This window comes from Acanthopagrus latus, chromosome 3, assembly GCF_904848185.1.
Source record: "Acanthopagrus latus isolate v.2019 chromosome 3, fAcaLat1.1, whole genome shotgun sequence".
Taxonomy (NCBI): Eukaryota; Metazoa; Chordata; class Actinopteri; order Spariformes; family Sparidae; genus Acanthopagrus; species Acanthopagrus latus.
The window spans coordinates 14,038,737-14,099,684 of NC_051041.1; the positions used below are offsets into that span (position 1 = coordinate 14,038,737).

The 60,948-nt window shown below is 44.2% G+C and overlaps 2 protein-coding genes and 1 long non-coding RNA gene across 3 annotated transcripts in view; all 3 read left to right on the top strand.

Annotated features, from left to right (window-relative positions):
* LOC119016692 overlaps positions 1-6,755 on the top strand; it is an 8,200-nt gene extending 1,445 nt beyond the window's left edge. The window contains exon 2 of the long non-coding RNA XR_005074233.1: positions 6,447-6,755. This is a non-coding gene — a long non-coding RNA (uncharacterized LOC119016692). The remainder of the gene's footprint in view (positions 1-6,446) is intronic.
* A 17,038-nt stretch (positions 6,756-23,793) lies between these two features.
* On the top strand, positions 23,794-41,609 carry poc1bl (POC1 centriolar protein homolog B (Chlamydomonas), like). The gene is made up of 11 exons (XM_037092816.1): positions 23,794-23,969; positions 27,401-27,836; positions 30,529-30,698; positions 32,184-32,373; positions 32,563-32,748; positions 33,319-33,436; positions 34,937-35,113; positions 36,742-36,873; positions 37,687-37,797; positions 39,085-39,237; positions 39,777-41,609. The coding sequence occupies exons 2-11, from the start codon at positions 27,451-27,453 to the stop codon at positions 39,906-39,908; spliced, it is 1,755 nt and encodes a 584-aa protein (XP_036948711.1). The 5' UTR covers positions 23,794-23,969; positions 27,401-27,450; the 3' UTR covers positions 39,909-41,609.
* A 2,785-nt stretch (positions 41,610-44,394) lies between these two features.
* Positions 44,395-60,396, top strand: galnt12 (UDP-N-acetyl-alpha-D-galactosamine:polypeptide N-acetylgalactosaminyltransferase 12). Its single transcript, XM_037093245.1, has 10 exons — positions 44,395-47,264; positions 47,542-47,711; positions 48,778-48,967; positions 49,273-49,458; positions 49,559-49,676; positions 50,100-50,276; positions 52,670-52,801; positions 53,039-53,152; positions 55,298-55,453; positions 57,066-60,396. The coding sequence occupies exons 1-10, from the start codon at positions 46,909-46,911 to the stop codon at positions 57,201-57,203; spliced, it is 1,737 nt and encodes a 578-aa protein (XP_036949140.1). The 5' UTR covers positions 44,395-46,908; the 3' UTR covers positions 57,204-60,396.
* The last annotated feature ends 552 nt before the right edge of the window (positions 60,397-60,948 follow it).

Genomic DNA, 60,948 nt, shown 5'->3' on the forward strand with positions numbered 1-60,948 from the left:
GGAGAAGCTCCAGGACAGTGGTGGAAAGGTAGGCTCAGCTGAATGCTTTCTTATTCCCCGATCCTCAGGTCTCGCAGCAAAATGGCACGGATGAATGTTTGTTGCTGCGATGAGCCCCTACCCCCTTCCAAAAAAACAAAAAAACAAAACGCACGACCGGAGACTCCTCAGCTGATCTGCACAGTTACACACACAAAAAAACAAAAGTCATTTGTGCTGGAGGGGAGGAAACCGGAAGACCGTGGAGATCAGTCAACTACAAGATCAGTCAGAATTAAATGAATGGGGTTTTTTTTTTTTGTTTTTTTAGTGAACGTTTTTCCTAGAATCAGTCTCATCAGTGGGGATTTTGCTAGCGCACCATCTCACTGAGCCACTGAGGGCCACACCTGTCTCCGTTGTGCTGTAGTCAGACGGGTCCGGTGCCAAGCAAGGACTCTTCTTTCACCTATGGAGGGACTTTACAGGGGGCGGGGGCTGGGGTGAGGGTGGGAATCAGAGACATCCCAAAGTGTCGTGTCAGCATTCTGCAGGAAGGGGGGAAAAAGCCAATCCCAGCAGCCATCGAATCGGCCATCACTCCTGAAACGCAACACCGGCTTCCACCGGATAGTGCTGAGAAAAGCTCAGGAGGAGGAGGAGAAACAAAAAAGGCACAATGCACTGTTCCCCCTGCGTGTGTGCAGTCACAGTCAGAGGTGTGTGTGTGTGTGTGTGTGTGTGTGTGTGTGTGTGTGTGTGTGTGTGTGTGTGTGTGTGTGTGTGTGTGTGATGGCTTTTCTCACAGTCGTGCAGCTAATAGAACTCGAGGGTCCTTCTTCAATCAGTCTTATTCTCCCGCATTTGTCGCGCGTTTGTCTCTGAGGTCATCCTCCTCAGCGCAGCTCCCCTGACTTCACACATCTCCAGCTTGGAAACATTCCTGGAGTTTAACAGTCTATTTTTTATTTTTTATTTTTGTTTGTTTTTTTATTCTCCTGTAACGGATGTGATTATCCACTTGAATTCATAATTAATAGCGGTAAGGTCATTCAGTGAGTCAGATGGTGTTTTTGTCTTTTTTAATGCGGTGCCCTGGTAACTGGCTGCATTTTTTTTTTTTAACCGGTCCTTCTGAGCGTAAACAACTCCGTGAGGCGCACATTTGTCCACATTTTCCAGACCCGCGCTTCTAAACGCATCATTTAGCGAGCGAGGCCCCTCCGAGCGCCGCATCTATCACGGCCACGCTTCTAAACGCGCCTGTGGATGGACAGCTTAAGTGCGGGAACGCCGAGTAAGAGAAGAAAAGAAAGAAAAGAAGAAGAAGAAGAAGAAGAAGAAGCCCAAGGTCACCGCATCCCTTCGCTCGGAAGAACTTTGTTTACGCGCAGGTAAGCAGTTGTCTTTACGCGGCATCTCGCGGTCTTTCATTCATAACGCGCTACCTCAAGGACAACAAGCGCTCACCCCCGCTTCCACTCCACTCGCAGCCCGCAGCCAGCCGCAGATGGCTTTTGAAAAAATGTATAAAAAAATTTTTAAAAAAAACTCTGCCAGGAAGAAGTATCACTTTATATATTCAACATTCGAAGTAATTACTCTCTCCGTGGAGGTTATTTGTGAAGAGGGCTGAGTCACTCAGCTGTTACTGGAAGCCGCGCATGAACAGGCCAGGAGTCTTCATCTCTCTCCCTCCTCTCCTGCACCGCTTTTCTAACAAAGCACTCCCTGCACACACTGTTCTTCCTGATGGAGGAACATGCAGAAACTCAAAAAGGAGGTGATCTGGTTATTCGACCTTGTTAGCACTCCTCCTTTATCACAGTTTTTTTTTCTTTTCTTTTCTTTTCTTTTTTTTTAAAAAAAAAAAAACCCAATGCCTTAGAGCGAAATTCTCAACAGGTCTCGGCATTGAAATCCATTTCTAGGCAATGTGAAGCTTTGTGCGTCTCTTAGCAAAGGCAGGGTTAGCCTATATTTTTATGGCTGGTGCGTGTGCTTGGGGCCCGGAGCTGCTGGTACAGACTTCCTTAGCCACACCATGCATAATCAGGTTGAGGAGAACAAAGATGTTGGTTCTACAAACAGTGTTTGTGCGGATCGGGACGGTCCCGGCATCCAGAACCCCGAGAGAACAGTGGCTCTTTCACAAGACAGGCACAGGGGGAAGGGGACCCAGTGGGAGGGGTGGACTGGCTAAGGTCTCTGTAAAAGGTTGTGTGTCCCCGGAGAATAACAACGAGAGGAATAGCGAGGAATAGTAAAAGCTCCTTCTATTATGTGCTTTTCAGAATAAAATGAGAAAGGGTTGGTGCTCAAAGACGTGCCCTGAAAAGCGGAGGGGAAAAAAAGAAAAAAAAAAAGCTTTATAGGTGTACCCAACTTTCACGGTTAAAGTGGGTATTTGTAAGCCGCTGCACATTCGTTTTAAATAAAGGCGCTGAGGAGAATTCAACTGCTGTGTTTGACTGATACCGAGCGCATAACCTTGGGTCTACCAATAAAGGAGCCAGGCGCATGATTTGATTTATCAAACTGTTTGTCAAGAAAGGAGCTGGTTGGATGTCAGGCTTAAAGGTGTACTGTGCAGGTTTTCCATGGTGTGTTTACAAGAAGGAACTGACCAATCCCGCCCGATTTTTGGTTCTAATAATAGTCAAGCAAGCTTGGTATCCAGATGAGCCTTGGTCAACTTTCCCGTTTCCTGTTAAACTTATATGTGCTACGTGCTAGGTTTGTCTATTTTGAAAAGAAAAATAAGTTAAAGCTGCTGTAAGTGATGAATAATAAAAAACAACAAAAAAAAACAACAGTGTTAAATAGTTCTATATACCAACTACCAACTCTCCTCCACCCTCTCCTCTAGGAAAAGAGAAAATGCATTTTCTGGTATCCCTGCCCACTTTATCCAATCAGGACAGAGAACTCCGTAAAGAGGCTGTCCTACCTGCTCAAAACAAGGATCACAAGGATCCTCCTGTTTGTCTGCCGACTGTCGCTCCGCTGCGACGACGTCGAGAGGAGGGAAGCGGTCGCTAACCGCAAAACAGACAAGATGTTTGCTGAAACGACGACGCTAAAATGCTAACAGTAGCTTTAAGTCGGTGGTTAAAAGACGTTGCTTGGGGAACTGTTAAAGCAACACTCAAATCATTGACATGACAAACACGCATTTTGGGCCATGTGAAGAGTGGATTTGTTCAAAGTCTCATTATACTGATGCCGCAATCTTCACGGAGACATCACGTTTTATATAGTCACATCTTAGGTTTACAAATGTTAGCTAAACACTAGCTAACCGGCTAGCTTTAAGACGGTGGTTAAAAGATGTTGCTGGGGGAACTGTTAAAACGACGCTCGAATCATTGACATGACAAAGACACATTTTGCGCCATGTGAAGAGCGGATTTGCTCAAAGTCTCATTATTCTGATGCCACAATCTTCACAGACACATCACGTTGTATATAGTCACATTAGCTAAACACCAGCTAACCGGCTAGCTAATGCACAACAATCCCCTTTTTCCCTTCTTTTGACTGAAAATCCTGTCATCCTCGGCCTCCGAGCCAAGAACGCGTGACTCGGCCTGAATCTGTGTCGTCTTCGCCTTGTTCACAAAACTTCACACTGTGAACACATCCTTCCATCGCCTGCTGTTGTCTTTGCTGTCAGCTTCTTGAGGCTATATTGCCTGAATCCCTCAAACCATGTAATAAATACTGCAACAACTGATGCTTGGGGTTGGTAGCTCGGGTCGGGCGCCAACCCAAAGTGTCAATTATTTGAGGACCTGGGTACGAGACTCAATCATCAACTGTCTTTCTCCAGCAAGTTACATGTTGTCACTTTAAAAGACAAGTCTGAAACTTTGGTGTTAAATCTCTTGTGGAAATGACCGTGGCTGTTGTTGCCTGGTTGTTTGTTATCTCCCCGCGTCCTTGCTTATAAAGCAAAGGAACGGGCGCACAGCCTCGTGCCCAAAGTGGCTGCCAGATTTTTTTTTTTTCTTCCTCCTCCTCTTAACTCAAATCCAAGACAGCTCGCTGATTGTTGCGGCGCCAATCTGCAGGCTCAATGTCCCCAAGCGTACAGACGCATTTAATGTACATGTGTGCATCCAAATGCAAATGAATTCACGCCCGTGCACAAAACTTTGACACTGCCGTCGCCGTTAATTTATGGATGGACCCAGTGATGGGGTTTGCTTTGTGTGATAACCAACAGCTTGAGCAACTGCCACGAGTAATCTGACATTTTTTTTTTTCTTTTTCACTCAGGCCTGGGCCCCTGTCTCATTACGAACATGTTTATACAACAGTGATATTAATAAACATAAACTACAGATGAAGTCGGGGCTCTCGGCATTATGTAAATGTGGGAATCTGGTGTGCTGATTTTCTTTTTGTTTTCCTCAAACTATTTTCTTGAGAATGTGAGAATCATGCCTCCTCTCCTTATGATCCGACAGCCGACTAAAACCTGCCTCCGTATCACACACTGATCAGAGGAGCCACACCATTGTTACAAGCAGCACAATGCGCCATTGTTAGGTCGTCCATTGTGTGACTCTTTCAATAGGGGAGGATCTTTTCGAGAGATAAGGGTTTCCGGGGGGAGGGATGCGCGGCACGTATCCGTCGCACTCCGTGTGATCATTGTCCCGATTATGGAGAATAAGTGGGACTTATTACCGAACATCAATACTTCAATTACAAGTCCCATTAATTGCCCACTGTGCATGCCACATTTTCGTCTGGCAAAGTCATTTCAGTCCTGTCAGGGCCCATTGTCGCGGCGGTAATGGAAGGCAGTTCACGTAAAAACAATTTAATGTAGAATCTGGGTGGCCTCTTTCTAAGTCGCCTGGAGCGGTTTCCAGTCGCATGCCATCCATTATTAGTCACTATTTTTGTCAAATGTCCTATATGAAGGCACGGATGCGCCGCGACTTCGATCACAAAAAAGCAGCCAATGCTCGGCACTGCCTGGTGCATTTGATGCGGGAGATCAGCTATTCCTGACAGCAAACTTTTGAAAGGATCGTTCCCAAGTGTTCGGCAGCCCGCTTTTTTCTCCCTCTCTGATAAAATATCTGTGCAATTCCATCTCACATTGTTACCTTCAGAGCTTTTTTTTTTATTAAAGACTTCGCGCCAACCCAAAAATCCTATCCAAAACCTCACCTGTGTCTCTCCCGAACAAGCTTTCTATTCAGAATAGAAAAAAAAGGGGGGGTTAAATAAATTGAATTCTGCTCCCGGCTCTCCCTCACTTTCTTTTTTTTTTTTCTGCTTGCCTCGTCCTTCAGCTCCTTTCATCTGTCCTCTTGAGTTCATCTCCCTGTAGTCTCGAATCTAGGTTGGACCCATTTCCATCCAAGGAACTAGGCGAGGGAGACGTGTAATCGCCCTAACCGTACTGCATCATAAAGGCGAAAGTCTGGTTTTTAACCAGCGAGGGCTGATGTAAGCATCTTTTGAAAGGAACGGAGAAAGAATCTGACAGAAACGCATCAGAAATCTGGGGTTGAATGTCACAGCAAAAAAAAAAAGAAAAGAAAAAAAAGGTCTGTTGAATATTTTTTCGTCTTGTTTACGCTGTTGATGCTCCGTCTGCAGATACGAGGACGCGTCCGCGAAGCCGTGGCATTTTCAGACCTTTGGTTGTGATACGAGCGGCTCAGGGTTCACTCGGCTTTGACCTTTTAATGCCTGTTACACTGCAGACTCCCCGAGAGAGACGAGGAGAAAATGAGAGAGAATAACAGAGGCTTCGGGGTCGGCTGGGGAATTGATTGCATGCCTCCCGCCGCTTTGATGACAAACGGCTTCCCCGTGAGACCCGGCATAAACACCCGCTTGCTTGCGCACATTTTCTAATTCTTTACGGCCAAATCACCCGAAACAGATCTGATTTCTTTCCAGCGCGCGACGCGCAGCTATCATAATGATTACATTTACTCCCAATGACACGCTCCGATTCTGCCGAGGGGCTTTCTATATGAGGACATTGCAGACGGGATCTTTTTTCCTCCTCCGGACCCGTGGCACTAGTAGTCATTAACCTTCTAGTCAGGCAATTTGGGCCAGAGGAGCGTTTTTCTCTGGGTGTGGAGGCATGGCTGGATATGAGATGTAGCTGAGAAGGCCTACCCCCTCTCTTCGCAAGGTGAAAAAGGCTATTTTCATTGGCCAGGTGATGAATGCGGTGTCTGTGGCGGCGCATCGCCCCTTTTGGCGCTCTCCCCCTCGCTCTCATTCGCCCTCCATTAGTATCCTCCTTCATTCTATTACCCCCCCTCGTTCATTTTCCCCCCCCTGCGCTCCCCGTCTCATTCGTCGCTCCCTGTCACTCTCCTCCTCTTGTTTTCTCCCGCTGTCTCACACACAGGATCTATTGTAATTGACTTTATCTCTCTCCCTCCTGCTCCCTCCCCACAATTTCCCTGTCTTCCTCTCTGCAGTGGATCAGCTGTTGGTCGGAGGGGAAGCTGAAGGTGACCCGTTGGCTGGGCCAGCGGCTGCAACACAGGACATGGGTCCTGCCTCTCCTCCCCGCTCGTGTCTTGTGTTGCAGCCAGTGGAGCTGCCTGTCTGCTTCTCTGCCGGACGCCGCTGCCAAGACCGAGCTCCCAGACCGGATTGGATCCCGCCGACAATGGACCTGACGATGCTGCTCCTCGCCCTAAAGCAGGCCTCTAACCTGTCACTGTCATTCTGATTGTAGTTTTCCTCCCTCCCAGATTAAAGGCAATAAATAACTTGAGAGAAAAGCGTTGCTCCTGTTGTGTTTGCGATGCTCTCGCCCCGGATTCAATTAGGGAAACGTGCTCAGTGGTCCCAGTCAAGATCCAATACTCTCGCTTTAGGTCATGTCTTATCAAGCATGTAGCTGCAGCCCTGGGAGAACAGCTCCCCCCGCTGACATTTGCACTGTGACATTTAAAGCAAAGTTAGCACCGGAGAGGATTATTATTCTTAGGGAACTATAAACACGAGGCGAGCCAAATAGGTTTTTAATGAGCCTTGTCTCACGTCAAATGAAGCAGCACTTCTGACTTTCCCAGGGAGCAAACCTCACCGAGAAGCAATGGCTCCCTGACAAGGTCAACAGTGATGCACCTCTGGGCGAGGCAGGATGGCGCCGGCGGGTGGGGGGGGTGGGGGGGGGAGGCACGTGTGGGCTGTCGGAGCCTCTTTAAATGCCTCCTCATCTTCCCCTCCAGGCTCCAAACCAAAAGCCCAGATGAAGAGGTTAGAGAGTGACAGGAGTAGCCTCTGTCTTTGTTCTCGTCTCAATAACAAGAGGGGAGATGAGGGAGGTAGAAGGGAAGAGGACGCAGATGCCGTACAATGCCTCCTGCTACCAGATGTGACCTTGCACTGCCGCTCTAACAACTCACACTTGGCGAGAAATCACCAAGTGTGTGTGTGCGGGGGAACACAGAAGTGTGGAGAGATGACGGGGTGTTTTTGCGCACATCACTTGTGCTTGTTTTGTATGTGTGCACCTTTGTGTAATAATGGAGTGTCTGTGTGTGTGTGTGTGTGTGTGTGCGCTGGCTTCAGAGTAGAGCAAATGAAGCCATTTTCTGACATGGGTATCACTTGATTGGAATGTAAATCCGGGTGCGGGCGCTTGCTGTTTTCAATCTGCCCCCACCCCGATTTGTTTACCAGAGAGATTGGAAGGAGGCTGTGTGCTGAATGCTGGGAGCTGATATTGGCTGACTGTGTTTACCCCATGTTGGTGTAGATGTCTCAGAAGCAATATTATTTATTTGCCGGTGTATAGCCCCGAGCGCTGCCAACCACCCACAGGGTTCCGTGAGCTGATCTTAAGGTAGGCTCGAAAGTGAAATATATCTGAAATGGCAGGTTATGATTGGTGTAGGCCTGACAAGACTAAGCATGACCACTTCAGGGCACCTTCGCTCTAAAGATTCCTCTGTCACTTGTGTGCTCTTTGACATTTCGAAAGGATCTCAGCGGTTTCCTTTTGGTTCAAAGACTAAATTAAATTGGCATTCTTGAAAACGCAACTACTGGCCTGACTGCCTAGAGTTGGAGACGACTTATGCCTGTACGCCAGACGTGTAGCTATAACCAGAAACAAAATCTGAAAAACCAGCACCACTTAAGTTTTCTTTTTTTTTTTCTTTCTTTCTTTTTTTTTTTTTTTACTCGGATTGAATTTGTTGCGGGTTGTGTGCTGGACCATTTGCTGACCTGGAATAGCGACTTCCGGTTGCAGTAAGCTTCCCCAAGCCATCACTTCTTTTATATTTTTTTGAGCCGATGTTAAGCTCTCTCGGCACTTAACACTGTATGGACCTCTTTACAAACCAGACCTAAAATGTTTTTTGGGAGCTGTTGCTGGTAGGTCAGATTTTGTTGCCTTTGGACAGAGCCAGACTAGCTGTTTCCTGTCATTTAAAGCCATTACACTAAGCTTGGATAAGCTAATCAGCAGCTGGCACCAGCTTCTAAAACCGTACGAACGTGAGAGCGGTGTCAATATTCTCATACAGCTCTCTGCTAATAAGTGAATGTGCACGGTTCCCAAAATATTGAATCGCTCTGTCAAAAACGATAACGCAGTGAGTTTTCCCTGCTGCCATCCCTCGACAACCCTCGATACTGTCTGTTCCGGCCCTTGCGCTGCCGTCCGTAGGGAGGCAATTCATTCCTCAAACCCCACACAAACAAAAGTCCAATTTTGTACAGCGCCTAATTAGCTAAGTGAATCATTTGCATCTCTCACCCAGAGAAGTGAGCGGGGCAGATCAGGCTTGAGATCTAACAGATTGTTGGGTCTTAACAAGGATTTGCTGTGCCGCATATTTTTCCACACCAGTGCACCCTGTGTCTGCAATCAGCAGTTACAGATTGAGAGAGCGAGGGAGCGGAGGGAGCGCCATCCCCCTCGCCGCTGCGGTTTGAACTCCCTCCTTAAAGGCCTAGCTGGTATGGTAATGCTACAGCAACAATATCGAGTCAAAGGATTTTATTCACTTCACAGCGGGGGGGAGATGAAGAGGGAGACAGAAGGCAGGGGATCGAGCCGAGAGCAAAGTCCCTTTGTTACAGGTGTCTTGTCACTTTGTGTTAGATTGGATATGTGCGCCGGGTGCGACACGGCGGGCACCCCGGGCTGACTGCCATGCAAACAGGTCTAAAGACTGATGTGGGTTTGATAACGTATTGTGGGGAAATATATAGTCCGTGCGGTGCTCCGAATAAGAGAGAATTACAATCAGACGTGGAGAAAAACAGTTCGTGGCTTATCGACTAATTTGTTATGCGCTCATTCATGCCGAAGTTCAGGTATACGGACAAATGAATAAACCGCGGTATGGCTGAATGGTCATAATCAATTGCAGCGCATTAAATGGAGTAAAAGACAGAGTGCACACCGAGGTCTCATAAATCCAGGCTTGCTCCCTTCGGTGAAGGATTGCCAATATACATCCGGGCGCATTCACGAGACAGAGTATATGGCGGCGTAATCAATTCCTCAGTCTATTTCAGTGACTGTATCTCTTCACACCCACAAGGTCGTAATGCATCTCGTGCAATGCATCATCAGTGGCGGAATGTTACAAAGTACATTTCCTCAGGTACTGTACTTGGGGACAATTTTGAGGTAGCGGCGCCGGGTGATATGGACTCCAAACCATATTGTGGTATTTCATAGCCTATTATTTTTACACTATACATAAGATACATCTCAGATATTTACGACAAATTTCTTTCATAACAGTACTTACCCACATCAGGAACTGAAGCTTGGATTAAAGACTGAAGTGGGAGATGAACTACATCAATTTGGAGTAATGTTTGTAACACTTGAAATTTTGTCATCAAGCATATATCACTCCAAGAATTAGACACAAAATGAAACTGACATGGGAGCCTTTTTTGCTTGTTCTGCCCTCAGGGAACCGTAGGCTCTTTTTATGCAGGTTGTGTGGGAGCGTCCTGGAGTTTTGGTATTTTGGGGGGAACGTCGCTCGAATTCTGGAATTACTGTCTGAAGCCAAACTACCGATGGATCCCTTCGGACATGTGCTAAATGATGACACTGACCTGGACAGTGGGAGGAACTCAAAGAAGATTTGGCTTGCAGGCTTGACTGCACCCGAGAAGATGGCAGCACAACGCTGGAAACTGCCCCATGGTACTTCTCTCACACACTGGCATCATGGCCAAAGGAGGAGAGACTAGGAGCGCAACTCAGTCGCCAGAATATATGTTGGCAATGCATGTTTCTGCAAACCACAGTTTTTTTTGTGTTTCAAAAAGTTTGTTTAGGTAACATTTTGTATTTTATTTTGTGACAAAGCTGTGATTAACATCTGATTAGGTCTGGGCACAAAATATACTCGGTAAGGCTTAAAGGGATATTCCGGTGTAAATTTAAACCATGTTCTATCACACCGTGACACTAAATATGCGTCCTCCCCTGTAAAGATCAAGTTTGCAGACCGCTAGCTCACATGGTTTTAGCAAACTCAGAAATGACAGCACGATAATAACAATACATTGCAGTATACGCCTCCAGCAAGAAACCGCCATCAAAAAGCCACAAATAATGCTCAGAACAGCACCAAACTTAAGCAACAGTACAAACAGGGTCTCAGCACATAGTTTGAGGCACCAAACCTCTGCTGGCTTAGCCGGATTGCTATTGTAAAGTGAACACAACTCACCACTCTGCAGTAGAGTTCCGCAGCTCAAGGATGAAAATGCATGATTATTACTCCATGGAAATGCAATCAAAGTTCATATGTGTCTTTCCTACCAGCTTATACCAGTTATTATCGAGAGCAGACAGGGAAAAGAACAGAATTGAGCATTTCTATCCGCACTCTGTAATCGACTTGCAGGGACTTCCCCAACAACAGGAAGCTGCAGCAGGAGAGTGGTGAGTTGTGTTCACTTTACAATAGCAATCTGGCTAAGACAGCATACATAAGATACCTCGAACTATGTGCTGCGACCCTATTTGTACTGTTGCTGAAGGCTGCTGCTGTTTAGAGCATTATTTGTGGCTTTTTGATGGCGGTTTCTTGCTGGAGGCGTATAATCAATGTATTTCTGTATGTATTTTCTGAGGTTGCTAAAATTACATATGGTAGCGGTCTGCAAACTTGATCTCTCGAGGGGGGGTCGTACTCGGTGTCACGGTGTGTGATACCATGGATTAAACTTACACCAGAATATCCCTTTAAAATACCCATTTCAGGGCAACAGACAAAAACAAAAATTTCCCCGAAGTCACCTTATCAATATCCAGTGCTTTCACACTTCCAAATGCTGAAATGCCATCTGGAACTGCGGTCGCCAGCCTGGCAGCCATCTCGCCTGTAACTCCACCGCCATCCCCTCCACGCCCTGCTACGGAAGTTATTCACAAACATGTAACGGTAACACGATGTGACATGTTTTCAGGAGTGCCTATGAGATGTATAAATGTTAGGGTATCAGTGGTTTGCAGAAACGTTAACTGCCAAAATTCTATCCTGGCGACTGGGCCGGGAGAGGCGAGAAAATGTACTGAAGTAAGTCAAAGAGTGCGTGAGCGAGGCCCTTCTCCGTTAATTATAACACACCTCTGCAATCACTCCGCAGAAGTGAGGAATCCACAGTACCTGCCTACATCTGAGGACCCTGAGCTTTTCAGAACAGACCCAATATACCAGCACTCCCAGAGGAGATGACAGAGGAAGTGGCCCTTATTTTCAGCAACTTAGAAATGATAAGAGGTTCTAAAGAGAGACCGGAAAGGAGAGCGAAAAAAGAGAGAGAGTGAATGAGAGGGAAGAGGAAGCCGAGTGTTAATGCGGGGGAGTCGGAGATGGCAGGAGAGGGACGGAGAGATTGGCAGCTGGGAGAGATAAAGACAGACAAGCAGGAAGGGGGAAAAGCAAAACGGGGCGGGGGGTGGGGGAATAGCAAAACAGAGATAGGGAGTGGCGAGGAGGGAGAGGCAGCGGGCTGAGATAAGTAGTGAAAGGGACGGAGGGGATGGAGAGGGAGAGAGAGGGAGAGAGCGGAGAGTGGAGCGACTGGGGATGATTTATTAAAACCGAGCAGGGCGCCACTTCAGAGACAGCTGCCACTCCTCGCCGAGTTTCAGACGGGGCGAGTGACAGTGACACATCGGTCAACAGAAACTTTGTGCATGTGTTCAGCAGAAAAAAAAAAAGTTCCAGGCGATGTTTGATAATCTGACAGTGGAGGTCGGCGAGGTCGAGGACATCCAGGAGGCCTAAGAAGCTCTCAAAATAACCGAGCGGCGTGGTGTAGCGCATTTAGCGAAAGGTTCAGTCCTCAGCCTGCATCGCAAAGCTGTGCTTTGTTCCACCTCTCCTCCCTCTCCGCGTTCGGTGTAGTTTCTTTTTCAACCCGAGTCTGTTTGCCTGAAGCGGAGCAAACACAGACAAGGAATCGCAAAGCACGCAAGGGTACGCTTGCAATCACCCCCCTCACCCCCTGAAAACGGAATAAGCAGTCTGAGAGGGAAAGAGCGAATAAGAGACACTTTCACCCACTGCAGCTTCAGCACACAAAAACAGCCGCTGCCAGCGCTGCAATGGGTGCCTTCTTCGGTGGCGCGGTATAGATTTTGCCCGCCTACGGGGGGGTGGGGAAGGCAGACGGAGTGCACGATGGAAAAGAAAAAGACTCTGCAGCGTGGAGCAGCTTTGACAGCACTAAGTACACTTTGATCGGAGCTTTCAGAGCAATAGAGGCACGTTTCAGGTGCATTAATATGCCAAAAGGACCCGTCCTTGCCAAACCGCAGTGCCAGTTGGGCCCCTGTTACAGGCCAGGTTACACGCTTCATCCAGCAGTGTGATGTGACGGGGCAGCTTAGCCTCGTCAATCTGTGAATAAACATGACTTTAGACCTTCACATTGCGTGCGGGTACATAGTTCAAATGATCTGCGGTCCACAAAAGTTAATGGGGAGGATTGGTGCACAACCTGCATGCAAATCTGGACTCGTGTGCTGCAGACAATGTGAAGGTGTAGAGCTGTTATTTGTATTGATGAGACACTGGGATACAACCTCTTCAAGTTCAAGCTAGTTTGTCATTAAGCATGTGCCTCGTTCACACATGGTGTTTGTTTGTTTGTCCATGTGTGGGTGCATGCGCATGTGTGTGTATGTGTGTATGTGTGTGTGTTGGGGTGGTCCTTAATGCCCTTGAGAGGTTCTTTGAGTTGATGGAGCGATTCGGATCGCAGATTTCCTGTAAACCCGCCGAGGCGTATCGCAGGAGCAGGCAGTCAGACGTTTCATTGACGGCCCCCGGAAGCGCTCGTAAGCTGTCGGAATGCGACTTTGATAATGCAAACGTCAACGTCACTAAGCCTCGCCGGGCTGTTGGGGCCTGTAGTTTCTTTTTGTGGGGGCGGATTTGCTCGTCATTTTCAATAAAACCCCTGCATTTCATCATCACTGTTTTGACACCAGGGGTTAAATCGATTCAATGCTCCCTTTAGTTATGGGGGACGGATAAAAATAAAATAAAATAAAATTGCCGGGCTAGTCAGGGGACGTCTTCTTGCGGGGGAACATAAATAGACTCGAACTTCATTTCTCGAGCCGAAGCAATCTAAGCCAAGTGACTAAAAAAAAAAAAAGCTAATGTTGCCTTTTGGATGTCATCTTTCGCAGCAGGATGGCGCGCGCCGACGGGAAGAAGCTGGATCAGAGGAAAAAACACGTCCCCTCTCATCTACTCATTATCCCGTGCTGGATTGGATGACCACAGTCTCTCTCGTCATGTCAGCTCCCACGAGTAGCGCTGATTTCAGCTGAAGGGGCTCGTAAAGCGTTGCAGGCTAAGGGGGAGGATGGTGTGAGTGCGACGCTTGTGTGTCGGAAGTGTGCGTGTAAAGATAGGCAGAGGCAGACAGGGAGAGGAAAGGCTCCCAATCAAGCAACATCAACATTTTGAAGAGCGAGTTGGAGCTCAACGTGTATATATATAAAAAAAAAAAAAAACCCACACAAGCCGCTGTTCGGAGACGGGCAGAAGATAATGGTCGAGATCAAAACACGGGGAGAGAGCGTGCGTCTTAGCGAGAACCAGGTAAAAGTAATTAAAAAGCTGAAACAGAAAAAGAAGAAAGGGGTGACGTGAGAAAGCAAAGCAGAGGAGAGATGGAGTCAGGCTGCTGAAAGGAGTCCGTACGTCAACACTTTTTCGATACGTCGTGTTTAAAACGTCGACGCGCCCATTCGATGGTAGAGAAAGTCAAAAGGTGTCAAAAACAAATGTACAATCAGATTTTCCACCCTAGGCTGCATAGATATGAACATTATTACAGATGTGTAATAACGATGTGTTGGACCTTTTCTGTGTTCTAGGTTATTAATAAAACTAAAGAAAAAAACAATGATTCTATTTTTTGGTCCTTAGAAGTTTTCTTTCTTTGCTTTCCGATGTCATAGCAGCCACGGTCCCTGCAAGAGATGATCTGCAAAGAAAGCAGACCGCGAGTTCCTGATGCAGCAAACGTGAGAAGAGCAGTTGGAGGTGGAGAGGACAGAGGAGGAGAATCAGAGGACGGTGGGGGGAGGGACAAGAGCTTCAAACGATGAGAAATGACTCTCCAGCTGACAGCAGATAGGGGTCAGTTATGATAAGTGTCCCCCCCCATCTCTATCCTCAGTGGGAGTATAGTCCGGCGCTGAGTTATCAGCTGCCAGTCCCCCCGGTCAGGTCCCGCAGACGCAAGGTGACCTTCTGCGAATCGGCCCGGCCGGTGGCAGGGCGCCGCAGACTGCTGACAGTGACAGGTGTTCGCTTTCAGCTCCCAGCTCCCACCGGCACACTGTCATTATGGTTTATTCATTCAATTTGAATTCACATGAAACTTTAAAAATGTAAAGAGGTCTGGACATGAATCAATGAATCAAACATTCTGCACATACGGTAATCTCTTCTTGATTGTAAAAAAAAAAGAAAAGAAAAAAGAGGCGTCAATGTACACCCAGCGAGTGACCAGATGCGACAGGGTATAGGCGTAAATGTCGACACGCTGTCGGATTCACTCAGAGATGATGTGAGGCCAATTACGAGTGGGGTTTCTTAAAGGGCCAGAGCTTTTTCGAATGGGTTAAGAGGACAAAAAGCTAAAGTGATGAATTGCTGCATTTCCTGACTGCCTGGGCTAATGTGTTTTGAACAGAGCCCGCTTTTCCACTGGAAGCGGTAACGATTGTAATACATCAGTGAAATGTGATTTTAATGTGTTCAGGTTCGGAAAGATCTGGAGGGGCGGAAAGTAAGGTTTGTCTTTTAATTTGCTATCGAGGCACGAGGTTTCCCATGCCGTTATTAACTCGTTTCTAGTCCATCACATTACAAGATTCATCCGCTGTACATCCGGCCTTACGAAGGAAATAATTGGCGCATGCCTTTTACAGGGGCCGCTCACCCCAAGAGCTAAAATTTTATTCCTCTTCCATGAACTGCTACCTGCAGAGTTTTGGGGGATATTGAATGCAGAGATGTCCATCGTCTCTCAAATACATAGAACTCAATGGCACCTGGCTTGTCGTGCCCAAAGCGCCAAAACCAAAATGATTTCATTTGAAAAACTCAACAGCATTGTCTCTTTCCAGAAGCCTTAATCCATAAAAGACATAAAAGTTTTTGGAGATTATCCACAGACCTTGCTGTAAGCTCCCAAACTACACGCGCCCAAACGAACTCGCTGAACAGAAGGAGGCTAACCGAGGCTAGCTAACTAAGCTAACATAGGTGGTTAATGTTACGGCTCAGCAGAGGAGGGCACGGGCACAAAATCACCATCTTATCGCCTCAGTGGGCTTTACAAACTGTACAGTGGACAACTATCTCTGTCCTTGGACTCCTTGATTCAAGAGTTCACTACACCAACCCACAATATCACCGCGCAGCAAGCTAACAAAGGCTAACGGTACAGCCGAGCTGAGGAGGCCGCCACTGACATGTATATCCCACACTGACACGAGTCTTTGTTCAGTGAGTTGCTTCACGCTTCCTACAGTGTTGATACAGAGCTGAAGGGAGCATGCAGGCCCTTATTGACGAGAGGCTCGCGACAACCCAGGATATAAACCTTAACGGCGGCCTCCTCACCTTAGTTAGCCTGCTGCACGGGGGGACATTGTTGGCTGGTTTCGTTCGGTAACTAGAATATCCAGGTCACAATCTATCTAGTTTCATAATATTCAAGAAGAGGCAGAGACTCACACCAAAACAGTCCAGATGGATAACTGGTACCACAGGTAAGAGGTAGGATAATGTATTTTTGATTCAGGGACCGACTGTCTCCTGCAGAATGTCGGACAAAATGTGCAAGATATTTTCAGGGGCTTCTCGAGTCTAAGGCCTGATAAGTCTGAACGTGATGGCATTCACAACTGGGGCGGAAAGGGGAAGATATTAAAAAATCTTCCGTCACGCTCCGGCAGTCGCCAGTCGCTCGCCGGGGAGCAGGACGTTGGTGCTGATGGTGTACATTATTTGCCGGCAGTGGGGCGAGGATGTTTTTTATGAGGCCAGCGGCCATGAGAGTGCCGGCGTGCGGACCGGCTCCGAACACTTGTATTGTCCCTTAGCTTTTGATTAATATGAAGGGGTGGCTGAGGAACAATTCTGGCAGTGTTATCAGGAGCAAACAGGGGGAGACGAGGTGCCCTAAAGCTCAGCAGGGGCCCCATCAGTGGGCACCCACGCCGCCTGGCTGCGATTCATACAGCTGGATTGATAGGGTCGGATGTGGGTTATGTTCTGTTTACCTACATGTGTATGTGTGTGTGTGCGCGCGCTCACAGCTGGGACGGAGGGAATTGTGTTTCTGTGTTTACCCCATGATTGAAAATCTCTCTTCCACTGCACTTAACAGCTGATTGGTTTGACCTCGCCAACACAATTCATTTGTTTCATCAACTACCTCAGGAAAAAAAAAAAAAAAAGGACCTCCATCACAGGGCCGTGTCTCACAGCTGAACCCGTTTGTGACGTGAATAATCTGAGCCAAAAATAAATACGGTATCAGATGAGGACAGACGCTTATTTGCCTGATTTTGGGAGTTCCTTTGAAGACGAAGGAAAACAGCAAATAGGCTGGCGACGTTATTTAAAGTCGAGCCGCGCGCTTTTTATTTTTTTTTTTTTAATCTTTACCAGCTGCGCGACGCGCTGCGATGATTATCTGTCTCGCTTTTAATTACAAACGCCACACTGTTTCCCTACAAATGAGGCTGATATATGACCAGCGTCCTCTTAAAAGTCTACTAATCCTTGGAGTGTTTGCGACCAGAAAGATGTCCCAAAAGAGTGAGAGAGAGACAGAGGGAAAAGATGCTTATCACAAACAACACCCCCCCGCCGCCACCACCACACCGGAAGAACCCATCAGCAGCTGCCACACTCATTTAAGTGGGAGGCAATTATAGCAATTTGACAGTTGTGCTCATTTTTGAATGGATTCTGTTTCAAAGGGGCAGACCTGGCTCCCTGCCTAGCACTCAGAACTTTTGTGGCTGTTCTGGCGAGGCAGCTTCGTTTGCATGCCATCCTCCTCTCTCCTCCGCTCTCTCTCTCTCTCTGTCTCTCTGTCTCTCTCTCGCCACCCCTATCCCCTCCAATTGTGAATCAGAAACAAACAAGTTAGATGCTCACTGGACTGAATGTGATGTGTTGCCTGAACGACGGAAGGGACAGGGCCTGGGGAGTGTGGGGTTGGATGCGAGATTGGAGAAAAAGTGAGGAGGTGGATGTTTGTGTGTGTCTCTTAGACACTCCCATTTGGCCCCCCGGCTGGCGAGGACTGACTGCTGAGTGGGCTGATTGGCACATAGACAACAACCCCCCCCACCTCCCCCCTCCTTCCCCTCTCCCGCTCATCTCCCTCTCGTCTTTCTCCTCCCTCGCTCTGTATTGCTGATGATACGTTCGGCTCAGGGTCTACTTCAGCTGCATGAGCAAGTGGATGGCGTTTTTTTTTTGTTTTTTTTTTAAATTCCAGCAACCTTGGTATAGTCGTTCGACGCACTTCAACAAAAAAGACAAGCGCACACAAGCGCCCGCCTCGGTTGGCGACGGCTCGAGAGGATAACACACTTGTCCTCGGTGATCACACTCTTGGCGCCATCACGATTGGTATTCAAGGAGAATGACGCTCACCGCGCTGACCTCACCAGCCACACCTCTTACTTTAGATAAGAGTGTCACGCCAAAGAAAACGATGTACTCGTAGGGTTACACTAAGAGGGGCTGATTTCACCGCTTTTGAGAAAAAAACACCTCGATACACCACAGTATGAAAAGCACTTAATCACAGCACACATTTCGACCTATAAGAAAAGCACAAGTGTTACTATTAACATCAACATTGGCTCAGTTCCATTCAAACCGCCCCCCCCCCCCAGTAGGCCATGACCTTGAGCCAGCATGCACAATACCACGGCGCCTAGCTAAATGGAACTCAGCCACCATTAATTAATTGTTTACACCTGCGTTTATCCAACTGCACGTGTACGGCGAAGCTTGGGCTGCTCATTAGCGGCCCGCCAAAGAGGATCCACCAAACAGCAGCTTCGATGCACTGAGACGACTGACGGCTCTCCAGAAGACCAAATCATCTGCAGATAACGAAAAAAATTGGACAGAAAAAAGCCAGGAAGCAGAGAAAAAAAAAGTTGCATAAATCCCGGGAGGACTTGGCTGAGTAGCGATGAATAGCGACTGTAGTTACTTCGGCTTTAAAGTGTTAATAGTCTACTTCATTGACACGAGCTCTCGCACACGCAGACTTAAATATAAACCTGTGCTTTATGTTACTAATTTCAAAGATTCTTATTGAAAAAATAACAAAAAACTATAAGAATAAGGGCAGCTGTGTCTCAGGGGTTGATTGGCATGTCAAAGTGTCCTCGGGCAAGATACTGAACCCCCCAAATCTGCTCCAGATGTGCTGGTTGGCACCTTGCACGGCAGCCACCGCCATCAGTGTGCCAATGAATTACCGTAATTCGCTTTGGACAAAAGCGTCGGCTAAATGCTCTAAAACGTAAGAAGTCCAAATTAAATAACTATTGGATCCCAAAAACAACAGGATCCCAAATTAGCATTATAAATGTTTTGCCAATCATAGAATTGTTCTTGTTAGTTTTCAAACAAGATTTCTGTCCATGTTGTTTTGCCTGAGCAATTAAGTGATAAGCGATAAAGTGGGTGGCGTTACGTTGGGAAAGGGTGGGGTCACAGGTTTCTAATCAAATCGAATCAAGTCAACCAGAACTCTTATCTAGCGTTCTTAGTCAGGCGCATATTGAATGTGGGCCTTGCGGGTTGAATGACACGTTCCCTCAAATGTTTCCGTTTGTTTGTCGGGCGTTGTCTAATCAGCACCGGCGTGTTGTTGTAAAAACGCGCCAAGAAAGTCATACCTTAGTAAAAGTAAAGATAATCACCTTCAAACATCACTTCGGCAACGGAGAAAGTCACGATATAAAATACATGCTGGTTGATTACTGGATGGGATATTGAGAATTTTCTTTTAATTTTTTTCCCCAGTTTCTGATAATACAAATTCCATCATGAGTACATGTACTTAATTACATGTTATGACTGCCAGCATTATATCATCCTGCTGTCTGTGTCTGTTTCCTTGTGTGCGTACCTAATTATTATTATTAAACGGTAGTTACTTTCTGAAAGCTCGCTTAAAAACGAATGTTAAATCACATAAAGAGGCACATTTACAGTGGCTTTAACCTTTTAAGCCCCAAGCCAATTTTCTAGGGTTAGGGTGATTCACGAAATTTGATATTTAGTTATTTATTTGAGTAGTGTTTGGGCTGTGTTTGGGTCATATAAACATGTTCGTTACCCAGCTTCTTCTGTTTAATTTGATATAAAATATGACTATATTCTTTCATTATTAGTGCAGTAATGGCTCTGTGGTTGTTCTGCATGTCTTAAAACCTTTTAAGGCCCAAGCCACTTTCTTAGGGTTAGGGTTAGGGTGATTCACGAAGTTTGATGTTTAGCTGTTTATTTGAATAGTGTTTGGGCTGTGTTTGGGTCATATAAACATGTTTTTTATATGTTGTAGCCCAGCTTCTGCTGTTAAATTTGACCTAAAATATGACTATATTCTTTCATAATTAGTGCAGTAGTGGCTCTGTGGTTGTTTTGCATGTCTTAAGGGTTAGGGTCAGGGGTCAGGGTTAAATAGTTAAGCAAAGGAAATAGGACATACTCCAAGAAGTGTCTCGCACAGAAACGAACCACAAGCTCTGGTTGATTGAGACGTTTCTGGCACAGAATCCAAAGGGCACGCCGACTGCCTTATCTCTGACCGTTGAACACACTGTAAAAGCTGTGCACAGCTCTCCTGAAATGATGAACAGTGTCAGATTGCCAGGATCTGAGCAGAACGGAGGGTTGTTTTTTCTTTTCGTTTTTACGTTGTCCTTCATCTATCACGTCCGACCAGTTTCTGTTTTTCATCCCCAGTCTCCTCTGTGCGTCTCAATCCGGACCACACATGTGTGCACCCGCTCTGAGGGATTGCATGTAAAACATCAACCAGTCCTGTGAGCATAATGAGGCATTTCTGACGGATATTCTCACCCATCCATTAAAGGGACATGTGGTTCACTGAGATCCAACTGTAATGATGGGCAATTCGCTTCATATCGCGGCCGAGGCCATAAAAGGAGCCTAACCTTCGCTATCAGAATCGCTAATTGATAACCATATTCAGTCCTTATGGCTGAAGGTCACTGTGGCTTCTGCTCTATGGGGAGCTAATAAGCTAAGGGAGCGCGTGGGCCGGAATCCATCTCCATTAAATTAAAGAAGCCCGGTCCCCCAATGTGACCTCTATTCACTATAATTTATTGCGCGAACAGAGTAAATGAACATCAAGCACAAAGGACACGCGGCTAATGAAATCATTGGCCCAACAGTTAAGTCAGTTCAGATGTGAATAGAGCCGTAATTGAATAGAGTTTTGGAGAAAGTGAAAAGGCCCACATTCGCACATTCCAGGCATCCCTGCCGCGTCAGACTTTATTAGTCCTCTGACGGACTCAACATGCATGTCAGGCTAATTGGCTTCTAATTTTAGAGGTAGGATGGCTTACTTAAATGAATGGGCATTCATGAGAGGGAGACAGGGAACCAGAATCTTGCATCTCGTCTCGTGTTTCACAGCTCGAGATATGAGCCTTTCCCCCAAATAGATTAGAGGACCCCGATCCCTTGTCAACTAAAAATAATGGTCTCACTCTACTTTAGTATCTTATTTTGTTATCTTATTTTGCAGAGGGAGTGGAGGTGACTCAGGGCGCAGAGAGCAATTTGCTGATCAGTTTGGGTCAGACTTGGTTTCAGAAGGATTTATCTGCTGCGCCATTAAAGGGCACCATCCCTTTTATATTTGCTCGGTTCTGCAGCCGGGCTGGAACAAATTGTTGTTTCCATTAAGTGGGGGGGTAAGGCAACACTGGGTAAAGGGTCATTAAATGGGGGATGTGTTCGCTGCAGTCACTAGATGGCGCTCTTTACTCAAACTGCTTCATCTGCTCTCAGCGCCTGTGGCACCGGGTCAACTACTAAAGGTTCTTCAAATCCGGCTTGACTCATGTTGTTCAAATCCGTCAAATGAGAGAGATCTCAATCATAAGCTCTGCAGCTGCTGTGCTTGAGTCGAACAGCAGATTATAATAAAGGGCAGTGATAGGCTTAGTCGGCCGCTGACCAACAAATCAAGAGCCTCTTACAGACCTGTTTACAAAAAGGGACAGGAGCACTGGAATTGCTCTGGATTTCAACAAAAACCCCTCTCAGAAAACAGGTGACTTCTGTTTAATCTTGCAGCAATTTAGTTGGGCAGAGATCCAGCTGGGTTAAGCTTGTGCTTGAACAAAAATCCACATGTACTGTAGGTTAGTAGAAAATCAGATGCTTTTAATGCACGGGCAAATATGCAGTGCCCTCACAGAGGACATATACTACACTACTACAATGGTTTAATTGAATGGGTTTTGGCCATGGTGCATCTGTAAAATATTTAATAGTCTGAACTGGGGAGGGGAGGGAAAGGTTGAAAACTGCAAGACCTGTACAAGAGCCCTCCTTGTAGCTGTGAAAGCTCCAGATCCCTATCACGGAAAGGGGACCCTTTCCAGTTCCGGGTGGGGGCACATCGGCCTCACAGAAAGAGGTGTCAATTTGTGTCAACTGGGGAGAGGAAAAGGAGGAGGAACGAGAGGGAGGAATAAAAGACATTGGCAAGTTACCAAGTGGCGCAGGTGTCTGCCTGACAACAGGCTGCACTGGTGGATTGCACACTCTCGGGGCAAGCGTGGTCCGGCCTGAGCAGGACCTGCAGACTATGGGAAAACAAACCGAGCCTATAATGGCAAACACACAGAGGGAAGGGCTGTTTGTGTGTGTGTGTGTGTGTGTGGCACATTGTCCATTCATGCAGCGGACCAATAGATCCATTCAGCATTCTTGTGAACGTCAAGGCAGGATTTAAGACACTGTGTGACTTTACGTTTTTTTTTGTTTTTTTTTTTTCTTCTGGTGCAAATCCATCCAAAGCTCGAGTAAAGCCACATGATGTAACCGCAGCCCATCTATCATATGTTGTGAAATTCTGAAACTCATCCAAAACCGAGTCTAGTCTTAAGAAAGAGAGCAAACGTCACATGCCTACATCTGCCTGCTGTGTCACATGAATCACTCAATTAAATGAACTGATTTAAAGCTTTTGATCCAGATGAAATGGATTCGTGATCTGTTGGAAATACATAAATCACCATGTCAGTACAATTAAAAAAATGCATTTGCTCATATGTGTGAGATGTAAGCAAATGTGTGGTGTTTCCTGTACACATATGTTGTGTTTGCACAGGCCTGCAGACTTTCCCTCATGTTGTCAGCACATAAATGTACTACAACTGGAACAGTATGAGAGTGACATGTTAAGACATCCTTAACAACACAGCTATGAATTTTACCACCCAGTGCGCGCGCGCGCGCGCACACACACACACACACACACACACACACACACACACACACACACACACACACACACACACACAGAGCACCTCTAAAATGCTACTTTTCAAGTAAAAGTCGTGGGATGACATTAGTATTTCGTAATTATCGCAGTTTCTGTTCACCTAAAACTTCACTTAAACTCACGTGCGGAAGTTTTTTTTTTTTGTTTTGGTTCCACTTAGAAGTTTGAAGTTTTAAATCTTCGCCGCCCGGCACAGAGTTTATGTTCACTGATTCAGTCAACAGGGATCTTTAAGTGAGGAATCGGTTATGAGCTTGAGGCAAATCGCTGCAGGGACAGATGACAGCTAACACTGGTTAGCATAAAAAGGCTGCGTCAAGCTAAGTAGAGAAGACGCTCCCAAAACCGGAAGTCATATTCAATAGCGTTAATATGCATTTATTTGGTATAGGGAAGTTAGTGAGAGGAAACGTTACAGTAATAACAATCAATATGCTTTTGTGACCAGTACAGGAACAGTCATTAGTGGCCTGGCTGAGTTCATCTTTATGTATATTTTCCAACGGTTATCTATGTCAGAAATGTGTTTGCATCCTGTCTGATTTGCCCGAAGAACCCAAAATAGCAAATGTAAACGTTTTTTTAAGGATTTAATCTGTACTCGCTGATGTTGTTGTACCTTGCAATGTCTATCGGACGTTAAGTGATCGCCTGTCGTGCTTTTATTATGAAAGTCCTCACCGGAACCTCGCGCTGTCTTAACGGTCGCTTTGACGCGCAGCTCAGAAGCCCAACGTGGAGGAGAGAGGATGTGGGTATGCTGACATCTGCAAGCCAGAGGTTTAACTGGAGGACGACCGCAGTCAGGCTGGCGAACGACGGCCTGAGCAACCTCGAAGAAACTCCGAGACATGTAACTTGTCGTCAAGGTAAACTCTTAACAAAGCTAACGTCGTGGTTTATTTATTTATTTTTCTTTCTTCCTCCAGAGGAATGCGCTTTTGTGACTGTCACACACGCTCAAAGTGCATTTTGCTGGTTGCTCGTAACTTGACCGTGAATCGCCGACTTCCTCACTTGTTTGCCAGGAGAGTCGCACACTTTCCGAGGCGCTTTGGTTTTTCTGACGGCGAAGCTAACGCGGACACCGTTGACACGACACGTTCAGCTGCCGATAGTCGTCGCTTTGGATAGTTGAGATTTGTCATCAGTCCCCACCGTCATTACCGCGTTAATCCCCGTGGTAATGAGCTTCCACCCTTTCTGCTGACTCTTGAAACTGAGCCGTAATCCCAATATTGGTTTAATTTGACAGACCTGTTGCTGAGCTGTGTGCTTTGGCGCTGCAGGTGTCACCGCTCGTCTCTCCGAGCACATATTTCTCTTCCCCCAACACCTGTGAGACCTCTCTGCGCCACGACCCTGGACAAACAACCCGTAAAGATAACATCCCAATATACAAGATGTAGTTAGATAGCCACGGGTGTGTGTGTGTGTGTGTGTGTGTGTGTGTGTGTGTGTGGGTCATTCAATGTAAACACGGTGGGACACTGAGTTTTACTTTTGCTTTCAATGTGGAGCATTTTTTTTTTTTTTTTTTTTTTTTTTTTTTTGGCAGCCACATCTGCTGAGGAGGATCAGAGATCAAGTCTGTTTGGACACATCATGATGCAAAAAGATCAGCATCCAGCTTTGGAAGCTAAGCCTGTCCTCACAGCTCAGCACAGGCCAGCTCCGATTTAAAAAAACCCCACAAACAGCAAAGAGATGTTTGTCTTGCTGAGTGGAATCACGGGTCCTGTCTTCAGGCAGCCGTGGATGGAGCTGACATAACCTGTTCTACCTGTGCTCACTGGATTTTTAGCAATTGTTACAGCTGTTTGTTCTCTTCCCCTGACCGGTCGATGAGTCAATGAGCCGTGTATTGCACAGTGCACAGGACGGACTGCTCATTCCAGACTAACCATGGAGATCAGCCCTGATGTGCCACACATTAAAATTAGTCAGCGCCCGACATCCGAGAATCAAGTGACTCCCAACGGCATGCCAAGTTTATTTCCTGTGTATAGTTAACGTAAATTATTGAGTCGTTTTTTCTTCACAGCCCCCTGTTTTTAAAGTCTTGTTAGCGTGACGGGGGGGGGGGACTTGCACAACAGATTGCAGCTTTGGAAGAAACAAACCTCATCCCTCCCTTCTGTGTGTTTTTTTTTCTTTTTTTTTCTTGTTTCATTCCCTCCTAGCCAAAAAAAAAAAACTGGGGCAGGATTTAAGCTGCATCTTAGGCCTCAGCCCCCTCCTGCTCGCTCCAAACAGCTCCCCAGTAAGGCTATCAGATTCAGTGAGACAGGAAGGTGTGATGGACAGCTAATAAAAGGGGGTTTTGTCCGCAGGCGCTCTCCATTTTGTAACCTCAGGACTCCCGAGTCCTCTGGCCAGGGCCCAGACTGGAGTGAAAGGGCTGCACTGCTGCTGCTGCTGCTGCAGCCTTGAAGAACTCACAGTGAAAACTGAGTTCCCTCTGACTCTTTACAGACTCTCACACGGCCCTCGGCACGCACAGTTCTCACCTTGATATGACTGTGCTTTCTCCGAAGCAACCTAAAGTCAAACTGTACCCAGTGTATTTTGCGCCAAACTAGGAATAACCCTTATTGTGCTCGGGTCGATATGAGGAAGGAGAAGCACCATTGGTGTGTGTGTGTGTGTGTGTGTGTGCGCACGTGCATCAGTTTTGCTGCTAAGCCTGTCTGGCACAGGCTGGCACTAGTGTAAAAGGCACCCTGCTCTAATATTAATGCAACACAATTATGTGATTACATTCAATTGAGTGTCAACATAGCTAAGTGGTCTGTTTTTACCGCAGGCCTCTTTCAAATCCTGGCATGCTGAGCCGAGCTGTCAGACATGAATGTTCAAAATTGCTGCCTTCGTGCGTCTGCAAACCCAGGATAATCCTATTTTTAAATCAGGAAAAAGAAGATCTATCCTCGTGCAAACATGCCACCCAGATCCAGGAGCGACATCCTTTTTTATGTGTCTCGGTGGAGGGGAACGGTAATCCGAAAAATGAGACGCCTTCAAAATGCCTGATTCTTTATCTAATTGTAAACAAAGGGCCTGCTTAGACCTGACTGTTTGATCACTGTAACCACGTCTGTTACAATGGTGTAATGTGTTATTACAGATTAGAAGCATTGCAAAATTTCACTGACAATCAGTTCAACATTTATCGGACGAATATTCCAATATGTTATTTCGAATTCGAATAAATGACGAGACAGTCGAAAGAAAATGAATCAGCAAGTGATGAACTGAAACATTTTCTGGTGCCAGCATCTTAAATGTAATGATTTGCTGCCTTCTTTTGGTCATTAACGTTAGTGAGCGAAAAGTCTTTGGGTTTTACTTTGATTGGACGAAAGAGGCGACTGAAAGAATCACTTATAATCAACCATCATGAAAATATTTGGCAGATTAATTGATAAGGAATATAACTGTTAGTTGCAGCCCTAGGTAAGAGTGATAAGCAAGTAGAGTTTTGAGGCCAGTGCCGATTAGGATAATGAGAGTAAAAAGTTCTGGTGTCGATATTTTGGCAGATTTTTGACTTTTTCATGGACAGTGATCCCTCAAATGTGGCTCTCAAACACCCGTGACAAAGATATGTTACAGAGGCAGGATATTTTACAGTTTAACAAAAAACTTTTATTGTCTAAAATCACATCAATGCACTGAAACAGTAAGCATATCTGTGAATTTAATAATTATAGGATAAACCATGGAATCTTTTAAATGAAAACCCTCCTCACTGTGATGCAGTGTGACTCAAACTTGTAATGAACTTCATCAGGGTGGCGCGTCTCTTGTCGGAGTGCATCACAGACTCAATTTATTCAGCACATTACTCTACTGTAAGCCATAATTTAGCCTCTTCCATCTTTGCAATTTGTATTTAACGAGCATCTTAATGCAGCCCTGAGCATGTGATTATATTTATGATGCTGGCGCTGATTACTACAGGTCTGCCTGGTCTACTGGAGCTGTGTCCTTGGGGCCCTCGTGAACTTCCAGGCAAACAGTCTTTCTTGTGCTTAAGTGCTTTGGTGAATAACTTCACTTAGCTGTGAATGAGTTTGTTACTTGATTAAACCTCCTTCTAATGGGAAGAGTCTTGATTAAAGAGCTCAATCTTGTAAATCTCCTCCTGTCTGTGGTAGTTACCGGGCGCCATTGTTGGAATTTGAACTAACTGCACATTTTTTGCCCCTTTTTCATTTTATGTTTCTGACATTTTGAAAAAAAAAGATCTTGATGCCCATGTTTTTTGTTTCACTCTGCGTGTCTTTCCGTTCTCCAGAGCCTTGTGTCCTGTAGGGCACCCAGAAGCTCGGGGGGAGGCTTTCCGTCATGAGGGGGCGTTGCTCTCGCAAACTGGGCGTGCTGGCAAAGGCCGGCTTCCTGCTCTGGGTGCTGTGGCTGGGCTACATTCTGCTCGCACCGTCCTCTTTCCCCTCCCCGTCATCCGTCGACGATGATGACGAGAAACGCAGCCTTCAGGAGAGGCAGCTCTCTGTGGAGGAGAGCGGGGCTGACGGGTTGCTGGCTCGGCCCTTCTACGAAAAGTCACCGCCCGACAGCAATGCACCCGGGGAGTGGGGTCGGGCCACGCACCTCAGCCTCAGCCCTGAAGAGAAGAAACAGGAGCAGGACAGCGTGGAGCGCTACGCCATCAATATCTACGTCAGTGATAAGATTTCCCTCCATCGACACATCCAGGACCACAGGATGAATGAGTGAGTAAATGCATCCTAAACAAGAATGAGCCACCAGTCAGAGAATGACTAATGGACTGCAAACAGCCTGAGTTGGCAAAAACAGTTCTCTATCAAATCACCTATTTTCTGTTTCCTGCCCCTTTCCATTTCCCAAACGTCTATGTGTCTCTGGCCTTGGACGCCGCATTTAGCTGATAGCTGTGCTACAGCTGTGTCAGGGATAAATGACTCAATAGAGATTAAGTTGAGCTCTTTACTGGAATCAGTTTTTTTCCAGTGACATTTTGAAACAAGGATGAAGGCTCTCGTGATGCATTGCAGGGCTTATAGAAGCCGGTGTAAGCGGCGCTCTGCCTGAATGGATTTATTTCCACCCAGAGTTGTCGTCCACAGCTATTCTCAGCTCAGCACCTCTTCTGTGATGAAACGCAGAGTTTGAGGTCTTTTATTAGTAGTTTCTCCTTCCGCCGCCGCCTCATCCCTTACTGCCTCCCTTCCTAACGAAACCCAGATGTGGTGTCCACCAATGAGACGAGACCCATCACTTGTGTAAAAGCCATGTGTTTGTTTTATATGAATGTGTCCCAGTGAAGCGTAAATTCCCTTACGAGAAAAACTGATCACAGAGGTTGCCCTGTGACTGGAAAAAACCCTTTTAGCGGCGAGACGCCTGCATATCCGAAGGAAGACTGATAAGATGCCTTGATCTTCTCAGCAGAAGGTTGAAAGTCAAATCCCATGCTTATGCGTGGATGATGCAAAAACAAGACATATCATCATCATTCCTCTTTCGTAAAGGAAATCCGTCGCAGAATCTTGTGGAGATTTTTAAACAGAGTTGCTGCACCGACTAAACTTATTTTTATGACGGAGCATGATGGTTCTGTATGCCTGCAGAGTGACATTTTTGACAAGCACGCTATTTTTTTTTGCCTCTGCCTGTGGCCTTTTGGCGTTTTAGCGACTGTTCGTGTCTGAAATAATTGATAGAGGAGACAGGGCAAAAGAACTGGTACACAGGATGTGGCGTGCTCAGTTCATGCGTTTCACGGTCCGCCTGCCTATACCATGACGGAGCTGCATGACCAAAGACACAGTGGTGCTCTGTGCTATTCTTGTATGAACAGATTCTATTCATGAGCTCACAGACTTCTTTTGTGGGCAATATGTCGGCTAATTTTACTTTAATAGGTTGACAAATAACATTGTTATATCTATACACATGAGGGACGGGCGCACAATGTTATCAGGATCTATTTAAAGCTGTCGTTTCAGCTAACTTCTTGTTTGTTTTGCAGTCAGCAGTGCCCTCCTTTCTCTTGAATTGCGAATTTCCATATCATCCCAATAGTCATCATAGTATTGAATATACTTAAATTGGCACTGAAATACACTGGAATGACTTTACTGCACATTTAGTTAAGAAATGAATATGTTTTTTATTTTATCACATATAAGACACACATCAACATGTAGAGATAACAATAAATCAATCCAGGACTATACTGCATCAAGCTAGGCTGCTTTTGTTTTCCTTCACGTTTTTCTCATTCGAGGCTATAATAATTGAAATTTACCTCGATCAGCTTGTCCTGGGTGTTTCTTCGTTTCAATCCATGATAAAATCTTAAATTGTGCCATCCATAGAGCACTGTAAATACTGCCATCTCCTCAATGCGTTGGGAAAAATAGGTTGATTGTGGACACGTTCAAGGTTGCTCGTGATCTAAATCATCTGCTTCCCCGACCCCTAATACATATGAAGCTGAGCTGTGATGGTCATCCAGCGTAGAACTAGCAGTCGGTCCCTGTCGGCTTTTGTACATTGAAGCGAGACCGAGCATTTCTGTTTGAGTTCATGCCTAGCAACAACATAAGCAATTACAAACAAAATATGTTGTTGCCTCTCAAGCTGATATTTTTTTTTTTTTTTCACGGTGTTGTTTATACGCTTGTCGCAGCTCTGCACCTACTCCATGGTTACATCAGTTTCCCCCTGGGAGCATGTTTGGTGGCAGATTAACTTTGTGCTTCTCTCCCCATCCTGAAAGGTTTGCAGCACTGTGAACACTGTTGCCGATTGGTTGTGACTAATGCTGGAGCATGACATATTTGCTCTAATCCCAACCCACTTCAAACCCTGTCATAGTTCTGGGTTGAGACTCTGGCTACAAAATTTACAGGAAGCTATTCACCCTGTGCCAGCGGTCACGCTCTTTTTCAGTGTTGTACGCCACCGATTCATAAAATTAGAGCTTATTTCACTTCCTCGATTTCTGTCTCTCTCTGCCCGCTCCTCTTTTTTTTTTTCTCACCCCTTCAAGCTATTAGTTTCGAGTTTTTCAACACGTTTTTCTTCCAGTGTTGGCCCTGTCCCCTCTCTCTGTTCTGTTCTGCTCTCTTCGGCTCTGTTTGTTCAAGTTTCTGTGGTCTCTCCCAGAGCACTGCTGTGGTATGTTGCTCACTGGTGTGATACCCTCCCCACCCCCGTCCATATTTCTGCAGCTCTTTATTGTTTTAATGACTGCCATCTGGATTAAGACCAGACACCTCCCCCTTCCATGATAGTTCCTAGAGCTGTTCTGGCTGTATGAAACCAGAATTTCTGCTTGTATGAGGTGACTTAGGATGCTGTTGTTTCTTTATGCTGATGTCGCCTGTGTCTGTGTCTTCCCCCACCCACACACACACACACATAAACATACCTCAGATGCCGAAGTAAGAAGTTTGACTACCGGCGTTTACCTACCACCTCTGTGATCATAGCCTTCTACAACGAGGCCTGGTCCACCCTGCTGAGGACCATTCATAGTGTCCTGGAGACCACACCTGCCATCCTGTTGAAGGAGATCATCCTCATTGATGACTACAGTGACCGAGGTCTGACCCTCCACACTCAATAAACACTGTAATTTTTGTTCAGTAGAAGTAAAACTGACCCAAAAAAAAAAAAGCTCAGGCACAAACAGGCCTGACAGTCTTGGCCTAGTTTAGCAAAGCGTACAACAAAAAAAAAAAAAAACAGCCCTTCTTCACATTGACAGTGTGTGAGAGAACGAGTCAAGCAGGACTCTGCTATATATAGTAAAAACAAAAAGATGCCATCTACAGTGAAGCGAATAGATTATCTGATTAGATTATCGGGTATGTGCTGAAAGTAATTAGTAAAACATCCTTGGAAACTAGTCAGGGCACTTTGGAATGAGTTTTAGACTTACTTTTCAAAGTGAGCTGGAAGTTGTTGCCATTGTTTTTGTGGTCACCTGTCATTATTTGAAATTAACACATAATCCTGAGTATATGTGACAAAATATCTCCACTCAAAGGGCCGCTTAATAGCTTTTGCAAGCATTTCACGGTCTTCATCAGCAAATGGATTCAGACTAATTTCTGCAGACTCGTGCTAATTCTGTGAACGATACTACTTGGTCTCAGAAACTGGATATAGGTGTAGCCTGATGTCCTTCTGTCTTAATGGAATTAGTATTCTGTCCCAGCTAGTCTAGTCTGTGTGTATCGGAGACATTACACCATAATGATTACTTCAGTGTGCACTGAGCTGCCATGACATCATTTCCTCTCCTCTGACCACCCCGACCAAATGGAATGCTAGACATGCCACTCCCCGACCAGAACGTTTGCTACAGACAGACAGCGACTGGAGGACTGACAGCTTTCTCTCATGTTTCCAGCTTGGTTGGATGGGTGTAGCATACCGAACCTTGTATTCATCTCAGTTGTCACTAGGCCATCAAAGATGTGTCAGTGTCACTCATCTGATATGTACATGTGTATATGTATATCTGAAGCGTTTAAAGTTGTAATCCACTCATCAGCAAACATTTTAATGAAACTAATATTTTTGATGTTAACATTGAGTCAAATTAATACATTTGAGCTTATTTTTGTGGTATTGGAGCCTGTAAATAAACATTTTAGTCATTGACCTGGGGGTAGGCAGCCATTTTAAGTTAAAAAAAAAATGTTCCGACAAACTAACTCTATGCTACCTACCCGGCACCATCTGGAAAACCGATAAAGTGGGGAACTACTTTGAATGTGAATGAACTCTGGCATAGGTAGCTAGAGAGGAAATACATTTTCCATGAAATGGTGGAGCCATAAACAGAAGAAAGGGAAGTAAAATATTGGTGACCAGAAACACAACTCCACAAATAGATCCCAGTGCTGCTTTGTTCCTGTGTATCGCTTAGCTTGTTGTGGCTATTTTGTCTGAATGGCAATGAACCTTGGTTTGAAGATAGATAAACATAGGACGAGGAAACATATTTAATGCTGCAAAAATTGATTATGTGTGTTTGTGTGTGTGTGTGTGTGTGTTCACGTGTGTGTTACAAAACGTAGGCTACCTGAAGTCCAAACTGGCTGACTACATTAGTGATCTGGAGCGTGTGCGCCTCATCCGCACCAACAAAAGGGAGGGTCTCGTCCGGGCGCGTCTGATCGGTGCCACCTATGCTACCGGTGATGTACTGACATTCCTCGATTGTCACTGTGAGTGTGTCCCGGGCTGGATTGAGCCTCTGCTGGAAAGGTGCGTTCACCGAATTAAATGAGTAAAATCTAAATCCGAAGAAACGTGATCTTTTCGCTTTTTGTACAAACTTAACTCGAATACAGATCAAAGCAGGGGGCAGTACTAAATACTGATTTTGTTTTTCTGTTTTTTTCCTCGCTCTCAATGTTTTGTATCTGCTTGTTATTCGCCATGCTTTGTGTTCAGGATTGGTGAGAACGCCAGTACCATTGTGTGCCCCGTGATCGACACCATTGACTGGAACACCTTCGAGTATTACATGCAAACGGACGAGCCGATGATTGGGGGTTTCGACTGGAGGCTCACCTTTCAGTGGCACTCCGTCCCTGAAGTGGAACGCAAGAGGCGCAAGTCTCGCATTGACCCCATTAGGTGACTGCATGATACCTCAGACGGTCTATTCCCATGGGAGGCCGCTTTATCAGATTGGCAGCGGTATTGGTGTTGAGCCTCTGCTCTCAACAATGAAATACACTTCTCACTGCTAATTTGTCACTGCATGTGTTGGATTACTGTATTACTACATTTCCACATCTATTACGCAATAAGAAAGTTCAACTGAACTTAACAGTTGAGTCAACACATCAACTCGGTCAGGGGAACATTTTAACAAGCACATACTGGAAACATGTTGCATCCTAATCATCAACCCACCTTGCAGAAACAGGAAGACAGTATATTTTAGCACACCCCGCCTCGAGCTGAAGCTGCGTCTTTTGCAGTGCAACTTAACACAGGAAAAGCATGCTGCACGCTGTGGGTTGAAAGATAAACTGTTATGCAAATTTTCACTGGACATGTTCCTCTATACAGCACCACAGGCATAGTTATAAGCCGAGTTAATATTTCAAGGCTTCTTTTAATAAAGTGGCTCTGAAGCTTGGAAATGCAGGATTGAAAATTACCACTATACAGTGAACTTTCTGCCTCTGTTTCTCCCAGGTCTCCGACAATGGCAGGTGGATTATTCGCTGTGAGCAAAACCTACTTTGAGTACCTGGGCACATACGACATGGGCATGGAGGTCTGGGGAGGAGAAAACCTGGAGCTCTCCTTCAGGGTGAGTTCAGTTCTCCTCCAGTAAGCAGAGAGTCATTACTTTACAGCCGCGGCCGCCACTTAGCAATATGAAACCAGAGTGACTAATCTAACTGGCTTCATCACCAGAATCTCTTACTCACAGGCAGAACATCCATTGACATTTCATTACCAAAGGGAATCTTTTTTTTTTCACAGCCCCTGATCCTTTGATTCATCCATCTAAAGCAAAGAGTCAGCGGGTAGTCGATGTGAGGGACGCATGTCAGTGTCAGATCGCAGTCGGCCACGGCGTCTGAAACCGCACCCCGATATTGGCTGATGCCTTGTTGTGACGTCGGTTTCGCTTTTCACTTGTCTGCGTCAATCAAACTGGCACAGATTTTAGGCTACGTGTGAGTTTGTAGCAGGAGCATCCAAGGGTAGGTGATGTAAATTATGTGTGTGTTTTTTCGGCGCGAAGACGAATAGGCTGTTCCCCTGAGTGATGCGTTATGCATGTTGAAATAAAAAATGCCTCTCACTGGGACATTTTGCCATACATAATTTATGTTTAGTGAACTGGTTTTCAGCGCTCTTTTTGGAGTGGTAAAAAGATATGGAGCAGGGTAAAGTGCCCCGTGAATTAAGATGGAAGGGACTGTTATTTAATGGCTGTTTGGCTATGGATATATGATAATGATTTTGCCTTAACAACCTTTCATTCTTTAAGGTTGTTGTTTTGTTTTTTTTTTCCCTTTTGTTTTTCCGTGGCAATTATACAATGCAAATTTATACCATAAATCCGAGATGTTTTTTCGAATGCAGTCTCATGAGTCTCAAGAAGGTTGAATTGTCGTGGTGAGTTTGAAGCTAAAGAGCACACAGCTTTGTTTGTCAATCTGAGCACATTTCTAGTAAAGCACCACAGATATTAGTCTATTCCTATTAGGTTTGTATCCTCCTTCAAGGAGACATTTGAGCTTATATACTATATGTAAAGTTTTTTAAATGTAAAGTGCACTACAAATTAAATGTCTTATTATTATTATTATTATTATTATTATTATTATTATTATTATTATTATTATTATTATTATTATATGTGAAAAAAGACTAAAAACTGATCCCTTAAGCAGACTTATTGTAAATGAGACTTGGAAAAAGTTTACTATTTGCAACTTGGTAATTACCTGCTACTTTATTTGCAGGTAAGTCAAACTTGAAGAACAGACACAAGGGCCAATGTTCACCAGCTGTTGAGACATATCATTTCACCACATGGTGTACAATAGACAATGTACTTAGTTAAAGACCATATACTTGTAACTGCTTTCATCATTTAACCACTATTCTCCATTTATCAATATTTAATCATGTAGTAGGTATGTACATATACCGTATACAAGGATTGGTTAAACCTGTTTTGCGACAAACATCCAACTCAAATACTTGTACTACAAAGCATGAAGAGGCAACATAATGAGGTTAGAGGAAACTAAAAAATCTCCAATATGCCATGGCATGTTTTTAATCTCCTCAGGTGTGGCAGTGCGGGGGCAGTCTGGAGATTCTCCCCTGCTCTCATGTGGGCCACGTGTTCCCTAAAAAGGCCCCTTACGCGCGGCCCAACTTCCTGCAGAATACCGTACGAGCTGCAGAGGTTTGGATGGACTCTTATAAACAACACTTCTACAACAGGAACCCCCCGGCCCGGAAGGTAGGACCGTTAACACTGTCACAGTATTTATGCAACAACTGGACTGTTTTTACAGTAAAAAAAAAAAAAAAAAAGACAGGGAAACTCACTTGTGTAAAATATGGAACTTTTAAACCGTATGTCTGGCTGGATGCACTTCTGTGAAGCTGTTATGAGAAATGCAGCAAGCTTAGAATACTCCCTGAATCGTATTTGGACAATTTATTCTCTGGGCACTGAACTATGTTTAAGTCAAACCCGTTACACAGTTGTTTTTCATTCCGCTGGCAATGAACTGAAGCCCTGCAGCGATGCTATATTACACCTAGCAGCACCATGTTAGTATGTTCCAGAGAGTGGCTTACCTTTGATGTTTCATACGATATGACTCACCTGTCTAGATGATAAACACATTAGGAAACACTGTCTGTCTGACTGGGTCAGGCGTACGTTTGAGAGGGCGTGCACGAGCATGCATGCGATAACGTGTGCCTCTCAGGTTCTGAGTATTGGGCTCCATCAAAAATTCATGTATCTCGGTTTCACCTCTCTGAAAAAAAGGTACATTATTAATGTCAGGGATCTTTGATCAAACAATAAATTACCTGGTCAGGGGGAGATTGAACACAGCACTGCCAGACCAGATCACCACCTCCGTGTCTAATATGCAGCAGCTTACATAATGTGAAGGCAGACTGTAGAGGTGCAGACAATAATGTTGTTTTGGAATACTCTTCGTCACGACGCACATTTAGTTACTCTGTGTTATCGTAATTGGTTTTGGTTCAAACTGAAGGAGGACCACTTTACTGTCTTCCAGATTTATTGTTAAATCAATTTCCGTGCGTGACTGTTTTTCACGAAAACACCGAACATTAATGTTTAATGAATGTTAGTACCTTGGATTTATTTGGATGAGGTTTAAATGTTTTAAGACTTTCCAGAAAGCGTTTTATAAGGGGATCATTCATTTGTTTATTTGAGCAAATGCCTCCCTCTGTTGCCGATCGCCGCAAATTCTCCTCTTACGCCGACTGTGAAACACTGGAGCACTAAATTGTTAGGTGTACTCGTCCAACCCGGTAGTTGCCATTCCTCCCTCAGGTAGTGCAAAGGTAAAGTGTAGCTGTGTGAATGATTTGAGCTTCAGAATTGTTCCACACCTTAGCAAACACGCCCTACCCAGGTGCAATCAAAGCGCCTGCATGTTTGTTTACGTGGTGATGCTGTTATGTCACGGCTGGGGAGTTGCCGATGTCGGATTCAAACATCATAACCAGGATGTTAATATTTGATTTTGCGGTGTGACTGTTTCGTTAGAAGATTGCAGTGTGTAGAAACTGGCCATTTGTCAAATTCACACAGTAATACAAATAGAGGGCAGGATGTCCTCTCAGCAACTGCTAACCGCTACAAACTACTTTACTTCTGACAGTTAAAGCCCGGGACTAGCTGGTTAGCATGCCACCTTTAATACATATCAGTGTTATTTTCTTCACATTCTGCTAACACTTGAAATTAACTTTTAATGGCTCAATGGTCCTTTTTATGATGTATACTTAATGAATGTTTGCATCCTCTCCTGCTGATGAAATGTACACCCCCGGGGTTTTGGAAAGATGACTTATTAACTTTGTGTGAACTTCCAGGAGAGCTATGGGGATGTCTCAGAGAGGCTGCTTCTGAGGGAGAGGCTGAAATGCAACAGTTTTGACTGGTATCTGAAGAATATCTACCCTGACCTACATGTGCCTGAGGACAGGGCAGGCTGGCACGGAGCTGTGAGTGTCTGCTATCTTTATCAGTGTTCCACTAATCATCCTGTCACAATCAAAGTGCAGCGTGTGTTGATTTGTGTTTATTTTTTCCCCTAATATTTTGTCCTTGTTTGAACCGGCTTGGTTACGAAAGTCCAACGTGAAATGGCACTGCAGTTGCGTCTTGCTTACTGAAATCCATCTTTTGTGTCTGAAAGTGGGTGTTAGAAGGAGGCAGGATATGGGACAGTCTTTTTGAGGCTGGACTAAGATAAACAAAGGCTTTGAAACCCATTTGGACTGGGATCAAGGCCAAAGTAATCCAGACATCTGGTGGAGTATTCCTAGATAGAATGCTTTGTACTCTCAAAAGTGATTACCTTTCAGCCACGAGGATGTAACCATTGTGTCTGAGGAAAAACAAAAATCCCAGAACGATTTCTTGGGCCTGAACGTCTCAACATCCATCGCCTTACCGTGTTGCTACTTGTTTCACCTTGACAGCAATCAAGTGTTATATGCAACGAGGGCACTGTCGATCAAATCTTGAAACGGTGCCAATAATGAAATAACATGTAAATGTGGCATTTTATCCGAGCTAGAAATATTGACGTTTTGATTTTGAAAGCACAGCAATGAAAAATTGGCTTAAGTATTTCATATTGATTGCTTAATAGCTGTGTGGTGATGTGGAAAATAAGCAAACCGCAGAGAAAAAAAAAAAAGTATGATTTTGGTCCGAAGTGAGATTCTGGACAGGACTGAGTGAATCAATAAAAGACAGCATTTTTTAAAGTTGTATTGATGTTTGTTTGTTTTTTTTTCTCCTGCTGCCAGGTACGGAGCTTGGGGATTCACTCCGAATGTCTGGACTACAACGCTCCGGAGCACAGCCCCACCGGTTCCCACCTCTCTCTGTTTGGCTGCCACGGCCAGGGCGGCAACCAGGTACATTTCACATTTCGGGGCATTTCACATGTTTTATTTCTGTCTGTCTGCATCTCTCCTGTGCACGTATCTCTCCTGTCACAGTCTCGCAACCTCTCTCAGGCGCAGTGGGAGACTTCTCTTGAAATGTCAACGCTTTCTGCTAACCCCTAAAAACGAGCTGCCACAGTTGATTCACACCAGAAAATTGCTCTCTGCTGGTGTGTCCAGCCTGACTTGAATGTAATGAAGGGAAAAAGTGACTTTGGCATCGTGTCCCCATGTACCCAAAAATGTCGCGCAGCTGAATCACTGATACTTTCTGAGCTGAATGCCTGCCAGCCCCGCGATGGATGGATGGTTTAGCAAGCAGCAGATTATTTGTCTGTGAGGATGTATATTTAATGTTGCAGTCAGACAATAGGCAGAGCTCCTTTCTGTGAATCTCCAACCTGCTTGATATCTCTGATTACCCAACTGATGCGCCGCATCAGGTGTCCGCTGTCACAAAAAAAAAAAAAAAAAGCACCATGTGTGATTGAAAATCAATGTTTTAATGGCTCCCCAGCTGAAACAAAAACCAGAGGGCCCTTCACTGCTTCGCTTCTGCACCTGCCCCTCCTTCCCTGGCCCACATAAGAACCCACGTTCCATTTTAAAAGATACATGAGCCTCGCAGGCAGAGTGAATGGCACGGCCTGGGTAAATAAGTTTGAGTCTTTTATTAGAAACAAACATTACGGGCCCCGGCGCACCTGAAAGATGAATGAGATGTATGTATGGGAGGGATGGGGAAGTATGAAGATTGATTACCTGACCCTCCGTTTAAGGGGTAGCCCAGGGAGTGTTGCATCCTTTGTCCTGATGGGCCTGGATATCGAGATGACACCAGAGGAGGGGGTGGGGGGGTGGGGGGTTCTGGGTTTTCTGCTCACGTCTGGTTGATTGAGAGGGCCAACTCCTCGCTGATGAGATCCCTCGACAGGAACGCAGACACGCCATGCAACGGTAGCTTAGCCAGGAGTTGATCCCAGAGCAGAGCGAGAGGAAAACATCCTGTAATCCGAGCAGAAGAAAGCATGCCAAACTGCACCGTTGTGCTCGCTGAAAGGCTTTCTTAATAAAGCAGAGAGATTAAGGTAAAAAGAGAGATGTACCGAAACAATTGGAGAGGAGGCAGAGCAGTGTTTTAATCTCAGTGACTGCTACTTTTTTCCAGTTTTCTTTTCAAAGTAATTTCATGGCAACCAACCACATATTTATGCTGTATATACAGAGCAAATAACCATGTCTCCCTTTCTGCTGCAGTACTTTGAATACACGTCTCAGAAGGAGATCCGCTTCAACTCGGTGACGGAGCTGTGTGCTGAGGTACCCGAGGGGCAGACCTTCATCGGGATGCGGCACTGCCCTAGCGATGGGGAGGTCAAACCACCGAGTATCATCTGGGAGTTCAGACAGGTAGGGGTTCGTGCGCAAGAAGAACATCCTTGTTCCACTACAGAGCCAATCGCAATGTTTGTTTACGGTAACTCTTGGCCCCAGAAAAAAAACCCTGAATCACGCACTAGCTTACATACCATTTCATTTTCTTTTTCTCTGATGTTATTTCAGAGTCTACATCTCGTTCCTCTAAAATGCGGCTTTGATGCGTTCGTATAATAACAACACTTCCACTAAAGTTAGAGTTGGAAACCTAATTTACGGTTTGGGCCACGGGCTAAAGAAAATGACAGCTTGTGTTTACCTAAAATTAGTTAGTCTGACTGACGGGGTTGGAAAGCAACACATTATGTAAAAGTAAGCACAGCATGATAGCAGGTAGCGCTGTTTATCCATATGTCTTTTAATGTAAAAAAAGAATAGCTCACATTGTCAAGTTGGCCAGTGTCACATATGGCTGCAATGCAACCACTTCTCTACCCAGGAACTGACTGTCGCTTGAGCGAAGTCACAGTGATTCGGGCCGTAATCCAAACTTTCTCCTTGAATCCTTTCAGGACGGGACCATCTACCACCCTCACTCTGACATGTGTTTGACAGCGTACCGCACGCAAGAAGGCCGCACGGACGTCCAGATAAGGCGGTGCACCGCGGAAGACAAGACCCAGCAGTGGAAGTTTGAGTGGTAGGAGGAGGAAGAGCGAAAAAGTGGCAGGGAACCTCAAGTGACCTTGTTTGGCCATAGTGCAATTACTACAGTGGATGTCTTCTCCGCTGCTCTCTAAGTCTGCACTGAATGGGAATGGAGAGCAAAAAAAAAACAAATAAAAAAACCCCTAAAGGTGGTGAAAAGGTCATTTTAAGCCAATGATTCACCCAATTCAACCCGTTTATAGCCGTGTGAATGGCACGGGAATTGCAAGGAGAGGTTTATTTGGTCCTTTTAAGCAGACCAGCTGAACTTCAGACTCCCGTGTTGCTCAACCAAGTGCCTCTGCAACCAGAAGCGGAATCCAGCACACACCCGAAGTGTCATTATTATTATTCTTATCACGTGTTCTTGCATCTAACGCGATGACACGAAAGCTGCGGAAAAAAAAAAACTGATCCTGACTGACCAGCACACGAAAGAAGTGCCTTTTAAATGAAATGGAGACGAAGCATTTTTCTAGAAAAAAAAAAAAAAAAAGACGACATGCAAAAATCCTGCTGCACTCCAAAACGATACCTTGATGTGCAATTGATATGAATTGTTAAATCCTCGCTTGTTTTTTTTTTTATTTTACTTGGTCAAAAAAAAAAAAACCAACACATTTTTAAAGAGGAGCTGCTCAAAGAGGACGCGCCAGGAATGTAAGGTCAGCAGCATTTTTGCCCTGAACCAGCCACTTCCTAACATGCTCCATCATGTGAGAGGAAGAAGCAGGGAGAGAGCGAGCGCTGCGGTCATACTAGACTGCCTCTCAATTGTATCTCGTGCCTGTGGAGCCAGTTTCGGGGGAGAATGCTGCCTGAACAAGACTTGAAGCAATCATTACGCATTTTTAACCAAGTGCAATCTGCCCCAGAGGGCCAAGCGAGTTGACAGGAATGTTGTTATCTCTTCTTCCCTGTTGTGTAAAAATTTACAATACTTTTAAAAGCTGTCAGCGTGCCTTCGAAAGGTTGTCACCCTAAAAGAACTTGTTTGTGCCGAAATGAAACGTGCCAGTGGATGTCACACGTATTCAGAACATTTTTTAAAATGCTAAAACAACACTGGCTCGATGCACTTGATCTTATTTAGACACAAGAAGCCTTAAAGGTAGCGCTTGTTTAATTTAATCCTTCAACTTGGCTGTGCCAGACTGTTTTGTTAAGACTCCTGTGTGTAAACTGTACTTGAAACGGCATCAAAAAATACTCCTGTCTTGTTGTGTTTTTTCTTTCTTTTTTTTTTTTCTTCCACTGAAGACCGTGTCGGTGTTTCTACTGGGATTCGAGGAGCGAGAGACGCAGTGAAACTGTTGTTGAAATGTTTGTTGAATAGCAGCTGTATTTGCCTAAGACTGCTTATCACTGAGCAGTGTTTGGCGTCTGTGGCCCTTTGACTTAATGAATATGAGATATTCACGCGAGTCATTGGATACAGTGGGTAAACATGTAGGAAGGCTCCTGTTTTGTGTTACCTTTTTGTAAATAATGTTTGGTTTAAGGGACCAGAGTCGGGCAATGGTATTGTAAAGCACCTCTAAAACTACTGATAATGCAAAAAGGGATGACGACGACGATGATTACTTGACATGAAGGAGAAGGTGACTGACATGAAATGGACGGATGGATGTTTTGAGGTTGATTAAAGCTGTTTGTTGGGATGATTGAAAGAATTAAAAAAAAAACTAACCACCGTTGCACGTTGTTATTGTTCTTTGTTGTTTTTTTTTTCCCCCTGTCCCTGCTCCGCACACAGTACGTCGCCCAAGATAAACTGCCTGTAATATGAGATGCAAAGCTTTTATTGGGCCTTCGCTGTTAGCTGTCATATACAATGCAACGTACGGCAAAAGAGGAATAAAGGCAGCAGTGGCAGGTTCATTACTTGTCACTTTTTCTTTTGTGAAAGTTTAAACAACAACATGAAACAGCTGTGTGAAGTTGCTAAAGACAGTGGCATCTACTGACAGGCTGTCACACCATCCCCACTCCTCCTCCCTTCAGACAGGGATTACAGTATTCACTGTCATTTGGCACCACCTACTGGTAGGAAAGCGAATAGCCAGATACAGTATTCAGTACATCCATTTCTACATCAATGTAGCAGGCCAGAGTCCATAAACTGGCCAAAGGGTAAGGCTTAGAAGAATTAAACTAGTGCCACTGTCAGATTAAATTAATGTTTAAGTAAATCTGTACATCCATTTTTTTTTTTTTTTTCTGAACATCTGACGGGTCTGCAACCTGCAGCTCTGGAGTCGCATGTGACTCTTTTGCCCCTCTGCAGTGGTTCCCCTTGACTTTCTCATATTACATGGAAGTGAATTGTATATATATATTTTTTATAACATCATCACTGTTTCAGGCCTACAGTGATTCTTACATTCTCTGACAGTAAAAAATGTGCAGTCTACACGCAAGAATGACATCTAGTTTATCAAGTTGTGATTAATTGAATGCTCCTGAGGTAATGTCATTGTGATTTGTGCTCAAGCCCGAGGGTTGATTACTGTATGTGGCTGATAATTTAGAATAAAAAAAAAAAGGAGGCTTAACTCACAGTGAAATGGAATAACGTAAAATTTAACTGCATTGTTTTTTTATTATCATTTATTTTAATTTTTTACTGTTTTTAAATCTAGCCTGCCACTATATCTTATCAAACAAGGCTAGTTTTTAATTTGTACATCTTCTCACACACACACACACACACACACACACACACACACACACACACACACACACACACACACACACAAGGAGGATTTAAGGAGGTTTGCATATATGGTTATGGCTAGTTCTTTTGTTTCATAAATGCACCAAAATGTGGCATCATTCAAATGGAAATACACAGTTCAAGTAACTTATACTGTCAGCATAAGCAGCCCACCACAGAGTTGCAACATGAAAACATAAATGAATTCTCATTTAGGCTTATTAATAATCTTGATAGGCTAATTTTGATTTTCTAGACTGCTTCATTATAAGACACACATAAAATCTGCAGCTCCAGACAGATTTCTTTGGCGAGGGACAGGGGCAGAAATAGATCTTTTAATAGTAAAGGTCGCTGACCCCTGGTCTGTGGGCTGAGATGATAATTAGCATTAGCTACAATGTACATCAAACTGCATGGTGCGTTTACTCTCCCCCTGATCCACATTTAATGTAGTGTGAATGAAGCTATTCAAGTAAGAAAGGATATTGAAGGAGTTTGGTGAAAGGATTGTAGTCATGTGACAGTGTGTTGAATTTTGTTTATCTGTATAAATTGTTTAATACTAACATGATGGTTTAAAGTGATAGCATCACTGACCCTGAGGCATGCGTGGATAGATCATATTTCAGGTAATATTATATATTTTTAAATAATGTGTTATTTTCATGGTAATAATCCGAACAACAACAGAAACATGCTACTTAGCTGAGACCGGTCAAGTGTCAGCACTTAAAAGATACTCCCTTCCTTTTTCAAAAAGAAAGTGAATTATACTGTAAATCATGAAGTGTGATGAAGGAAAAAAAAGGAAACCATAAAGCTGTGTAGAGCTTGAGTAATGAAGCAGGGAAAGAAACAGAAAAAAACCTAAAGAGGAAGTATTTATTCAGCAGATCAGTTGTTCCAGTAAGGCTGAATCGGTCACTGTACAGATCTGTGTTCACGGTATGCTATAAATAGTGCGTGAGGTGATTGTTGTCCTTTTGATGCTGCTGTAGCTGTCTTCCTGTGACCTGCTGCATGAATGCAATCTTCTCCGACTACTGCTTGACAACAGTTGTTTACTTCATCCATCTGTTTACACACTGGCTTATGTACTTTTACCTCAGAAAAAATACACTTAGACAAAGTGCGTTATTAGTATACTTATTTAATAATAATAATAAAAAAGAGTATGCTGTCAGTTTACCTTTGATGTACTTATCAGAGATATACTTAGCAAAGATATACTTAAGTATTCTTTGGTTTCTCTAATTAAGCTATATTTGGTTTATTTGTGTACTTATTAACCTTTTGCTGAAGTTGTGTATATATGAGTTAACTTCAAGTCAACTCAAAGTCCAGTTTAAGGTAAGTATCAGAAATTATGCCTAAATTGTAACCTAGGAGTATACTTTGAGGTTTGACATTAAGTTCACTCATGAAAACTTACAAGTATACTTGTAGACTAAAACTATTAAATTAGTATTTAACGGGTAAACAGTCTACCTCACTCATAGTATGGATCACAGTGCAGTGGCCTGGGTTTCTAATTCAAGGCCCTTTCCTGCATGTCACCCCCTCTAGCTCACTTAGATGTAAAGTAATTGCGTACTCAAAGCTTAATACTCTTATTATATATATTATATTATCATATATTATGCTTTCACTCACTAGAAAGTGGACTAGATTTACACAACTAGTAAATTAAAGAATAACTTAGTTTAGTGTAGTTGCAGAGCAAAATAAAACTTAGATGTACACTAGTTGTGTGCTCACGGTTTACTACTAAAGCATAGTACACTTACCAAGAGGTGGGCCATTTTAGTCCCAAGAAGTGCTGAAGTAGTGCACTGACAAGTATGCTGTCGGTACATTGATATAAGGGTACTTATTATATAAATTATATGTGGGGAAACATAGTTGAATTTAAGCAAGTTTACTTAATAATGTATACTCTTGTTGTAAGGGTTCGAACTGACAGCAGGTCTCTTTAATAGAAACGTCTGTTTATGCCTCCATCAGTGTACGACAGGACCCAACCCAACCATAATTCAGACTATTTCACCCTCTCCTATATCTTTCACATTATTTACAGCCTCTGTGGTTGCTTGATCGCAGCTTGTTCGAACCTCGGCTTCAATCCCATTAGCTGCTATCTTATAAATGTTTCTCTTTTTGGGATAGATTTAGTGCTTTGAAGGCTTTAAACCTCATGACCTTTAGGTTGCGCTCTGTGTGTGTTTGCCACCGTCCCTGTTAGCAGGATCTGTCTGTCATGACAGGTGGATCTGGTCTACCACGTCCTTGTCCTCGCAGAGAAGGAACTGGTTTAATTCAAGTGCATACAGTAAAAATGAAAGACACATTTTTAATATGAAGGCAACTATGACAGGCTTTCAGTCCTATTGTCTTGAATTAATTAAGCTGTCTGCTATGGAGCCACACGAAGGAGATGATGATAATAACTTGGCCCAAAGGTGCCTGATTCAAAGTCACCATTGTTTGATTTTCCCCGTTAATACGTTTGCACCAAATATCTGTTGCATGGAAAATGTTATCCATCATCCGGGCCTAAATGAAAACGCCCTCATGCATTCACGTTAATATTGTCTCTCTGACAGACACGACGAGCCCAGTCTGCCGTGGCATATTACAACACTCCGGCTGACTTGTTGCCTACCCGTGTCCTTTTGTAATTTTCACAATAAGTGTGCTCGATCAAACACTATGCCACTCAAATTACCTTCTCGCCCCTGAATGGTCGCCTTAATTATTTAGCATTTTAATTTGCTTAAACATACATTTTGTGTCAGATTTCATCTTTGGTGTCAAGAGTTTTCATATCAGTTTCATATGAGGGACAGCTAGCTGCATATGAAATGAAATACGACCACCGGGGCAAATGATTTCGTCGATCCTGGGTTTTCCCAGGGTCATTAAAGCGGTTGTTATAGAAAATATAAATTCTATCAGCGTGACGTACCCGGAAGAGGTCTATAAAATATCGCTCTGTATCTGATACTGGGAAAAAACGTTCATTGAAAGTCACCTGTTTAAAGTGTCAGTTAGTACTGTTAGTACTGTCAATATTTGCCACCTCTGAAAGATTTACCGGCGTTAAACTTCAATTAGTCACGAGGCAAATACATGTAACTTCCGTTTTAACTATATCGCCTTAAAGTTAAAAGCGCGAACCAACTCGATCAAGAGGAGATCAAGAAGAACAACTACAGCGCCGTCATTTTATAAATTAAAAATAATCGTTGGAGATTAGCAGCAACTAATATTACAGCACCGTCGATGGTGACGGCAACCCACACAGAAGTACATGAGAAGTGACTGGGCATCTTAACTGGAAAAACACACAATTAGATACTGTTTATCACGGTCTCTATTTTGTGTAACAGAAAACACGACATTGTATGCATTCTTATATGCCTCTGAAAAAACAAAACAAAACTGTACGACAATTTAATTCGTCCCAGGGAATAAAACGACTACACTGTCTCTTACGTGCTGTTACCTGTTAAATTGCGTCACAGTGCAGTTCAGGCAGAGCTTTACTTTGACACTCCTCAACCGGAAAACGTAGCTGCTATTTTAGCTAGCATGACGGTTGAAACTTTCACTCAAGTTCAAGCAGCCCGGAGGCAAACTTCATCCTGTACCCTCCAACCGCCTCTAGTACCGCTACATACCCAACGGTTTAACGACACGGCAGCTGGACGGACGTCTTGTTCCCGGGGACGGACTTGACGTGCGTCTAATTAACTTTTAATTTTGTCGTTGAAAAACCGAACGAAACGCCGGACGGGGTTTTTGATTTGACCTAGATTAGTTCAGTTTCCATATGGGGCCCACAGGTAGTTTTAGCTAGCTAATCCCAGGAGATAAAACAAATCCGAGCTCCTAATCCGTTTCACACTTCTCGTGAAGGCAGACACCGTTAAGAGGGAGGAGGAAGGGGAAGGAGGAGGAGGAGGAGGAGTGTCCTGCTCCAACGTCCGTCAAGATAAGAACGACCAGGTTTTCGCTTGGCTTTGAAGTTACGAACGGTCTGGGTGGCGCGCGCTGGCTCGGAAAACTTTTTTTTCTTTTTTTTTTCTAACTCGCATTTAAAGCGCCTGAAAGTATGCGGAGGGAACCCGAGGCGGTGAAACGGAAAAGTGAGGTCGGTGAAGCTGAAGGGGTCACTCCAGCGGCGGCAGCGGTAGCGGGAGGTGCCAGCGGAGGAGGCCAGTTCCACTGGGCATGAAACCCCGGCAGGACTCTGCACCGAGGCAGGAAGCGACACGATGGCAGTCTGCGGAAGGAGGACCCGCTCCAAGTTACTTTTTTGCCTCCTCGGCGTCACGTTAGTGGGATACCTCATTTTTTCCAGGCACAACTCCGGGGACGCGAGCGAGGCAAATCGACGACGGGAGGCCCCCGGGGAGAGAGGAGGGGATAATGAACGGCTCAAGAGACCCGTCGACGAGAAGCCCCCCTTGGATTTGGACGCCCCGGGGGAAATGGGGCGAGCCGTCAAGCTGAATCTGGGGGGAGAGGAGAAGAGGAAAGAGGAGGAGAGCATCAAAAAGCATCAGATTAACACTTATGTCAGTGACAGAGTGTCGCTGCACCGCAGGCTGCCGGAGAGATGGAACCCGCTGTAAGTCACTGCTTGAGTGGTGTCAAGGAATGTACATATCAAGTGGATTTTGATCACAGGAAAAGTTCAGATCTTGCTAACAAAGTATCAGCCACTGAGACATTGTAGTCCTTAAATGAGTATAACTAAATCAGTTGTTGCTGGAGCTGAGTAATTGGCCCTCACTGCCTAACCTGAATGTTTTCTACCTATGACCCAAAGCTAGATCTCTGTACAACCTAGTCACACCATCCTCGCTGTTGGTCTCCTAACAATGAGAATTCTTCCTAAATTGCAGCTGCAGAGATCTGAAGTATGACTACCGGTCCCTGCCCACAACATCCGTGGTCATCGCCTTCTACAACGAGGCCTGGTCCACCCTGCTGCGGACGGTCCACAGCGTGCTGGAGACGTCGCCCGACATCCTGCTGAAGGAAGTGGTGCTGGTGGACGACTACAGCGACAGAGGTATGATGGAGGGGCGCTGACAGGCTTGACTGACAGGCAGGCAGGTTGTCAGGGAGGACTGTGAGAAGGACACACAAGGAGGCACACAGACAGGTGGCACTCGCCGGTTTGTCAGGGTAAACCAGGCGGGAGGAGAGGAGATGGACGCGCTCGCCATTACGAAAGTCAAATGGACAGGTTGTGACAGGTAGTGAAACTAAAGGGAAACTCAATACACATCCTGATAGACTCACAGACATTGGTGGCACATAGAACCCTGGTAGTGTGCATTCTTTTTCATCACACTGTCATATGTCTGATAGGAAGGAAATGGAGAACCCAGCATTCGTTCTGTGGATGAATTACACTAGAGGAGTTCATCTTGTGTCCTTAGTTGTTTTCTGTGCCCATGCTGATGTCACAAGCTGAAACACTTTAAGGGAGTGGTTCTTAAAATGTTTGGCTGCTGACCCAAGACATGAGGCATGCCAGCCTCTCCCTCTTCGCTAACATTGACCATGCAATACTTTGTGGTGTACAAATAAACCAAGGAATTAAGTTTCGGATGATGTAATTTTATGTGTTTGATAAGGAAGTGCATAAAAACCACTCAGTATTCACAGTCACATTTTAGAGCAAGAACAAAGATTTAAATGATGTTAAATGTAATAGAAGTCCAGATGTGTTTTTGTCCTCTCCACTAAATCAACATTGGAACAAAAGGATCAGAACACTAGTGTGGGTGCCGACTGCCTTTTTAAGGGCGACAGATTAGTGAGATAACTTATCAAAGCCATTTTATTATCAAAACCCATCCAAGTATTGCTGTGTTAGTGTGTTAGCGCTAAACCATCTGATGGATGATCATAACTGTGTATCAAACACTGTTAAACACCATTTTCCTTCCTTTGGTAATCAGCTTTGCCAGCTGCTGCTTAAAGCTGGTAGCAGATTGTGATGGTTTTCTTGGCCCTGTTCCATTTATTCTTTTGATATTGAGAAACTGCTCTCAGTGCGATCTTGGCCGCCATACGCACACGTTTGTCCGATGTGTTGTTCATTTGCGTACTTGTTTTGTTTCCTGAAGCGCATCTGAAGGAGCCACTGGAGAAGCACATCGCAGGTTTGCGGAAGGTGCGTCTCATCCGGGCCACCAAGAGGGAGGGCTTGGTGCGGGCCCGGCTGCTGGGGGCGTCCATTACCACGGGAGATGTGCTGACCTTCCTCGACTGTCACTGCGAGTGTCATGAAGGCTGGTTAGAGCCTCTCCTCCACAGGTCAGAAAAGTCTCAGCGAGAGAATTCAGAGACTTTTTCCTCCGTGTAATTTGTCAGAGTGTGGCCTTGTGGTTTGAAAGACTCTCCCTCAGCCAAACAGACGTGTCATGGGGTGAAAGCACTGAACCTCCACCAGTCAGCTAAAGGAGTGCTGTTATGTATTTGACTCAGACTCAGTATGCTCAGTAACTGGGCTCTCTTCAGAGCGAGGGCAGCAAAAAATGTTGACATTTGGGATGAACAATTTTCTTGCTTCAGAGCACTGCTTCTCCCTGTCAACAGCCTCTCTCTCCTCTCCGCTGCAGAATCAAAGAGGAGCCATCGGCTGTGGTGTGTCCTGTCATTGATGTGATCGACTGGAACACGTTCCAGTATTTAGGGAACTCCGGTGAACCTCAGATCGGGGGGTTTGACTGGCGGTTGGTGTTTACCTGGCATACCATTCCAGAGCATGAACAGAAACGCAGACGCTCACCCACTGATGTCATCAGGTACTTAAACCCAATACTGTCAGCTTGTTCCCACCCCTCTACTGATGTTTAACTTTTCTCCTGCAGGCAAGTCATAACTTAAAAATGTATCATTTTTCAGGTCTCCGACTATGGCAGGGGGTCTGTTTGCTGTGAGCAAGAGGTACTTCCATTACCTGGGGACATACGACACTGGGATGGAGGTGTGGGGAGGAGAGAACCTGGAGTTCTCCTTCAGGGTGAGAAATGATGAATATTCGTAACTCATATAGTGTCTCCATACTGAGATGCAATATGCACAGCATTAGACAATGCAACACACAGCAACAAAAAGGCAGGGCGGGATCTGGTTAAAATTTTCCATGACCTGCATCATGTGATGACGATCCTGAAAGAATTATAGCTGAACAACCAGCGAAAACATGCCAGAAATCCTAATACTTTAATTACAGTGAAGAATTTGAAGATCCCTTCCCTCTAAAACCAAATGTCCTCAAGGGAAGGACCCAAAAATATTTTGCGTCAACAACAAAACAGCTTTTCTGTTTCCCAACTCCTCCATAACAAGGCTGTGCTTTGTGTAGCACGATTGAATGATTGAATCATGGGCGAGAGGCTAACCAAATCCTCCTGGTGCCGGTGGTGTTGTTGATGTCTCTTAGATTTGGCAGTGTGGGGGCAGCTTGGAGATCCACCCCTGCTCCCATGTGGGTCATGTGTTCCCTAAAAAGGCCCCTTACTCACGGAGCAAAGCTCTGGCAAACAGCGTGAGAGCCGCTGAGGTCTGGATGGATGAATACAAAGAGGTGTACTACCATCGAAGCCCCCACGCACGACTGGTGAGTCTGCACAGATGGTGTGTGTGTGTGTGTGTGTGTGCATGTGTTAATGTGCTGCTGGTATCAAACACATAACTAAAACTATTTTTAAACACGCATGTTAATGACTAAATGATTTGTTTTTTCTCTATGGAGTTCTGTGAAGGCAGTGTGTGTTTTTTTTGTACAGCTGCAGTCATTACAAAACTGTAGGACTGATTAATCACTTGATCTCACCAATGTACACAATCTCGGTCACACACAGCCACATGCACAAAATGACATGGGCCCACAAACTGCACACACATTAACACACCGCACTCCCGCTGCGGTGTAAAAGCTCCTCTGATTAAGTGACACTTGGGATACATGAGCGGCAGACACCCAAGGTGACGGGGTGTCAGGGCGTTCCGGTGTGTGATTACCACCTTTCCGTTGTCACTCGGTGCCAACGGGTGTCACCCACCTGTCCTTGACAGGGTGAGAGCAGTGCGAACCCATGGGGTGCCCTGCCTTTGTGTGTGTGCATGCAAGGGAGGGGCTGGGCTGTGACAGTGTAGTTAAGAAGAGACGCTCTCTAAACACAGATCAGGTGGCGCTCATCTCCCTAAGAGGAGGCGGCCTTGCCAGCGTTGCAGTGGCACGACAAACTCAATACACCAAAGCCTCTAAACACACACTGCTGCTGCTACTCTTCTTCTTATCTTCTATGACACAATCCAGGATCTAATTGATCTTATTTTTGCTGTTTCTCAGAGTTTTCAGATCAGGGATTAACTGATTATCAGCCTGGGCAATGATCAGATCTGATATTCAGGTTTTTGTCCACTTTCTGATGAAATAAAAACATTTTGAAAATGCAATTCTTTGGCTCTGACCCACTATGTGATAGATCACAAGACATGAGTAATAGTCTATCAACACTTATTACAACACTATTACGATAGTAGCTCATAACTAAAGTAAGCAAATAAATGTAGTTGTTAAAAAATTAAAATGTTTGCCTTTTTAAATTGTAATGTGTGGAAATATAAAGTAGCAGAAAATGGAAATAGTCAAGTTACGTACCTCAGAATTGTACTTGGTTATTGGTCGCCTAATAATCGTTATCAGCTCTGAAAAAAACCCATAAATATTATATTTGTGGTTTTCAGCTTTCGGGTGTCACAGAAACTGACGTTGATGAGCTACCTGTCACTCCATGTGAGCTATGCTTACAACTCCTGATTAATTAGTAACAAGGCGGTGTGAAACCGAAATAAACTAGATTTAAAATGCAGCAGTGTCTCATTTTCAGAGATGACTCAGACAAAAGAGTGAATCTGTAAGCACGCTTCTTTTGTTTTCCGACTTCCTCTTCACTCCCACCTAATTGACACCTCTCCCCCCTCTTATGTACTTTAGATTGGCCCTGAAATGCTCCTTTTAGTTTTACCTGTTGCTGATCCATATACAGGATCGTCATCAGACCACTAGTTACGCTTACATTTGCTCTTTATTGACATTTAAGTGGGAGCTGTACTGGTCCTTAATTTTGTCCTCCAATGGTCCTTACTGTCCTCCAAATGGTCCCCTCCTCTCTCCTTTGGGAATCCCTGTCTTGACCAAATCAACTGATGTAGTGCTAATTAGCTTGGGCGAACCACTAGCATCCATCATTCGGCAGTGCTGTTGAACCGTTTGCTCCAGCAGGGAACAGATGGTGTATGCAACTAGATATGCATAAAGGTTTTTTATCTGAGGACACACACATCGTTTGCATTTACTACCACGCACACATACAGACAGTCTTGTTCACTCTTGTTTGGCCAGGACACACGAGTGGTTTTGGCCGATCGTCCTTGTGGATCCTGTAAACGCAGTGCCTGAAAGCACACTTTTTTTAAACCAGGTCTCAGGGTTGAAAAATCCGAAAACACGTAAGTGTAAGTGTAACCCCTAAACCTTTGCCAACGTAAAAGAAGATGAAAAATAAAAAAATTGCAAATGAAATAAACACTAAGAAACTTTAAAATTCAAATAAAATAGGTTGGAGAACTGTGCATTACTCAGTGCTGCAAACAAGACGCACACTGGCAGCTCTATTTGTCAAGACCGCCGTGTCATTATAAGGGATGTAATTGTGCAGAGTTATGAAACAACTATAGATGGTGCTATTGTATACCAATTCAGTGCAGAACGATGCTATAAATGTATCCTCTGACACTGCAGCTGTCTGATGCTCACTGCATCGAGAGCGTGCACACATGCGGTCTTGAATATAAGATGCTGTTAATTGATCCTCACCTCATGTAATATCCATTTTACAGCAAGTCGGGTCTCCTTATGAACGCATCGTTTTGGATCTCAGGGTATTACAGCAGAAAAGTGGAAAAAAGAAATGTGGAACTATTGATTGTGGTCTTTGTTTCTAGGAGGCCTTTGGAGACGTGACAGACCGGAGGAAGCTCAGAGAGAAACTGCGCTGTCAGAACTTCAAGTGGTATCTGGATAATATTTACCCAGAGCTTAGTGTCCCAGAGGATAGGCCAGGCATGTTTGGAATGGTGAGTACACGTCTGAGTCTTCGATCGTCAGGTTTAAATTATGAGTCTGGATTTACCAGTTCTCACCAGTTTAATTCGGATTTAATCAAGCCGAGCAGCGCACAGGCGGGACTTATCAAAGTGTGGTATTTCATTAAAATAAGATGAACTTTCCTCACCCATGTATGAGATTCTGAAAGCTGTGTTTAACAGTGCCTAAAAAGATCGAGTGACGCGTCTGCTTTTCGCTCGTTACAGCTGAAGAGCCGGGGCAAGACCAACTACTGTTTTGACTACAACCCTCTAGATGAAAACAAGGTGGTGGGCCAAAGGGTCATCCTCTACCCGTGTCATGGCATGGGTCAGAACCAGGTAATGGACGTCAGTCTTTCAGGCCATAAACCCGTAAAAAGTAACACTTTCTATGTAGGTCAAGTTTATAATGTATGACAAGCACATTCATAAGACATTATAATGCAATTTAGAAGGCTCTATTCAACTAAATGGGCCATATTCAAAAAAAGAAAAAAGTCTTGAGACTTTTATATTCCCTATGGCTGACCCATAAAGCTTAATGAATAAGAGTGTTTTTGTGCTTTACAACAGACACAGGCAAGCTAATGAATGGGCTAACACCTTATGTCTACTTCCAAATAATCAAATGGGACAGAAAGAGGTTGCTAAAGGTAACTCTTAATAAACCCTACTATAAGTTGGGATGCATGATTATAAATAATGATATATTCAAGTATATTTAAGTATTATAAATGGTGGGCATAATGTATAATACCTCCATGCGAAAGTGACAACAGGAAAAGAAAAAATCTGCGAGGTAGTCGGAGGGTACACGGCACATAGTAATGACTGTAATTTTAGCCTGTTATAAAGATGTATAGAAAACTGCGTTAACACATAAAAGATTACAAATGGTAAGTTTCTGAAATGGAATAATGTCTATAAAATCAAATACAGCGTCATAGGATGACTGTGTAATCTTAAAGGAACACGACAGCGCTACATGAAGTAGTTAGCAATTGTATGATCTGAAAGTCATAAAGCCTGATAAATGCATCATAATGTCTTTGGAATGTGTCTGTAATGCACTGTAGATCTGCCATTTATTGAAAGTGCTACCATACAACACAATTTTATTCGTCAGTTTATCTGAGAAGGCTAGTCTTAGGATTCACAGTTGGCAGTTCAAGATACAGAAACTACAAAACTACATTTTGTGTAGGTTAAATGCTGTTTTGTCCACGCTGCAATGAACTTTAATTAAGTTTTATTCCAGTATAAAAGAAGTAGTCATGAAGTCATTTCTTCTCTTTTATCACCCAAAGTAACACAGTCACCTTATTTCACTGTAAATCAGGAAGTCTTGTAGTAGTAATCTGACACAGCTGAGAGCAGAAGACTAGTTCCTTCATCCCAGGTGGAAAAATGATACGATGGCCTTGCCGAAACAAAGAAGCGTGTGTGTGTGTGTGTGTGTGTGTGTGTGCGTGCGTGACAACACCTTTGTACTCTGTGGTTGACAGTACACCAGGAAGCACCATGAAATGTAACGTTGTTACTCCAGCAGCCCTCTGCGGACACACACGGATGTTATCTCTGTCGGAAGTGGATTCAGCAGTGCTTGTGCCGACTGCTTTATGAGAGGGCTCTGCACTTTTCAGCATCATGTTCATCAGTTTTATTCATAGTCTTCGCATACACCAGCAGTGTGTGTGTGTGTGTGTGTGTGTGTGTGTGTGTGTCAGTACACTCTGTCCATTTGCTTGGCTGCTGTATATATTTTCTCCACACCATATACATGCATACATACATATTCATGTTCACATGCTCTGTGACAGAAATTACATCCTTCTGTCTATATTGCGAAAATGAAATGCGGGTTCTTAGTTTCAGTGAAACTCTCGCCAAGAAGCAACCTAGGCTTTTAATTGTGAATGTATATGAGTCAAGTCTTCGTGTAAAAGCATAATTATGATGAAAGAGGCACCTTTAAGATTGACCGTATTTTCCTTTTCGGGTCAAAGTCATTTTCAGTGCGAGTGCATGGGGAACTTTTACGATAGCATCAAAATCTCTATTTTTAAAACACAAAGAACACAGCATGAAACTTTGTAGCCGTCCTCATGGCAGCCAAGATGTACTCGGGGATCGACACGTCTGGGTAGAGTGTATGTGGTTCAGTTGAGCTGTGTGTAGAGACCCTGGTGATACTACGAGCAAAGTTTCATGATGTGTCGAGCCTTCTTAGTGTTTTTAAAAATAGCGATTTTGTGGCTATCGTAAAAGTGCCCCATGCACTCCCATTGAAAATGAGTTTGAGACGAAAACAAAAATATATCTTAAAAGGGCCTCCTTCTTTGTAATTATGCTTTTTCATGAAGGTTTGACTCATATACATTCCCACTTGAGTCACATGCAAAAAAAACCTTTTCCTTTCATAGTTTCTTCTTCAGCAAAAACATTTCAACAAGTTAAAACTCATTGTTTCGTCCCCTGCTGCAGTTCTTTGAGCACTCCACGGATGGCGAGATCCGCTACAACACGAGGGAACCCGCCGGATGCATCGCGGGCGACAACATCAGCACCTACCTGACTGTGCAACAGTGTAGAAAACGAGGGCAGCCTGTACCTGCGGACCAGAAATTTGTCTTCCGAGATGTAAGGACCATAATTCTGTTTTTACTGTCTGTATCTGTTATATCCAGATTGAACCGGTGAGGCAGCGAATGTGGTTGGACAGCAGTGAAGAATTAACGAGACAGGAAGTGACACAGTGGCAAAGAAGGCGTTTTTAAGTTATATATTATGATATGCCTTTCCTTCTTAACTGATACAAGAGCAGGGTGATATATTTAGTTTGCCCTTATATAATTATTTTCTTGATAAAGCACTGTATAACCAGCAGAGTTATTTCCTTTCAAATTCACACTATGATAATGTAAATCATTTAAGTGTGATAACTGGATCAGAGCAGAGAAAACTGAATCACTGCGTCCAAAATGCAATTTATGTTTCCGACTCAAAGTCATGTCATATAGCAGAGCTGCTGCACAGGTGTCTAGTGCCAGTGTGTCTGATACTCAGCCCTAAATCATAGAGCACCAGCCGGGCCGGGCGTATTCACCACACAATGCCAGGACTTGTTTAGCATGTGTTGAGCGCAGTCGCTCCACAAAGACGAGAGTTGCTAAAGCACACTGTCTAAATGTAAATGGATCCAGTGAGGATGGAATGGATGTAACAAGGGCTGCAAGAGGCAGAGGGGAGGAGAATTGGACAGTACAGATATAAATGCAGAGTGAACAGGCAGATCAGTCAGGGTCTGTGTGTGTGTGTTCCACTAGTGAACTGTGGTGCTCCAAAAACACTCCCAAAAAGATGTCGGAGATAAATAATGATGTAATTTTGCTTTATGAGCAGCAGTTCGTTCCCTTCAGACATGTATTATACCGTGCTAATAGCTTCTTCTTGAAACTGTTTGTTGCCAAGAGTAGGGCCGGGTATTGAATCAAATTTTATTTTCAATTATGATGTTGGCTTCTAGTGATTATAAAAAGATAATTGCGATAAACTGATTATTGGGCTGCTTTCTGTGTCAGATTGATGCTCTCGTTTTGTCTTCAGTCCTGTTTTCCTTTCTCAGCAGCACTCTTTGGCCATATATACCAAATAAAAGCAACGTTACAATACGCATCATATATCATCTCTTTACATGTATTACATTGTATATTATTGTTATATGTATTATACAACATTACTTACCTCTGCCACAGAGGTTTGGTTTTCACTGATGTTTGTTTGTATGTTTATTTGTTTTGTTTGTTTGGATGTCAGCAGGATTATACAAAAACTAAAAAAAACAGATTTCGACAGGAGTCAAGTGACGGAGGGTCCTTGTTCCAAAATAGACCTCATTAACTTGCGGGTCCAGGATTGTTTTCTCTCTATCTTTAACATTGTGGTATAGGATGTTTTTCAACATTTCTGTTTAATTTCTCACGGAATAATTCATGGATGTTGATGGGGAAAAAAAACAGGCATTTTTAGGTGGCTGGTTTCTATGATAATGTAAAAGGTCAGCGCATGTCTGATGTTTCCAAAGTGACACGGTAATCATGTGAAATTGTCCTAATCTAAGTTTGACCAACACAATCTTGAGTGTGATTACTGCCATAATCAAGCAAACGCTCGCCATCCGGTGATTTTGTTTTTCAGGATTATAAATATTCAGGTCCTTGATGATGCATATTCTCCACCTGCTTGTTTTCAGGATGGGAGTCTGTACCATGTAATGAGCCAGAAGTGTGTTCAGGCGTTGGACAAGACAGACAACGGGACGCCGGCCCCCTCACTCCAGCCCTGCTCCGACAGCCCCCACCAAAAGTGGTTCTTTGAGGAGAGAATATAATGGTATTTTTTACCTAGAACATATTTCTATTCAGGACCAGTATCATGAGGAGGGATATGAGTGGATTAAGTGTTTTTTTGACATGTTTGCCTTGCTCTTAAAGGAGCCCAAAGGAAGAAGCTGCTGTGCTTCCTTCCAGTCATCAACTTTGCACATTTTTTGTGCCAGCTGGATTTAATGGCCCAATAGGAAATTATGCTGATTATAATTATGCTGAGGAAGTACTTTGTAAATATATATATGTATGGGAATATTTTTTATTTGATGCTGTTGCTGGGAGACAGGAACCTACTGGAATATGTATTATTTTTCTTTCTAATCGAGGATATGGTTTAGAATGAGTGATAACTTTTACAGTTACAGACATTCCTCTTGTCTTTTTATCTGAACAATCCACGACTGGTACAGTCTTTGAGAATGAATTTTGCTCAGTTGCTTTATGCACACATGGACGAGCGCTCAAACGCGTGTGCATGGGAACAACTACTTTGTACCTCTGTAACTGACATCATGGTGATTTAGAGTCACATCAGGAGGTATTTTTTTCACCCCTTCTTCTCCTGTAGAGGGAGCCAGTGCTCCTCGCTGCAGGTTCCTTTCCTTTCTCTCACTGTGTTCCTATTCCTTGTCAAAAGAAAGTGGGACAAATTTTCAGGTATTTTGATATGAACCTTTAGTGCTTGCTACTCTTATATACTATTGACTTAAAAAAAAAGCCTTATATCACAGGCATTATGCAAGTACCTCGTACATCTTCAACGTATTCACCTAACTACTGAAAACTCTCATTCTGATCTGCATCGACTGGATTTCGCAGTTCAACTTTAACCGAGGTAAAACAACGTGGGTCTTTTTTTTGTTGTTGTTTTTATTTTTTTAATTAATTTTCGTAATGGCTGTTTTTCTATGTAGTGCACCTGCCTTTTGCGCTTTTTAAATTATGTGCAGCTTCAGAAGACTAAATTGTAGCCATATCTGCTGGATTTGCCTCATGTGGTGTCAGATGTTTGTTATAAATTATGTATTTTCTAGAGAAGACTAGAGGACAATGAGTGTTTTTCATAGCGTCACAGCAAAAGTATCTCAACTTCAAGTGCATAAGCACCAAAATCAGAACAATAGGATCTTCCTCCCCACCCTACTTTTTACTTGGTGTCCAGAGAAAGTGCCTGATGTAAAACAATATATAATTCTATTTAAGGAGATCCCTTTAGGTTCAGATGATGAAGAAGATGCTCCCGTACAGAGTGCATATTTTGTCCGACAAAGACATGACACAAAAAGAGAAAAGTATTTAGACTTGCGACAGAGTATCTGCTCACTCTCACAGTGTACGCTCCCCTGCCGAGAATACCATATGCACCGGCAACAAGGTATTCCCTTGGGTGTACATGCATTACTCTGGTGGCCTGTGCTGTTTCGTGCACGCCGCCTCTGTTTTCATCCATCAGAAACAGACGCCTCTGCTCGGAAGCTGTGGTCACTTCTGTGGCATGTCCCTCCGGCTATGCGGAGGGACTGAGGGAAACACGGCAGAGGCGCAGACAGTTGTCGGTGTCTCCAGAGTGCTGGGATGCCAGATGGCGTCCTGATTGATTTTCTGGTCCTCTCCCAATCCTTTATCACCACCTCTCCCTCTCGGTGTCAAAGGGTCTGCAGCGGAGGACTTATCTCTCTGGACTCGCGCCAGCCAAAACCCTTCTCGGATGAGCACTTGTTACTCGCGTGCTTGAGGTTTGATTTATGAACGTGAGTCGTCAGGGGTACAGTTTTTGGACAGCGGAATGCAGATAATGGAGGAGACTGAAAGATTTAATTTGTGACCTCTTCCTCACCATTAACCCTCACAGGCTGTCGTCCCATTGGCCTTGAAGGAGCTCTGTTTGGAGTTGGTGTTAGGGGGACGATCGGACCGAAATAGATTTTCTTGCTATTGATTCAGAATGTATTCTCACAGCAAGATAAATGGGGGATGGATAAAGACCATTTCGGCAGCATCACAGTGGAGCCGAATCCCTTGATATGCCAAATACAACAAATGTACGGTAATGTGTAAAGGTGATGTTGTTGCAGGAACGAGGTAACATCTGTTCTCACATAGCACAAGCCTAAAGGGATGGCAGTAATGATAAAGAGCATCATGAGCTAGTTGTAAGAAGAAATGCGTGCGTCATTTTTGACTCAGCTGCCCCGTAGTCCTTAAAGGCTTTTGCTGGCATTATGAGTGTTACGCGATTGTGCAGATAACTCCTGGTGATAACTGGAAGGGACCAAATTGCCAGTGGCAACATAATGATCAGCTCCGTGGAGGGAGTGGACAGGCAGCTGTCACGGGATTGTGTGAATGTTTTTGGCGATTAAGCTAAAAAATCATGTATGGTGGTAATTTACTCCTTATGCCTAAGGGAGGCAAGTGAGCTTCCCCCTGACATGATTTAAGGCTGCGAGTTTCATCCGCGAGAGGTCTGATTCACCAGGAACAGGTGAAATTGCCCTTTAAACGCAGTCCTCATGCTTTATGTGTTGTGCACTTAAGAAGTGACGACTTAACCGTTCCTGTCAGGTTGTGTCTTTAGCCTGCGAGTGCAATATGAATATTATATTGTTATTAAAGGGGTTTATTTATTGCCCCCAGTGGCCCTCTGTTATTCCAGGCATGTCCTACATAGTAAAATGCTTTTTTTTTTTTTTTTTACGCTGGCGTTATATTGTATGCTAATGTGATACGGCACATGCAACCGCAGTAAAATTCACATTAGCCAGTCAGGGACAGTATCTCTGGCAGGTCATATAGGGCTTTTATATCAACCAAATCTGTGTCGTAAACAGTAACGATGTTCCAGCGATCTGTTAGAGCACTTGAATCTGTAAAGTGGCTGATTTTACTAGATATGGGTTTTATCCACCGTAGAACAGCGGTCACGCATCTCCTGTTTTTAAAAGGAAAAAAAAATGACATATCTGTGTTTTAAACATGCACAAATGATAATGCTGGAATTTGACACCGTGTCTGGTGTATTAATGCTGTCAGTGACACCAGTGGCCTTATACCGTGATGAAGGAAGTGAAGAATATGATTAACAAGTATTTTTGTATTTGTTGGATCCAACACATGGATCAAATATGATGTCAGTGTGACTGTCTAATTGTCAATTGAAAAATCAATGTAAGTAAACACAAATGTGACGTCTGATTTGTGATTTAGTGTTTTCTTGCTCTCTGTGGTTTTTTATTTATAACCCATTATGTGCAGGCTGAATTTTCTTTACAGCACTTGCAGGTTCTAGCTGAGATTAAAGGATAAGATCACTCAAAAATGAAAAAAAAAAAAAAAAAAAGTCACTGTCTACTCGCCGTCATGCTGATGGGAAGTCGGGTGAATTTTCTTAGTCCACAAACCATTTTCTGGAGTTTCACAGCAAAACAGTGTTGCAGCATTCTCTTGGTCAACTGAAGTATATGGGGACTTGTTTTAAAACATAAAGCATGAGATGAGTCCATAAAGCTTGTCTGTCATAACCCAGTTTGGGATCTCAGGGCTTCCAGAGACTCAGATAACACCCTGGTCGAGCTGTATGGAGCCATTTCATGTTCTTTTTCAGTTGTTTTACTCTTTAAATCAAGTCTCTTTCCACGTCAGTTGTTTTGGAGAATGCTGCACTGCTGTCTTGGTGTGAAGCTCCAGAAATGTTTTGCGGACTACGAAACTTCACCCGATCATCAGTTGGCATTGAAATGGTTGGAT

What these genes read in the sequence shown, in the direction of transcription:
- poc1bl (XM_037092816.1), top strand. Translation starts at nt 27,451, where the DNA reads ATGAGGGGGCGTTGCTCTCGCAAACTGGGCGTGCTGGCAAAGGCCGGC. An exon ending in TGATGACTACAGTGACCGAG is followed by an intron (nt 30,699 to 32,183) that starts GTCTGACCCTCC and finishes TACAAAACGTAG; the next exon opens with GCTACCTGAAGTCCAAACTG. An exon ending in ACGGCCAGGGCGGCAACCAG is followed by an intron (nt 37,798 to 39,084) that starts GTACATTTCACA and finishes TTTCTGCTGCAG; the next exon opens with TACTTTGAATACACGTCTCA.
- galnt12 (XM_037093245.1), top strand. Translation starts at nt 46,909, where the DNA reads ATGGCAGTCTGCGGAAGGAGGACCCGCTCCAAGTTACTTTTTTGCCTC. An exon ending in CCGGAGAGATGGAACCCGCT is followed by an intron (nt 47,265 to 47,541) that starts GTAAGTCACTGC and finishes CCTAAATTGCAG; the next exon opens with CTGCAGAGATCTGAAGTATG. An exon ending in ATGGCATGGGTCAGAACCAG is followed by an intron (nt 53,153 to 55,297) that starts GTAATGGACGTC and finishes CCCCTGCTGCAG; the next exon opens with TTCTTTGAGCACTCCACGGA.